General features: G+C 45.9%; 3 protein-coding genes and 1 pseudogene across 3 annotated transcripts; 1 reads left to right on the top strand and 3 right to left on the bottom strand.

Annotated features, from left to right (window-relative positions):
• Window positions 1-31,819: 31,819 nt before the first annotated feature.
• On the bottom strand, window positions 31,820-32,974 carry LOC123494858 (uncharacterized). Its single transcript, XM_045231327.1, has one exon. The coding sequence runs from the start codon at window positions 32,972-32,974 to the stop codon at window positions 32,045-32,047; it is 930 nt and encodes a 309-aa protein (XP_045087262.1). The 3' UTR covers window positions 31,820-32,044.
• Window positions 32,975-34,143: 1,169 nt separating this feature from the next.
• On the bottom strand, window positions 34,144-47,501 carry LOC109755799 (protein LATERAL BRANCHING OXIDOREDUCTASE 1-like; annotated as a pseudogene).
• An 856-nt stretch (window positions 47,502-48,357) lies between these two features.
• LOC109755785 (protein LATERAL BRANCHING OXIDOREDUCTASE 1) lies at window positions 48,358-50,042 on the bottom strand. Its single transcript, XM_020314675.4, has 4 exons — window positions 49,618-50,042; window positions 49,292-49,551; window positions 48,869-49,196; window positions 48,358-48,789 (listed from the first exon to the last, which is right to left on the bottom strand). Exons 1-4 carry the CDS (start codon window positions 49,852-49,854, stop codon window positions 48,547-48,549), a joined length of 1,068 nt encoding a protein of 355 aa, XP_020170264.1. The 5' UTR covers window positions 49,855-50,042; the 3' UTR covers window positions 48,358-48,546.
• Window positions 50,043-52,929: 2,887 nt separating this feature from the next.
• Window positions 52,930-53,533, top strand: LOC109755772 (codeine O-demethylase-like). The gene is made up of 2 exons (XM_020314664.1): window positions 52,930-53,163; window positions 53,345-53,533. The coding sequence occupies exons 1-2, from the start codon at window positions 52,930-52,932 to the stop codon at window positions 53,531-53,533; spliced, it is 423 nt and encodes a 140-aa protein (XP_020170253.1).
• Window positions 53,534-71,845: the final 18,312 nt, after the last annotated feature.

Genomic DNA, 71,845 nt, shown 5'->3' with positions numbered 1-71,845 from the left:
GGCAATCCCTACTCCTCGCATTGACATCAATTGATGGGCATCTCCCTAGCCCGTTTATTAGCCGCGTCAATGTGAGACTTTCTCCTTTTTTGTCTTGTCCACACAACCCCCATCATATTACTCTATTCCACCCAAAGTGCCATGTCCATGGCTCACGCTCATGTATTGCGTCAAACTTGAAAAAGTTTGAGATTACTAAAGTATGAAACAATTGCTTGGCTTGTCATCGGGGTTGTGCATGATGAGAGCATTTTTGTGTGACGAAAATGAAGCATAGACAAACTATATGATTTTGTAGGGATAAGCTTTCTTTGGCCATGTTATTTTGAGAATACATAATTGCTTAGTTAGTATGCTTGAAGTATTATTATTTTTATGTCAATATTAAACTTTTGTCTTGATTTCGGATCTGAACATTCATGCCACAATAAAGAAAATTACTTAGAAAATTATGCTAGGTAGCATTCCACATCAAAGATTCTGTTTTTATCATTAACCTACTCGAGGACGAGCAGCAATTAAGCTTGGGGATGCTTGATACGTCTCCAACGTATCTATAATTTTTGATTGTTCCATGCTATTATATTATCTGTTTTGGATGTTTAATGGGCTTTATTATGCACTTTTATATTATTTTTGGGACTAACCTACTAACCAAAGGCCCAGTGCAAATTGCTGTTTTTTTTCGATTTCAGTGTTTCGCAGAAAAGGAATATCAAACGGAATCCAAACGGAATGAAACCTTCGGGAGAGTTATTTTTGGAACAAACGCAATTCAGGAGACTTGGAGTGGACGTCAAGGAAGCAACGAGGCGGCCACGAGGCAGGGAGGCGCGCCCAGGGGGTAGGCGCGCCCCCACCCTCGTGGGCCCCTCGTGGCTCCACCGACCTACTTCTTTCGCCTATATATACTCATATACCCCGAAAACATCTGAGAGCACCACGAAACCCTATTTCCACCGCCGCAACCTTCTGTACTCGCGAGATCCCATCTTTGGGCCTTTTCCGGTGCTCCGCCGGAGGGGGAATCGATCATGGAGGGCTTCTACATCAACACCATAGCCTCTCTGATGATGTGTGAGTAGTTTACCACAGACCTTCGGGTCCATAGTTATTAGCTAGATGGCTTCTTCTCTCTCTTTGGATCTCAATACAAAGTTCTCCTCGATTCTCTTGGAGATCTATTTGATGTAATTCTTTTTGCGGTGTGTTTGTCGAGATCCGATGAATTGTGGGTTTATGATCAAGATTATCTATGAACAATATTTGGTTCTTCTTTGAATTCTTATATGTATGATTTGTTATCTTTGCAAGTCTCTTCGAATTATCAGTTTGGTTTGGCCTACTAGATTGATCTTTCTTGCAATGGGAGAAGTGCTTAGCTTTGGGTTCAATCTTGCGGTGTCCTTTCCCAGTGACAGCAGGGGCAGCAAGGCACATATTGTATTGTTGCCATCGAGGCTAAAAAGATGGGGTTTATATCATAATGCTTGATTTTATCCCTCTACATCATGTCATCTTGCCTAATGCGTTACTCTGTTCTTATGAACTTAATACTCTAGATGCATGCTGGATAGCGGTCGATGTGTGGAGTAATAGTAGTAGATGCATAATCGTTTCGGTCTACTTATCACGGACATGATGCCTATATACATGATCATGCCTAGATATTCTCATAACTATGCACTTTTCTATCAATTGCTCGACAGTAATTTGTTCACCCACCGTAGATTATGCTATCTTGAGAGAAGCCACTAGTGAAACCTATGGCCCCCGGGTCTATCTTCCATCATATTATTTTCCTATTAATTTACTATTTCTGCCGCCGTTCATTTTGCAATCTTTACTTTCCAATCTATATCATAAAAATACCAAAAATATTTATCTTATTATCTCTATCAGATCTCACTTTTGCATGTGGCCGTGAAGGGATTGACAACCCCTTTATTGCGTTGGTTGCAAGGTTCTTATTTGTTTGTGCAGGTACAAGGCGACTTGCGTGTAACCTCCTACTGGATTGATACCTTGGTTCTCAAAAACTAAGGGAAATACTTATGCTACTTTGTTGCATCACCCTTTCCTCTTCAAGAGAAAACCAACGCATGCTAAAGAGGTAGCACGAGACACCACGTGATGATCGGGTGTGATATGGATCACATGATCACTTAGATGATTAGAGGGATGTCTATCTAGTGGGAGTTCTTAAGTAATATGACTAATTGAACTTTAATTTATCATGAACTTAGTACCTGATAGTATTTTGCATGTCTATGTTGTTGTAGATAAATGGCCCGTGCTACTGTTTCGTTGAATTTTAATGCGTTCCTAGAGAAAGCTAAGTTGAAAGATGATGGTAGCAACTACACGGACTGGGTCTATAACTTGAGGATTATCCTCATTGCTGCATAGAAGAATTACGTCCTGGAAGCACCGCTAGGTGCAAGACCCGCTGCAGGAGCAACGCCGGACGTTATGAACGCCTGGTAGAGCAAAGCTGATGACTACTCGATAGTTCAGTGTGCCATGCTTTACGGCTTAGAACAGGAACTTCAACAACGTTTTGAACATCATGGACCATATGAGATGTTCCAGGAGTTGAAGTTAATATTTCAAGCAAATGCCGGGTTTGAGAGATATGAAGTCTCCAATAAGTTCTACAGCTGCAAAATGGAGGAGAATAGCTCTGTCAGTGAACATATACTCAAAATGTCTGGGTATCATAATCACTTGACTCAACTGGGAGTTAATCTTCCAGTTGATAGTGTCATTGACAGAGTTCTTCAATCACCGCCACCAAGCTACAAGAGCTTCGTGATGAACTAAAATATGAAAGGGATGGATAAGACAATTCCCGAGCTCTTCGCAATGCTAAAGGCTGCGGAGGTAGAAATCAAGAAGGAGCATCAAGTGTAGATGGTTAACAAGACCACTAGTTTCAAGAAAAAGGGTTAAGGGAAGAAGGGGAATTTCAAGAAGAATGTCAAGCAAGTTGCTGCTCAAGTGAAGAAACCCAAGTATGGACCTAAGCCTGAGACTTAGTGCTTCTACTGCAAAGGGACTGGTCACTGAAAGCGAAACTGCCCCAAGTATTTGGCGGATAAGAAGGATGGCAAAGTGAAAGGTATATTTGATATACATGTTATTGATGTGTACCTTACTAATGCTCGTAGTAGCGCCTGGGTATTTGATACTGGTTCTGTTGCTCATATTTGCAACTCGAAACAGGGGCTACGGATTAAGCGGAGATTGGCTAAGGACGAGGTGACGATGCGCGTGGGAAATGGTTCCAAAGTCGATGTGATCGCTCTCGGCACGCTACCTCTACATCTACCTTCGGGATTAGTTTTAGACCTGAATAATTGCTATTTGGTGCCAGCGTTAAGCATGAACATTATATCTGGATCTTGTTTGATGTGACACGGTTATTCATTTAAATCAGAGAATAATGGTTGTTCGATTTATATGAATAATATCTTTTATGGTCATGCACCCTTGATTAGTGGTCTATTTTTATTGAATCTCGATAGTAGTGAGACACATATTCATAGTGTTGAAGCCAAAAGATATAAGTTTAATAATGATAGTGCAACTTATTTGTGGCACTGCCATTTAGGTCATATTGGTGTAAAGCGCATGAAGAAACTCCATGCTGATGGGATTTTGGAATCACTTGATTATGAATCACTTGATGCTTGCGAACCATGCCTCTTGGGCAAGATGACTAAGACTCCGTTCTCTGGAACAATGGAGCGAGCAACCGACTTGTTGGAAATAATACATACTGATGTATGCAGTCCGATGAGTGTTGAGGCTCGCGGCGGGTATCGTTATTTTCTGACCTTCACAGATGATTTGAGCAGATATGGGTATATCTACTTGATGAAACATAAGTCTGAAACATTTGAAAAGTTCAAAGAATTTCAGAGTGAAGTGGAAAATCATCGTAATAAGAAAATAAAGTTTCTACGATCTAATCGTGGAGGTGAATATTTGAGTTACGAGTTTGATCTTCATTGAAACAATGCGGAATAGTTTCGCAACTCACGCCACCCGGAACACCACAGCATAATGGTGTGTCCGAACGTCGTAACCGCACTTTATTAGATATGGTGTGATCTGTGATGTCTCTTACTGATTTACCACTATCGTTTTGGGGTTATGCTTTAGAGACGGCTGCATTCACGTTAAATAGGGCACCATCTACATCCATTGAGATGACACCTTATGAACTGTGGTTTGGCAAGAAACCAAAGTTGTCGTTTCTTAAATTTTGGGGCTGCGATGCTTATGTGAAAAAGCTTCAACCTGATAAGCTCGAACCCAAATCGGAGAAATGTGTCTTCATAGGATACCCAAAGGAGACTGTTGGGTACACCTTCTATCACAGATCCGAAGGCAAAATATTCGTTGCTAAGAATGGATCCTTTCTAGAGAAGGAGTTTCTCTCGAAAGAAGTGAGTGGGAGGAAAGTAGAACTTGATGAGGTAATTGTACCTGCTCCCTTATTGGAAAGTAGTTTATCACATAAATCAGTTCCAGTGATTCCTACACCAATTAATGAGGAAGCTAATGATGATGATCGTGAAGCTCCGGATCAAGTTACTACCGAACATCGTAGGTCAACCAGAGTAAGATCCGCACCAGAGTGGTACGGTAATCCTGTTCTGGACGTCATGTTACTTGACCATGACGAACCTACGAACTATGAGGAAGCGATGATGAGCCCAGATTCCGCGAAATGGCTTGAGGCCATGAAATCTGAGATGGGATCCATGTATGAGAACAAAGTATGGACTTTGGTTGACTTGCCCGATGATCAGCAAGCCATAGAAAATAAATGGATCTTCAAGAAGAAGACCGACGCTGATGGTAATGTTACTGTCTACAAAGCTCGACTTGTTGCAAAAGGTTTTCGACAAGTTCAAGGAGTTGACTATGATGAGACTTTCTCACCCATAGCGATGCTTAAGTCTGTCCGAATCATGTTAGCAATTGCCGCATTTTATGATTATGAAATTTGGCAAATGGACATCAAAACTGCATTCCTGAATAGATTTCTAGAAGAAGAGTTGTATATGATGCAACCAGAAGGTTTTGTCGATGCAAAGGGTGCTAACAAAGTGTGCAAGCTCCAGCGATCCATTTATGGACTGGTGCAAGCTTCTCGGAATTGGAATAAACGTTTTGATTGTGTGATCAAAGCATATGGTTTTATACAGACTTTTGGAGAAGCCTGTATTTACAAGAAAGTGAGTGGGAGCTCTGTAGCATTTCTAATATTATATGTGGATGACATATTGTTGATTGGAAATGATATAGAATTTCTGGATAGCATAAAAGGGTGCTTGAATTAGAGTTTTCTATGAAAGATCTCGGTGACACTGCTTACATATTGGGCATCAAGATCTATAGATAGATCAAGACGCTTAATTGGACTTTCACAAAGCACATACCTTGATAAGATTTTTAAGAAGTTCAAAATGGATCAGTCAAAGAAAGGGTTCTTGCCTGTGATACAAGGTGTGAAGTTGAGTGAGACTCAATGCCCGACCACTGCAGAAGATAGAGAGAAAATGAAAGTCATTCCCTATGCCTCAGCCATAGGTTCTATCATGTATGCTATGCTGTGTACCAGACCTGATGTGTGCCTTGCTATAAGTATAGTAGGGAGGTACCAAAGTAATCCAGGAATGGATCACTGGACAGCGGTCAAGAACATCCTGAAATACCTGGAAATGACTAAGGATATGTTTCTCGTTTATGGAGGTGACAAAGAGCTCGTCGTAAATGGTTAAGTCGATGCAAGCTTTGACACTGATCCGGATGAATCTAAGTCACAAATCGGATACGTATTTATACTGAATGGAGGAGCTGTCTGTTGGTGCAGTTCCAAACAGAGCATCGTGGTGGGATCTACATGTGAAGCGGAGTATATAGCTGCTTCGGAAGCAGCAAATGAAGGAGTTCATATCCGATCTAGGTGTCATACCTAGTGCATCTTTTGTGACAATACTGGAGCAATTGCCTTGGCGAAGGAATCCAGATTTCACAAGAGAACCAAGCACATCAAGAGACGCTTCAATTCCATCCACGATCTAGTCAAGGAGGGTGACATAGAAGTTTGCAAAATACATACGGATCTGAATATTGCACACCCGTTGACTAAGCCTCTCTCACGAGCAAAACATGATCAGCACCAAGACTCCATGGGTGTTAGAATCATTACTATGTAATCTACATTATTGACTCTAGTGCAAGTGGGAGACTGAAGGAAATATGCCCTAGAGGCAATAATAAAGTTGTTGTTTATATTTCCTTATATCATGATAAATGTTTATTATTCATGCTAGAATTGTATTAACCGGAAACTTAGTACATGTGTGAATACATAGACAAACAGAGTGTACCTAGTATGCCTCTACTAGACTAGCTCGTTAATCAAAGATGGTTAAGTTTCCTAGTGAAAGTGCGTTATATCGACTAGAGGGGGGTGAATAGGCGATTTTTATGAATTCTTCACTAAGGAATTTGCCGGTGAGGAAATTCCTTAGCGAAGAACTACTTGCAGCGGAATAAGTACTCAGAAGTAAACATAACAAAACACAAGCATGGTCATCATGATGAAATGAAGACAGGCACAGAGTACAGAAAGCGTAAACACAGGATAACACAGGATGAAGACAAATAGACTGAAGAACTTGAACTGAGGAAATTGAGAAAGTCTTCAGTCAAAGTCTTCAATCACAGATATGACAAGTACACAACACAGTAATGAGAAAATGAAAGAGTTGAGGAAATAGAACCAGTGGGCTTGGTGAAGACAATGATTTGGTAGACCAGTTCCAACTGCTGTCTCAGTTGTACATCTGGTTGGAGAGGCTAGGTATTTAAACCTGAGGACACACAGTCCCGGACACACAGTCCTCACCGTATTCTCCTTGAGCTAAGGTCACACAGACCTCGCCCAATCACTCGTGGTAAGTCTTCAGGTGACTTCCGAACCTTCACAAACTCGGTCACTCGGCGATCCACAATTTCCTCTTGGATGCTCTAGACCATGACGCCTAACCATCTGGAAGAACCACAGTCTTCAAAGGTAACAAGCATCGGATCCACACAGGATCAATGTCTTCAGTGATGCTCAATCACTTTGGGTTTGTAGGTGTTTGGGTTTGGGTTTTCCTCACTCGATGATTTTCACTCAAAGTCCTCGGAGGATGGGATGCTCTCAAATGACAAGTGTTAGTTTCTCTCGGAGCAGCCAACCAGCTAGTGGTTGTAGGGGGCGGCTATTTATAGCCTAGGGAGCAGCCCGACATGATAAGACATAAATGCCCTTCAATAATGTGACCGTTAGGTGGGTAGATATTTTGGGACAGCTGGCACAAGGCACAGCAACGGTCGGAAATTTGAGGCTCAAATTCCTCAGGGCTATCATGTTCCTCACTGTGTAGGCAATCCGCACTGGCGAACTCCTAAATCCTCAGTCAGAACAAAGTCCTCAGAGACCAGAAGATCTTCGTCTCTGTCACTGAAGAATATGACTGAACTGTATGAGTTTTCCAATGGCTTCACTCGAAGGGATTGGTAGGTGTAGGATTTTGAGTTGAGCATCACATGGAAATTTTTCCTTAGTATTTCCTCGACCCCCTTTAACAGTACGGTGTTTCCTATGACTCAAGAAAGAAAAAATGAAACTACGAAAACAAAAGTCTTCACGCTTCATGTTCTTCAAATGAATACCAAGTCTTCAAGGTCACACCAATTTCTTCACTTTCAAAGTCTTCAGAAAGTCTTCAGAAATCCAAAGTCTTCAGTCGAAGAACTTCATTTTTAGGGGTCGACTTTCTGTGTAAATATCAAACTCCTCATAGACTTATAGACCTGTGTACACTCATAAACGCATTAGTCCCTTAACCTATAAGTCTTCAATACACCAAAATCACTAAGGGGCACTAGATGCACTTACAATCTCCCCCTTTTTGGTGATTGATGACAATATAGGTTAAGTTTTCAACGGGGATAAACATATGAAGTGTAAATACTGATATTGAGGAATTTGATTGCAAGATATAGAAGAACTCCCCCTGAAGATGTGCATAGTGAGGAATTTGCTTTTGAAGCAATGCACACTTGCAGAGGTTAATCATGGAGATCTCCCCCTATATCTTGTAATTCATACACGCATTTGACATATAATATGAAGAATTTGGAATGCATGATGAAATATGGTGACTGATGTAATTCAGCATGCGTGTAATAACATTAATGAGGAATAAGCATGCAGAAGAAGCAGCAAAAGTATCAGGCCACCATAGAGTTTAAGTTTACAACTCGATCCAGCAAAGTTTTAGAAGAACGAGAGTTGTAACTTAGCAAAAAACGCCCATATAAGATAGACCCGCTTGAAGACTAACTCAAATTTCTCCCCCTTTGTCATCGAATGACCAAAAGGATCGAAGATGAGGACTAACGCCCTGAAGAATATCAAGTTGATGAAGGAGCGCCAGCGCTGTTGGGGTCGTTTATTGATGTAGGGCCTGCCGCAGTGTCGTCCAAGTCTTCATGCTCATCAGTATCACGCGATGAAGAATAGGAGCTGGCCACCAAGGAAGGAACCTTGACCTTCTTGTATTTCTTCTGGTGAAGACTTAGCAGAAGCTCACGGTCAGTCATCACACGAGGAGCAGTGGCTTGAGGATTTGGCTTGGAGGCATGGGCAGCAGAATCATGAGTGGCAGAGTCATCATTGGTGGAATAAGATGCAGCTTTGCGAAACTGACCATCCAATGGACGAATGCCTTCATCAATAATAGCTGGAGCCTTGCCCTTTTCATCAGCTGAGGAATAGGTCCGCTTGAGGACTTCAATCGGGGGCAAGTAGCTGAGGTGATTCTGAAAATCAGCCTTGTAGTTGAGTGAAGACCTTGTTCTGAGGAATCTCATGATCCAAGGTGCATAAGGCTTCAGCTCAAACGGAGAAAGTGCAACATTAGCCAGAGTCCTCATGAAGAAATCATGATAATTGACAGGAATGCCATGAATGATGTTGAAAACCAGATTCTTCATGATGCCAACAATTTCCTCATCAGATGAGTCGTGGCCTTTGATTGGACTCATAGTCTTCGTCAGAATGCGATAGACTGTCCTTGGTACATACTGCAATTCCTTCACGAGGAATTTTGTCCTTGAGGCATGACCAGGTTTCAATGGCTTCATCAGCACTTGCATATAGTGATCTGTAAGCTCAGGCTCTTGGTACATGCAACGAGCTCCTTCAGGTGGAGGACTAATGGGCAGGGCGTGAAGTAATTCAGAGGCCGGTGCTTTGTAGTGAGTGTTTTCGGTCATCCAATACAAAACCCAGGAGTTTACATCGTCAGCATCTCCTGTGATGTGCAATGTTGCGTAGAATTGAAGAATGAGTTCTTCATTCCAATCAACTATGTTTGTGCAAAAGTTGAGGAGGCCTGTGTCATGAAGCACACTGAGGACAGGTGTGAAGCATGGCAGTGATTCCATGTCCACATGAGGAATATGCTCGTGGTCGAAGACTTTGTCCTTGTTGAAGAGCAGTGAAGAATAGAAGTTGGCCTGGCTGGCGGTCCAGAAGCGCTTCCTTCTAAGTCAAGCAGAATCGTAAGGATTGTAGTCAGTGAAGAACACGTGCTCACCGAAGAAATCATCAGCCTTGAATTTCTGCTTCTTTGAGAATGGATCCTTTGGCTTGGGCTGAGGAGTGTCAGTCAATTGCATTATCACCTCAGGAATCGCAATCTCAGGTTCTTCAGGCTGAGGAATTTCAGCTTCTTCTTCAGTGACAGCCTGGCTCTTCAGTTCTTCATTTACATTTTCTTCAGCACTGGTGGCTGGAGTTTCTTCATGGACAAACGGTGTGGCATGTAGTTCATCAGATCCCATTTGTAATGTAGTTGCTGGGGACTGAGGAATTTGTTGCAATGGTGTGAAGAGTGGAGAGTTGGGGTGCTGACTGTCCCAAAAGTCATCATTTAGCACGGGTGTGGTACAGCCAATGTCCACATCTTCATCTTCCATTTCTTCAACGCCGGCCTCTTCAGCAGTAAACTGAGGCATAGGCGAGGAGACAACTGGAGTTGAAGGGATTGCATCCACTTGAATTTCTTCATCCAACTGCTCTGACGAAGCAGCAGAAGGATTTTCTTCATCGGATTCGCTAGGAATCACATATTCTTCATCATAAGGAACAATGTCCTTTGATGGCATGGTTGAGATAGGAACAACATCAATGGGGTTTGCAAATGAGCTGGTCAGAGACTTCATCTTCTTCGGAGCTGAAAAATCTGATGAAGTTGATGCCTTCCTTTTCTTCACTGCTGCACGCTTTGCAGCCTTGGTCTTCTTCACATCTGAAGCAGATGGAAGGATTGGAGTTGGGGTAGGCGCAGGAGGAGCAGAGGAATGTGGTTGATTTTCTTCAGGCACAACTGATGCAGTTTCCCTGACCTCTTCATTTTCTTCAGGCGCACCACTAGTGGATGCCCTGGCAATTTCTTAAGCGGCTGGAATGCAGTCATCAGCCCTAGAACTCACATTTTCTTCAGCAGCCTGAATGTCATCAGCGGTGCTGGCATGTTCTTCAGTCGGCTGAGCAGATGCTTCAGCCTGAGGAATTTCTTGTTGTGATGGAGCTGCAACATTTGGAGTGAACTTCTTTGTTAACTTCACAAAACGGACCTTGGCTCCAAGCTAGTCAGCGCGGTATACGTCAAATTCATCACTGAGTTTCTTGATCTCAGATTGAATATTGACAAGTTCTTCAGTTGTCATAGAGATAACGTGTTTCTTCAGAAAACGCTCCTTCTTGTACTGCACTTTCTTGATCTACCTGGCCTTTTCAAATTTCCATTTCTCTTCTTGGATGAAGGCAGTCAGCATATGACTTTGGCCAGGAGTCAACTTGAAATCAGGCATAGGAGTGTTTGGGTCCTTGTGCCAGAGATCAATGTAGTCGAGGATCAACTTTGGATCCAAAAGCAGAGGCACATTTGTGCCCTTGGCTCTAGCGGCCCTGACTTGCCTATCTCTGATGATTTCAGCAAGTTCCTTGTCATCAGCTTCGTCTTCATCAGATGGCACTTGGAAGGCGACCTGCTTCTTGTGAGGACTTGGGCGAGAACCTCGTCCAGCAGTGCTCTTTGTCTTCAGCAGAGAGGGTCCCGTTGAAGAATTTGGTGCAGCTGAGGAACTAGCAGAAGCTCCTGAGGCAATAGAGATGCCTGTAGTCCTTTGGCACGTGGCGAGATGCACAGGTGCTGAGGACTTGGTCGGAGCAGCTGAGGACTTTGGAGGAGGAGTTGAGTACTTTAGAGGAGCAGGAGCAGTGTGAGGAATTGGTCGTGAGGGCTTTGAGGATTCTGGCCGTGAGGGCATAGCTGAGGAACTTGGCCTTGAGGACATTGACGGCGAAGCACTTGGCTTGTGCGCAGGCTTCTTTGACATGGCCTTCTTAGGCTTGACAGAGGCCTCGGCGGCAGCAGCAGCAGAGTCTTCGTTAAATTTCCTCACTGCTTCTCTGGCTTGTCTAGCCAACTTGGCATGGCACTTGGCCCATTCGTCAGGATAGTCCTCACCGCGCTTGAGGCTGGTGGGATCTGCAATTTGGCCAAGTGCCAATGGAGGTCTTGGGCATGGAGGATTGAGTGCGAATTTCTTCATGTATTTGGGAGTAACATATTTGTACTCCCTCCACTCTCTTGCCCATCTCCTCTCTATCCTCTGTATGCGAACCTTGCGCTGATTTTTATCCTCTTTACCAAACTTGGCCTCATCAGGAGTGCAATAGTCTTTGTATATGTCATCAGGGATCTCAAAGGCAGTATTGATTTCAGGCCTCTTTCCTCCTTTCTGTGGCTTCTTGCCGTCAGCCATTTTCTTCAGCTGAGGAATTTGAACAATGGAATTTTCTGAAAAAGTATGCAACTTTTCTTCGAGGAACGCTGCAAATGAGTTAAGTTGATGAGAACCTAGTGCTTCAGCAGCGGACATGAGTACCTGTGAACAGAGTATAGTTGCGAAGAATTTGGAGAGGTCATATGCGTTCTCAGAAGGTTTTGTAAAAAGAACAAGTTTGAGGAATTTGACCAGGCGATTCTTGAAGAATTTCACTAAGCGTTCTTAGTCTTAGGTTCCAGAGTTGTACAGATCTGAAATCTGCACAATTGAGGAATCTTGAAGAAAAATTATTGCTTAGAGAAACGAATCAAGAACAGATGACATGTGAGGTGATTAGTGCGTGAAGAATTTGAAGAACAAACACCTTTGAAGATTTTTTTAAAAGTCATTTGAATCAAAGAGGGCAGTAAAAGTAACTTTTAATTACCCTGAACGAAGAACACGACGAACTGGGATGTGGAGATGTGAAGTTCGTTAGTGCGGATCTTCCACGCCCTAACTTGGCGGAGGAAGACGGCTACGGCGGCGGCGGAGTGAAGATTTCCGCGGCCGGCGCGAGTACGACGGCGACGAGGTCGAGGCAGTGAAGCTCTTCCTCACCGGCGACAATGAAGTAGCGGCGGCGCTAGGGTTTGAGAAGCTCGAGCTGGAGAGAGGTCGAGCGGAGTAAAGGAAGTGAGGAAGGGGAAGGGGTATTTATAGCCACGGTTAAAAACTGTTCGCCCGAAGATTTTGGACGAACGTGCCCCTGACCCTTCTCATTCGCTTGACATGTGTCACCCACGTACTAAGAAGTGGAGATTGTGTGAGATCGTGGGTGAATAGATAAGTATTTTCGTGGGATGCGGAACGGTTTGAGCGGCAAAGCCGAAAATTTGGATAAGATAAGTTAAAAGTTCCGTTCACAAATTCTTCAGCTGACAAGGACACAGTGAAGATTTTGAACGAGTTTCAAATAGAACGCACATGAAGAATTTGTGAATAGATTGGGTTGATTTTAGCATAGAGGGGGAAGGGTCCGATCACATTCACTTAGCAGGAAAACCAACTCGAAAGATTAGCCATAAGTGAATGCTGTAGAGGACATAAACTAATATATATATATATATATATATATATATATATATATATATATATATAGCTATAGCTAATGAAGAAAAACAATGGAAACAGTGAAGACAACGCGAAGTTGAAGAACATGAACAACTGAGGAATTTCAAAACTGAGGAAAAACTCAAATTGAAGATTTTCAACTTTTGGTGGTGGCGTGGCCCACCGTATAAGAATGATGATTTCAGACACCGCGTACAATTGTCGTAGGGTTCTGACAATCAAATTCTTCGTTAATTTCTTCACACTTAGAGTGTTATTCTTCATTGATTGAAGAAAAACGTTTCTTCATGTGTTGCACATCTAAGTCATCAATTTTGCATAAGTGTTAGGATGAGTGTCCTTTTCAAAGAACATTCGAAGATTCTAAGATATTTAGCTCACACCGCAACTTGCTAAATCTCTTCTCATCCAAGGGCTTAGTGAAGATATTGGCTAGCTGTTCTTCAGTCTTCACATGCTCAATAGAACTTCAACACATGATCGCGAAGAAAATGATGACGAATCTGAATGTGCTTTGTCTTCGAGTGCTGAACTGGGTTGTGAGCAATCTTGATGGCACTCTCATTGTCACAAAAGAGAGGCACATTCTTCACGTTGACGCCGTAGTCCTTGAGAGTTTGCTTCATCCACAGCAATTGAGCACAGCAAGAACCAGCAGCAATGTACTCAGCTTCAGGAGTAGACAGTGATACGCAGTTCTGTTTCTTCGAGGACCAACAGACCAAAGATGTCCGAGGAAATGACATGTGCCTGATGTTGACTTGAGGTCCACACGATCGCCAGCATAGTCAGAGTCTGAATATCCAATGAGATCAAAAACCGGTCCCTTGGGGTACCATAATCCAAGTGTTGGGGTGTGAGCTAGATATCGAAGAATATGCTTCACAGCCTTATGGTGTGATTCCTTCGGTGTAGCTTGAAATCGGGCACACATGCAAACACTAAGCATAATATCTGGCCTACACTACTAGGAAAAGGCCTACTAGTGGCGCACCAGTTTTGCCTACTAATGGCGCACTACTGGTGCGCCACTAGTACCACGCCACTAGTATTAAATACTAATGGCGCACCACTGGTGCGCCATTAGTATCTGGTATACTAATGGCGCACCACTGGTGCGCCATTAGTATCTGGTATACTAATGGCGCACCACTGGTGCGCCATTAGTATAGGCCACGGTGCGCCATTAGTATAGGCCACTGGTGCGCCATTAGTATAGGCCACGGTGCGCCATTAGTATTTTTCAATTTTGAAGGCAGGAAAATAGTAGTGGCGCACCGTCTAACCCCCAACGTGCGCCATTGCTATTTTTGAATTTTGAATTTGGATCTGGATCGCGATTTTTTTGCCCATTTTTTGCTCGTTTTTTTTTGCTCATTTTTTTGCATGATATTTTTTCAAATTTTGTTCTCGTTTTTGTATCTTGTACGTTCTTTTGCCGTGTTCTTTTGCCGGAGAGGAGTTCGCCGGAGAGGAGGGCCGAGGTCACCGGAGAGGAGGAGGAGGAGGTTACCGGAGAGGCGCTCGCCTACATCGCCGGAGAGGAGGAGGAGGTCGCCGGAGAGGAGTTCGCCGGAGCACCGGAGAGGAGGAAGGAGAAACCATGAGGGGAGCGGAGGAGAGGAGGGAGGAGGAGCTCACCGGAGAGGAGGGAGGAGGAGATCACCGGAGAGGAGGGAGGAGGAGATCACCGGAGAGGAGGGAGGAGGAGATCACCGGAGAGGAGGGAGGAGAAACCGTGACGGGAGGGGAGGAGAGGAGGGAGGAGGAGTGTAGGAGAAGAATGAAGAGGTAAGGAGGAGACGACCACGCCCAGCCATATATACGGCATAGTAATGGCGCACCGTGGGCAGGTGCGCCATTACTAACTTTTTTTATTTTTTTTATTTTTTTTGAATTTTGAAGGCGGGAAGATAGTAATGGCGCACCATGGGCAGGTGCGCCATTAGTAAGTTTGCATTTTTTTGCCTCACCAGATCTTAAAAGCCCCGTAACTTTTTTCTGTTAGGTTTTTGAGGATTTTGAAAATGTTTAACGGGGTTCCCCCAGTTAAATTCGGATGTAACTTTTTGAGTAGATGATTTTTCATATAAAAAACTTTTTCATCCGAGTTCGTATGCAAAAGTTATGCCCATTTTACAAATTCTCGAGAGATTTTGCAAAAAAGTCGAAAATTCATGTTTGTAAATTTTGCTAACAACTAGACCACATATCACATGGGAATCTTATTTTCTTTTATTTTTTTGACATTTCTATCATTTTCTTTTATTTTATTTTTGAAACTGAAAAGGCGGTCCACGGGGGGGGGGGGTGCATTCGGGGGAATGTTTGGGCATAATTACTAATGGCGCACCGTGGGAGTGGTGTGCCATTACTAGTTGAACTAGTAATGGCGCACCACTCCCACGGTGCGCCATTAGTAGTTTAAAAAATAAAATAAAATAAAAAATTGAAACATAATTACTAATGGCGCACCGTGGGAGTGGTGCGCCATTACTAGTTAAACTAGTAATGGCGCACTATCCCCTGGTGCGCCATTACTAGTTTTGGAAAAAAAATACTAATGGCGCACCATGGATGTGGTGCGCCATTAGTATTTGCACACTAATGGCGCACCAACACATGGTGCGCCATTACTATTTAGTAATGGCGCACCACATGCACAGTGCGCCATTAGTGTCCATATTGGCTATAGCTGTTTTTGTAGTAGTGCTAGATGCACATAAATACAATAAAGAGCCAATCATGGAGCGGTATACCTTTTGATCGAAGTCAATACCATTTTCATCAGTGCACAGATGGCCATTTGTGGGCATAGGAATTTTGATGCCTTTGCAATCTTGCATGCCGAATTTCCTCAGTACATCCTTGAGGTATTTCTCCTGAGATATGAATATGCCATTGCGCTGTTGACGAATTTGAAGACCTAAGAAGAATTTCAATTCTCCCATCATAGACATTTGATATTCTTCACTCATCATATAGGCAAATTCATCACTGTATCGTTGGTCAGTACATCCGAATATAATATCATCAACATATATTTGGCACACAAACAGTTCACCATCATAAGACTTAGTGAAAAGAGTAGGGTCGAGTGAACCGGGTTTGAAGCCTTTCTTCATGAGGAATTCCTTCAAAGTATCATACCACGCCCGAGGGGCCTGCTTGAGGCCATAGAGGGCCTTATTGAGTCTGAAGACTTTGTCAGGATGCTTTGGATCTTCAAAACCTGGGGGTTGAGCAACATATACTTCTTCCTCAAGCTTACCATTGAGGAATGCACTTTTCACATCCATTTGATATAAAGTGATATCATGATGGTTAGCATAAACAAGTAATATGCGAATAGCCTCAAGTCTAGAAACAGGTGCAAAAGTTTCATCAAAGTCAATTCCTTCAACATGCGTGTAGCCTTGAGCTACAAGTCGCGCCTTATTCCTCACCACAAGGCCATTTTCATCTTGCTTGTTGCGGTAGATCCACTTTGTGCCAATGATATTGTGCTTGCGAGGATCTGGACTTTTGACCAGTTCCTAGACGTTGTTGAGCTCGAAATGATGTGATTCTTCTTGCATGGCCTGAATCCCCTCAGGCTCCAGAAATGCTTCATCTACCTTAGTGGGCTCTGTGATAGAGACAAAAGCATAGTGCCCACAAAAGTTAGATAAATGTGAAGCTTTTGAGTGTGTGAGAGGACCTGGTGCTTCAATGTCATCAATGATCTTTTCAACTTGCACTTCTTTTGCAACGCGAGGATGAGCTGGTTGTCATCGAGGAATTTGATCAGCATTTTCTTCAGCATTTTCTTCAGGTGCATTAGCTCGACGTTCTTCACGTTCTGGAATGAATTCTTCAGCAGATTCTTCTGTCGGAATGACATCCTCAGTAGCCTTGAACTTGATAGTTTCCTCAGGCGCTGGTTCATCTATCACAGAAGGTAGGTGCTCTCTTTGCGAGCCATTAGTTTCATCGAACCGCACATCTACAGTTTCAACAACCTTGTGAAGAACGTTGTTGAAGACTCTGTAGGTGTGCGAGTCCTTTCCGTAACCAAGCATAAAACCTTCATGTGCTTTCGGTGCAAATTTGGAGTTGTGATGAGGATCTCTAATCCAGCATTTAGCACCGAAGACTTTGAAATAACTCACATTGGGTTTCTTGTCAGTGAGGAGTTCATAGGCAGTCTTCTTGAAGAATTTGTGAAGATATACTCTGTTGATGATGTGGCAAGCAGTATCAATTGCATCAATCCAGAAACGACGAGGCATTTTGTATTCATCAAGCATGGTGTGAGCCATCTCAGCAAGAGTCCTGTTCTTGCGCTCTACGACGCCATTCTGCTGAGGAGTATAAGGAGCAGATAACTCATGAGTAATACCAAGTTCATCAAGATAGTCATCAAGACCCGAATTCTTGAACTCAGTTCCATTGTCACTTTTGATGTGGTTGATCTTCACACCAAAGTTGGTTGAAGCCCTCGAGGAAAATTGTTTGAAGACTTCCTGCACTTCATGTTTGTAAGTAACAATGTGTACCCATGTGTATCGAGAGTAATCATCAACAATAACAAAGCCATATTGAGATGCATCATTTGAGACTGCGGAATAATGGTTAGGACCGAAGAGATCCATATGAAGCAATTCAAATGGTCGAGTAGTGGTCATGATAGTCTTCGCTGGATGCTTAGCCTTTGTCATCTTCCCAGCTTCACAGGCTCTGCATAAGTGATCCTTGAGGAATTTGACATTCTCAATGCCAATGACATGCTTCTTCTTTGCAAGCGTGTGCAAATTCCTCATGCCTGCATGACCAAGTCGTTGATGCCAGAGCTAGCCTTCTGAAGCTTTTGCAAGCAAGCACACGGCTGGTTGCGGTCCTGTAGAGAAATCAACAATATACAAGTCTTCTCTCCTAAAGCCTTCGAAGACTTTGGAATTGTCAGCTTCCATAACCACAACACAACGATACTTGCCAAAGACAACAACCATATCAAGATCACAAAGCATTGAGACAGACATGAGGTTGTATCCTAAGGACTCGACAAGCATGACTTTGTCCATGTGTCGATCCTTTGTGATCGCAACCTTACCTAGACCCAATACCTGACTTTTGCCTTTGTCAATGAAGATGATATGCTTCAGATGCGATGGAGATAAGGGAGCATCCATCAATAGATTCTTGTCACCAGTCATGTGATTTGTACATCCACTATCGAGGACCCACTCAGTGGCTTTGGGTTGATCATCCTGCAGATGAATTAGTGCAGCTTACGAACTCATATACTTCATTAGTGAAGCATATGACATCAATTCATCAGATAAATTTCATCAAGTAATAGAACAGATAAAGCAGTATGAGGACGTGAGAAATGAAAGTTCATTTCTTCATGATTAGCCTGCGTCCTTTCAGGCACTTTTCAGGTCTCCAGCAAATTCTTTAGATGTTTACGCACGTCTGGAGACTTGACCCTGCATAAGAGATTAGTTCTTTTTCTTCACCACCCACATCTGAAGGGGTGGAAAAGAGTTCATCACTCTGCGAGCTCCATACGAGAAAGGTGGCATAGAAGCCAATCCATTTCGTTTCACATAATAGGAGTTAGGGTAAGCATATGAATAAGCAGAGAAATTCTTCGAGGACTTATGAACATAATGATTAGAAGAATAATGCTCATATTCGTAGCCCTTAGCTCTTCCCTGCGAAATAGAGTTGTTAGCACGATGATATTCATATGAGGATTTTGATCCTTTTAAGGTATTTGATCCACGTGAGGAATTTGGTCCGTATGAAGAATTTGATCTGGGGTTCCTATTCTTCACAGGTGGTGTCATGAGGACATTCACCTGAAGACTTTCAAGGCACCTTTTGGGAACCCAGATTTTCTTCATAGGGAAACCGTTCCTGCAGTTAGTGCCAACATATCTAGCGAATACTTCACCATTCTGATTTTTGAACAGTTTATAGTTGGAGTCAAATGACTCATCAGTAGAATGAGAAGATTCACATGTAAAGCCAGATAAATTGGATGGATCAACTGGTGGTCCCTTTGCAGCAACCCATGAGGTTTTGGGGTACTGCTCAGGCTTCCAATATGTACCATCAGCATTGAGTTTCCTCTCAAAGGCAATACCCTCTTTCCTAGGGTTCCTGTTGAGGATCTGCTTTTTAAGCACATCACAAAGAGTCTGATGCCCTTTGAGGCTTTTGTACATGCCTGTCATGTATAATTCCTTCAGCCCTGCATCTTCAGTGATACTAGCAATGTCCTCAGATGAGGAATTAGTGATAGCAGAGGCAGGTGAAGAATTTGTAACATTAGAAGCATTTGAACATTCAGGTGAAGAATTAGCAGATTCACGTTCAATGTCCTTAGAAACATGGACGAACAAATTCTTCCTGAGAAGCGCTGATTTGTTGAGCAAGTAATGAATCGCGCTCCTTCTGAAGATCTTCATAACTCACTCTTAGCTTCTCAAGATCTTGCTTTCTTTGAAGAAATTCATAAGAAAGCTTCTCATGATCAGATAAGAGAGTGTTATGATGACCTTGAAGGTTGTCAAACCTAGTCTGAAGTCTCTGAAGATTTTCAGTCAAGGTTTTAGTGCGATCCATTTCTTCACCCAACATATCATCACTTTTGTCTAGCATGTTTTGAACCTTTTCAAAAGCCCTTTGTTGTTTCACAGCAATCTTGGCAAGTTTAGAATAGCTGGGCTTGAGATTTTCATCAGATTCATTCTCACTTGATTCAGAGGAGGTATATTTGAGTACCTTGGCACCCTTTGCCATGAAGCAATAGGTGGGAGAGTAGTCATCATTGCCTTCATCAGCCTTGTTGGTGAGGTCATTTTCTTTAGTGTTGAAGATAGACTTGCTGACGAATGCAGTAGCGAGGGCTAGGCTCGCCACACCGGATTCGGACTCCTCAGATGCCTCCTCTTCCTCATTTTCTTCAGATTCAGCCTCAGAGTCCATTTCCTTGCCAATGAATTCCCGAGCCTTCTTGGAGCTGTTCTTCTTGTGAGATGAAGACTTTGAGGATTTTGATGATGAAGATTTTGAAGATTTCTTCTTTTTCTTCGCATCATTAGAACTATAATCCTTGTATTTCTTCTTCTTTGATTCCTTTTCCCACTGAGGAAAATCTTGAATGTAGTGTCCAGGTTTCTTGCATTTGTGACAAAGCCTTTTCTTGTAGTCACTGGACGAGGAATCATTGCTCCTTGAGGGTCTTCCAAAGCGACCACGTCTTGAGAACTTCTGGAATTTCTTCACGAGCAATGCTAGTTCATGACTTAGTTCTTCAGGATCACCAAGGCTGCTGTCAGAGTCTTCTTTTTCAGATTCAGAAACTGCCTTGGCCTTCAGTGCACGTGATCTGCCATAGCTCGAACCATAGAGATCTCTCTTTTCAGTAAGCTGGAACTCATGAGTATTTAGCCTCTCGAGGATATCAGCGGGATCAAGTGACTTGTAATCAGCACGTTCTTGTATCATCAATGCCAGAGTATCAAATGAGGAATCAAGCGATCTCAACAATTTCTTCACCACCTCATGGTCGGTGATGTCAGTGGCACCAAGCGCTTGAAGCTCATTTGAGATGTCAGTGAGGCGATCGAAGGTTTGTTGAACATTTTCATTGTCGAGTCTTTTGAAGCAGTTGAAGAGATTGCGAAGAACATCAACTCGAGAGTCACGCTGAGTTGACACTCATTCATTTACTTTGGACAGCCTATCCCAGATGAGCTTAGCGGTTTCCAAAGCACTCACTCTTCCATACTGTCCTTTGCTCAGATGGCCACATATGATATTCTTCGCTTGAGAATCGAGTTGCTTGAATATCTTCACATCAGCAGCATTCAGAGAAGGTGTGACTGAGGGAACACCATTTTCCACAACATACCAGAGATCGTTATCAATTGCCTCAAGATGCATTCGCATCTTATTCTTCCAGTAGGGGTAGTCCGTCCCATCGAAGGTAGGACACCCAGCAGAGACCTTGATCATACCTGCGGTCGACATAACTAAAACTCCAGGCGGTTAAACCAAAATCACACAGAACAAGGGAGTACCTTGCTCTGATACCAATTGAAAGTGTGTTATATCGACTAGAGGGGGGTGAATAGGCGATTTTTATGAATTCTTCACTGAGGAATTTGCCGTGAGGAAATTCCTTAGCGAAGAACTACTTGCAGCGGAATAAGTACTCAGAAGTAAACATAATAGAACACAAGCATGGTCATCATGATGAAATGAAGACAGGCACAGAGTATAGAAAGCGTAAACACAGGATGAAGACAAACAGACTGAAGAAATTGAACTGAGGAAATTGAGAAAGTCTTTAGTCAAAGTCTTCAATCACAGATATGACAAGTACACAACACAGTAATGAGAAAATGAAAGAGTTGAGGAAATAGAACCAGTAGGCTTGGTGAAGATAATGATTTGGTAGACCAATTCCAACTCTTGTCTCAGTTGTACATCCGGTTGGAGCGGCTAGGTATTTAAACCTGAGGACACACAGTCCCGGACACACAGTCCTCACCGTGTTCTCCTTGAGCTAAGGTCACACAGACCTCACCCAATCACTCGTGGTAAGTCTTCAGGTGACTTCCGAACCTTCACAAACTCGGTCACTCGACGATCCACAATTTCCTCTTGGATGCTCTAGACCATGACGCCTAACCGTTTGGAAGAAGCACAGTCTTCAAAGGTAACAAGCGTCGGATCCACGCAGGATCAATCTCTTCAGTGATGCTCAATCACTTTGAGTTTGTAGGTGTTTGGGTTTGGGTTTTCCTCACTCGATGATTTTCACTCAAAGTCCTCGGAGGATGGGATGCTCTCAAATGACAAGTGTCAGTTTCTCTCGGAGCAGCCAACTAGCTAGTGGTTGTAGGGGTGGCTATTTATAGCCTAGGGAGCAGCCCAACATGATAAGACATCAATGCCCTTCAATAATGTGACCGTTAGGTGGGTAGATATTTTGGGACAGCTGGCACAAGGCACAGCAACGGTCGGAAATTTGAGGCTCAAATTCCTCAGGGCTATCATGTTCCTCACTGTGTAGGCAATCCGCACTAGTGAATTCCTAACTCCTCAGTCAGAACAAATTCCTCAGAGACCAGAAGATCTTCGTCTCTGTCACTAAAGAATATGACTGAACTGTATGAGTTTTCCAATGGCTTCACTCAAAGGGATTGGTAGGTGTAGGATTTTGAGTTGAGCATCACATGGAAATTTTTCCTTAGTATTTCCTCGACCCCCTTTAACAATACGGTGTTTCCTATGACTCAAGAAAGAAAAAATGAAACTAAGAAAACAAAAGTCTTCACACTTCATGTTCTTCAAATGAATACCAAGTCTTCAAGGTCACACCAATTTCTTCACTTTCAAAGTCTTCAGAAATCCAAAGTCTTCAGTCGAAGAACTTCATTTTTAGGGGTCGACTTTCTCTGTAATTATCAAACTCCTCATAGACTTATAGACCTGTGTACACTCATAAACGCATTAGTCCCTTAACATATAAGTCTTCAATACACCAAAATCACTAAGGGGCACTAGATGCACTTACACCTAGCCATAGACATGTGTTGTCATTTGATGAACATGATCACATCATTAGAGAATGATGTGATAAGACCCATCCGTTAGCTTAGCACTATGATCATTTAGTTTATTGCTATAGCTTTCTTCATGACTTATACATGTTCCTATGACTATGAGATTATGCAACTCCCGAATACCGGAGGAACACTTAGTGTGCTATCAAACGTCACAAGTAACTGGGTGATTATAAAGATGCTCTACAGGTGTCTCCGATGGTGTTTGTTGACTTGGCATAGATCGATATTAGGATTTGTCACTCCGACTGTCGGAGATGTATCTCTGGGCCCTCTCGGTAATGCCCATCACTATAAGCCTTGCAAGCAATGTGACTAATGAGTCATTTGTGGGATGATGCATTACGAAATGAGTAAAGAGACTTGCCGGTAATGAGATTGAACTAGGTATGGTGATACCGACGATCGAATCTCGGGCAAGTAACATACCGATGACAAAGGGAACAACGTATGTTGTTATGCGGTTTGACTGATAAAGATCTTCGTAGAATATGTAGGAACCAATATGAGCATCCAGGTTCCGCTATTGGTTATTGGTCGGAGATGTGTCTCGGTCATGTCTACATAGTTCTCGAACCCGTAGGGTCCGCACGCTTAATGTTTGATGACGATTTGTATTATGAGTTATGTGATTTGATGTACCGAAGGTTGTTCGGAGTCCGGGATGAGATCACGGACATGACGAGGAGTCTCGAAATGGTCGAGACATAAAGATTGATATATTGGACCATGTTATTCGGACACCGGACGTGTTCCGGATGGTTTCGGGTAAAACCGGAGTGCCAGAGGGGTTACCGGAAACCCCGGGGGAACTAATGGGCCACCATGGGACTTAGTGGAGAGAGAGGAGGGCAGCCAGGGCAGGCCGCCCCCCTTGCAGTCCGAATTGGACAAGGGAAGGGGGCGGCGCCCCCCTTTCCTTCTCCCTCTCTCCTTCTCCTTCCTCCCCCTCTCTCCCCTCTTGGTGGAATCCTACTAGGACTTGGAGCCCTAGTAGGACTCCCCTCTTTGGGTGCGCCACCTAGGGCCGGCCGGCCTCATCCTCTCCTCCTTTATATACGGGGGAGGGGGCACCCCATAGACACACAAGTTGATCTTTAGCCGTGTGCGGTGCCCCCCTCCACAGTTTTCCACCCCGGTCATATTGTCGTAGTTCTTAGGCGAATCCCTGAGTCGGTAACTTCATCATCACCGTCAGCACGCCGCCGTGTTGAAGAAACTCTCCCTCGGCCTCAACTGGATCAAGAGTTCGAGGGACGTCACCGAGCTGAACGTGTGTAGATTGCGTAGGTGCCGTGCGTTCGGTACTTGGATCGGTTGGATTGCGAAGACGTTCGACTACATCAACCGCGTTACTAAATGCTTCGGCTTTCGGTCTACGAGGGTACGTGGACACACTCTCCCCGCTCGTTGCTATGTTTCTCCTAGATATATCTTGTGTGATCGTAGCAAATTTTTGGAAATACTACGTTCCCCAACATGTCAGTCTCAGAGAACTTGCGGACTCAATGAAGAAACATGTGTTCGTTAAGACTCGTGTGTTTGAACTAATTATCGAGTCTATAATGCGGAACTTGCCTCCAAATTCAACGAAGATAATCATGCCCGTCAGGTTTTTGGTAAATTTCATTGAAATTCTCTTATATCTATCAACAGTAGTTGCTTAATTTTTACACATGTAGTATTGTGAATCTGAAAATGAAAATGAGTTTCTGCATCTGAATATCAAAGTTATTTTGATATTGACCCTTTTACATTATGGGAGGAGTAGAAAGCCGTAGATATTTCTCTGAGTTGTTCAGAACCACAAACAAGAGTTTCCAAGGAGTTGGAGGAAACTATGGGAGTGGTATCAAAGAGATTTTGCAAACTATTAGAATGTTTAATTATTGTAATTTTTCGTTTGAACCTTGAACTACTAATTTTGAAGCTCATATGCTAGCTAGGTCAGCTGACTCTCTTCCCTAGGGGCGGCATCTTTGGTTGGGCACGTCAAGTGACCCAATAGCTTTTCCTGTGAACATCTATACCAATTAATAAAAGCCTATCTATCTTTGCTAAAAAAAATCTCTTTTTCTTTTTTCCTTTCTCTTTGGACGCTGATAACGCCCACACATGTGGCATATTAGACACCCGCCCACACATCGTGTGTGGCGTGAGCAGGAGAAAGCCCACACGGGCCATGTGTGGGTGGAATTAGAATTGCCGACACGTGTGGGCGCAGCTACTTCGTGCCACATGCTCAACAAACTACTACTCATCTTCATCCTCCATGTGTGGCACGAAGCAAATCTGCCCACACGTCCTGACGCATCCATGGGATGACACTTTAGTTGCCCTGGGGGATGGCAACTTTAGTTACCCGGGATGGCAAATGTAGTTGCAATGTCTAAGTAACGGTAGTTGCCGCGTTATTCGAATCATAGTTGCCATGTGTGATAAACTACTTGCCCTACGTGGTCAAACAATAGTTGCCATGTATGATTAACTAGCTGCCGCGTGTGGTCCAAGCATAGTTTCCATGTATGGTTAATCACAGTTGCCATGCGTGTTTGCCTTGTTGTCACGTACGCACAACTGCAGTTGCCATGTAGCAATGAATCATAGTTGTCATATGTGTTTACTTCGTTGCCGTGTACGCGCGACTGCAGTTGCCATCTAACAACGTACGAGCGTCATGTGGGCGAAGAGCAGTTCACCCACACGCGCGTGGACTAGATGGTGACTGTGTGGGCAGAAACTGATTCGCCCACATGGCGCAGCTGGCAACCGCGTGTTGCGCGTCATGCAGGCGAACTCTCCAACGCCCACACACACGATGATGCCCACGTGGCACTGAAAATCTAACAGATTCCTTTCGGATTCGTGCAAAACAGAATCAACACGTATCTACGCGTATGGACGAAGTGCAAACATACCACACGTGTGGGCGTTATCATTTGGTTTCTCTTTTAGTTTTTAGTTTTTTGTTCTTTTATTTTCCATTTTTTCCTTTCCAAATTCACAAAAAATTCTATAATCTAAAAAAATCAAATAAATTGGTGAACATTTTTTGAAATTTGAACAACTTTTAAATCAGTAAATAGTTTTGAATTTCAATACTTGTACAATGAATTCCAAATTTGTTCATCGAACTCAAAAAATGTTCATGAAATTCAAAAACAACTTATAGTTTTTCTAAAATGTTCATCTTATTCGAAATGTACGTTGAGTTCGAAAAATGTTCTTGAATTCAGATTTGTTCATCAATTTCCAAAATGTTCATTGAATTTAAAATTTGTTTATCAATTTTTAAAAAATGTTCAATGGATTTAAAAAATTTTCATGAAATACAAAAAATGTTCATAAAAAATTCAAATTTTGTTTATCAAATTACAAATGTCCGTAAAAAATAAAAAATATTATTTTTAAAAAAATTGTGAATATGTTCTTGAATTTGTGAACATTTTTTCTAAAATTAAAAATTAGCATTCGTGTACATTTTTTGAAATTCGAAACTTTTTTTAAAATCTTAGACTTTCTTAAAGAAGCAAAAAAACAGAAAAGAAAAAACATGGGAGCCCCGTCCCGCACCTGGGCCAGCTCAAGGTCGCTTGTGGGAGTGAGGGGGTGGGTTGTCTTCTTTCCCAACGCGCAGGTCGCTGCATAGGAGCTCTCCTCGGTGGTAGCACCCCTAAAATATGGGAACAATTGTGTGTGTGATAAACAAGATTTTTTTTCAAAATGTGTGAGGCCATATATTAAATATCACAGGTCCTTTCCAAGCACATGCTTAAAAAAAGAAAATTACATTCAAAATATTCAGGCTCACGAAGTCTTCTTCCTCCTGCATGCACCGGCAGCGCACCATGATCATACCTCGACGTCGCCTCTAGGCCTCCGCCTTAGTGGAGCAAAACTTTTTGAAGCTCAGGAATTTGTAGGAGCAGCGACTGGGAAGATGCAGAGCAGCTGCATGAATTCCCTCTTATACGAACACTTTCATCCTTGTCACGGTGAGCATTAATATCAAACTCTGTCATAACCGCTTCTTTGAACTAGTCCCAATCCAGAATCCACTCATCCTGCAGCAAGCTTGTAAGCATGGTACCAATGCGCTGCATCTCCTACGATGCAGAGGAGTGGATGTTACTTTGAAATTATCAGGAATATCATATATGGTGAAGTAAGCATCACAACCATCTAAACAAATGTGAACATCAGTGCCACCAAGCCTTGGAAAATTCATCACCGGCATCCACAAATGCTTCGGTGCCGACTACTCCTCCATCCCCCTTGCAATACAAGGCTAATTTTACGACAAACACAAGCCGGTGAAGTCGGTGATGGCGCTGCCTTTTGTCCTTTCGTTTCCCCTTGTATAGTGTATCGCAGCGAGCCAGCCGGGAGTTAGCTGCTTCCTTTATTTTCCTGATAAAATAGGCAGAAAAGATAACAGAAAACGATGTAACGTTTTGCAGCACATATCTGAAAAGACCTTTTGGGGCACAAATTGTCTGTTGTGTCGCGTGTGTCACCTCTATTGGAGTTGTGTCGAATGTTGTGTACAAGGTAGGTTACAGTTGGACTTGTAGTTGTACTGTGTTTACATAGGATATGGAGTCATGTCCTAGTAGGACACTTGTATCCTAGGTCTCTCATATATAGCGGGGCTAGACACACGATGTAACCTATGCCAACATAATAGCACAGGAACGCAGGGGAAGCCGGCGGCATGTGCCGGCGTCCAGGGCGACCTTGTGCAGTATTGTAGCAGTGTCATGGGGAGGAGCGCCCATAGTCAGGCCCCGGGGATGTAGCCATATCGATGAACCTCGTTAACAAATCTCGGTGTCATGCTTGTGTGATTGCTTGGTCCTCGGATGATCGACGGTGGCCTCGAATTTATTCTAACAAATGGTATCATGAGCTAAGTTGTTCGAAGGCTGTGGATTGTTAATCCATAGGAAGTATTGAGTTCGAGATGCAGCCGGTTACGGCGTGGTTCTCGACGAGATTGGAAAAGAGCAATCAGAAAAGTTTTCGGCGAGTTTGTACAGCAGCGGATCCGATCCAGTAGGCGGCTGCTAGGTCACGCAGCAGGCGCAACAGCGCTACAGGAGGTACCAGCCAGGCGACGTGGTCGTCCGAGAGCGGCCCAGGAAGCAGGCCAAGTAGCTGGCGCAGTTGAGTTGGAGGCGTGTGTGTGCGTAGCACAAGGGAGCCGATGTGCAGGGCAAGATGTGTGTGTTGTGCAGAGCCAATTGAAGCAAACCCGAGATTTGTTTTGGACAAAAAAACAGGGCTGAGTCCGAGCGGTAGTCGTGCATCATCAAGGCAACCCACAGAAGCAAGGAAAATCCATCAGGAGGACAAAGCAAGCTAGCATCCGGATTGAGTCAGGAGCTACACCACGTGAAATTGCTACTAGTACTGGGAAGTGAGCATGTATGTTTGCTTTGTGTACTTTGGCATCGTGGAAAGAAGCTTGGTTATTTTTTACAGATCAATCATACAAAGAATGCTTTGTGTACTTTGGCATCGTGGAAAGAAGCTTGGTTATTTTTTAGAGGTCAATCATACAAAGAATCTGGCACTAAGGGGTATCAGGTTTGAGGTGGAGAAGTTCAACAGAACAGAAAACCTTGGGTTACGATAGATAAGGTGAAAGATTTGTTGGCACAACAAGGATGCTTGAAGGCATTGCGGGATGTCAACCAGCTAAGATGGATGATTAGGGCTGTGAGGAGTTGCAGATGGTTGCAGTCAGAAAAGTCGGCTCGGGTCAGACACATAGGGCAGTTGATCTGGATAGTCTGACGGATCGACGTGAGTCGGTTGATACAGAAGATGGTGATGGGATCGGCGACGACGACATATGAGCGTGGTGCTGATGGTGACCGACTTCTGGGCGTGGAAACACGCGGCACGTGCCTGAGTGCTTGTGTGGCTTCGACAAGACTATGACGCGGGGTTGATTCAAGGCGGTGCACATGAGAGCTTGAAGTCGACGGGGCGTGAGGGTGGACTAATCATCTACCATGAAGTCATGTTGAAGGTGGAGCTGGATTGAGGGGTTACGATGTAAGGATCCAGGGAATCGAAGCCTATTCAGCAAGGGGAAAAAGCGAGGGACACGTAGTTCGGACTGGAGCTCGGTGGTCTGATGGAAGCGTGAAACTCGTCATCGGTCGGTGATGATCGGTGGTACTCTGCAGTGGGGGTTGAGTAGTGTGGGTTCGCGACCCTTGAGACTCGACCGGGACAGCGGAGGCTCGACGCGGTAATAGCGGCAAGGCGTGCGGCACGGGACATGGAGACGGGCCAGGGCTCTGGTGGTCATACATGTGGTGAGACAACCGCGAATTTGACTCGGGACGACTACAAGCAAGGGTGAAATTTCTTCAAGTTTCAGATAGGCGGTCAAGGAAGAGCGGTGATGTTGAGTTCAGGTAACTCTTATGTATGACATCTAATATGTGAGTTGTTCACTTTCACGCAGGTCAGTGATCAGTGTGTGATGGCGTTGGACGGATACTCTGGAAGTTGGGAGCACAGACTAGAGTAACAAGGAATTTAATTTTGCTCGAATGTTGACTCTGGTCAAGAAAAGAAGGGACTACAAGTTGCAGGTGGAGTCATATGGAGTCTTTGGAGTAGCAGCGGTACTCAGGGGATAAGCTCAAGTCCAATGTACATGGAATTTTGACGCATGGACAAATTCAGGGTGGTGGAGAAGATTCGCCAAGGTGGAGTTGTGTCGAATATTGTGTATAAGGTAGGTTACAGTTGGACTTGTAGTTATATTGTGTTTAGATAGGATATGGAGTCGTGTCCTAGTAGGACACTTGTATCCTAGGCCTCTGATATATAGCGGGGCTAGACAAACAATGTAACCTATGCCAACATAATAGCACAGGAACGCAGGGGAAGCCGGCGGCATGTGCCGGCGTCCAGGGCGACCTGGTGCGGTATTGTAGCGGTGTCATGGGAAGGAGCGTCCATAGTCAGGCCCCGGGGATGTATCCATATCGGTGAACCTCGTTAACAAATCTCGGTGTCATGCTCGTGTGATTGTTTGGTCCTCGGATGATCGACGGTGGCCTCGGATTTATTCTAACAATCTCTCACTGGTCTTTTTTTTGAACTTCATCTCTCCCTGGTCTACGTTCGCTCGGAATGAACAGACGTCGGCATGCGCTCTGCATAAGGGCAACTCTAACGTCGTGCACCAATCATCCAACACAGTGCATCAAACATCCGCAATGCGGTTCCGAAGTTCGAAGATCCCACAAACTCAAAGCAAAGTTGAGGGAGGTTTACGGACGTCCAGACCTTCACCGCGTAGGCGTCCGACACCCCTGGTCCAAACAAAACCCACTCTCCTTCGTTTTGCCCAACCTCCACTGTGCTCTCCGTGCGCATTCATGCCGGTTCAGCGCGAACTTGGCCGGTCACTGCCATATTGTGGCCGAACGGTGTGACATTCACATCGGTGCGGTGGTCGAGAAAGCTGCTCCGACCCGTCACTCGAGCCACATGCGCTCGTTCCCTATGCCGTGTTAATGCCGATTTAGACCGACCGTGGTTGGCTGGGACAACGGGGTGGCTTCCTAGCGCATTCAAGTGGGCTGATGTCCGTCCATGGCGAATGAGAAGCCACTCCGGATGAACACATTCACGATGTCGCTTCGACTACCCGGGCGCCTGCTATTTCAAGACCGCCGGCCACAACACAAACCCTACCACCTCCGAGCCCCATCTCCCTCCGTCCAAGCCATCGGCGCACCACCTCTTCCTTTCTTCCTTCTTCAACCTCTGTGACCAATGCCCGGGCACGCCGTGGGTGGTGGAAGACCCTTTCTCACAGCACCACCACAAAATCACGAGCAAGGTGGACGCATGTTGTGCCCTGCGTGTGGCCCGCATTACAACGGGAGAGCTCGGACGGGGTGGACCTGACGATGGAGGAGGTAGAGTAGGCGGAGGCGAAGCTGGATTAGCAAGTTTCGCCGGTCTCCATGTTCCGGATGCTGCAGGAGGAGGAGCGGTACAACTTGCAGCTCCTTGAGCACCACCGGCTCACGGAGCAACTCGTTGGCGAGCAGGCCATCACAGTCATGCTTATGAAGAATCTGGGCTTCATGGATGAGCAGCGGGGGCAGTATGATTCCGTGCACAACGCTTGCACCATCCGCGGCGAGCGGCAGTAGCTTTGCATCAACAAGGCAAAGCGCGGTCGACTTTTTGACAAGATCGCAGCGGAGGCGGAGATGGCGATGTCAGACGTGAATGCTATCAACGTCGGAACTCCACGACAATCGCGCTGGGCCGCAACGACTACAAGGCCGGACCATGCAGTTTGATTGTCGACCTCACCTCCACCGGCGGCGTCGATGGCCAGGCGGTGGACTCTGATGAGGAGTAGGATGTGGGACATGGACGTGTCCACGTCAGACGAAGAGTATACCAGGATCGGTTAGTTTTGCTATGTAATAAATTCTACTATTAATGAAAATATTGTGTCAGCTTTTATTTAATGCACCGAGTTTTTGGGTATAGCGTTGGAGTTGCCCTAAGCCATCTTAGATCTATCAGTGGATCCAACCCCTAGGACCAAGCCAAGAGGGATTTGTGAGTTGACTTCCACACGGCAAAGCACTTGGGTAGCAGTGCCAAGAAATACCGTCACGATGGGTTTTGCTTACGTCGTCGATGACCCGAATAGAACAGGTTCTTCGGCTGCAACAATTTAAGTTTAGAAACTTGATCCACATGGATGGAAGGGAAGTGCGAAATATCAGTTCTGAGAGACCATGGGTCAACCTGTTATTTCTAGCTGAAGAACCTGCTACTTCAGAGTCTTTGGAGGAGCAATGCCACCGCTTGCCAAAATGCCATCGCTCTAGGACGATCTTAGGAGGAGCAGGCCATGTACTTCAACGAATGGAGTAATGCATGAACGACTGTGCACGCCAGAGTAATTTAAGCTTTCGCGTTTGTACAAAAAAGATGATCCAGTGAACCTAGCAAACAATTTGCTTAACAAAAAGAAAATAAATAATAGAGTAGGACTCTCACCGTTTTATAATGTAGTGCAAATAGAATTTCTAAAAATTCAAAGTTAGTAAACTTTGACCAGGTTTATGAAGAAAACTACCAATATGTACAATACCGAACATATACAATATGAACATTAAACTCACAATGTAACCGATGATATACATTTGGAATTCTAAACATAAATATTTTTCACTTTAAACATGGTCAAATTTTGACTTTAAAAAAAATTATACGCACCATATTAATGAATCGGAAGGAGTATTATTTTTAGGATATTATTACTGCTTGACTAAATAAAGGCCACTGTAAACTACTCCAGAGTTAGTCCTCTATAATGCTAGATTGCTACTATTTGTCCCTAACGATGGCGACGGTCCATGGTTACACATGATCCAATGCGATGTTCCCCACACCGGCTCTACCTTGCAGCGTCTTAGCGCCTCGCCTCCCTCCGCCATCGCCACCTTCCTCAGGTCGTTCAGCGGAGACACGGCGACGACGCGCGCCATGCCGCCATCGTCGTCCAGCTCCACGGTCTTGGACACGTACACACAGTTCCTCCTCACGCGCCCGCCGGCGCGGACGGTGAAGCCGTGCGCGCCGTCGACGAACACCGCGCGGTCGCCGATGCTCTTCACCTGCTCCCACTGGACGGGCCCGTCCTGCCGCGGCCTGTGCGCGCGGTACGCGTGGGTGAAGGTCGACCTGTACCCGTCGCGGCTCAGCAGCAGGAGCACGTTGTCGGTGGAGGTCACGAGGAACGCCAGGTGGACGCCGCCGGCGCGAGGCGGCGGGTCGATCTCGGCGGAGCGGTCCAGGGTCTCGGCGTCGATGACGGCGGTGCGCAGCGACAGCTCCTCGAGCACGAAGAAGAAGCCGCCGCGGTAGTTCACGGTCATGGCCGAGCCGTGGCTCGACCGGTGCACCGGCGTCCACTCGTCGCCTCCCGCCTTGCAGAAGAACACCGTGTCGCCGCGCGCAACCATGACGCCGTGCGGCGACCAGTCCCACGCGAACCCGTCGTCGGTCGACAGGCGGTACCGGGGCTCGCTCCGGTCAGTCCCGAGCACCGGCGTCGGCTCCTCCTCGGAGAGCGGGATGGGCAGGTCGGGGAGCGGCGTCCGCTCGCCCGTGAACGGGTCGACGAGGTGGCACGGGTGGCGGCCGCACATGTCGGTGACGAACACCTTCCCTCCGTGCGGGGACGGCACGTGCCGGCGGCCGCGCGCCAGCCGCATCACGACGTCGCCGCTGCGCATGCGGTTCTCAGCGAAGGAGAAGACCTTGAAGCCGTCCTCCGATCCGAACGCCAGGCACGGCAGCTCGGCCTCCGCGTCACCATCGGTCTCCCGCGTGAACTCGACGACAGACGGGCTCGACAGGCATCCGGGCTGCTCGGCCGACCTTCCGGACGCGAACAGCAGCGGGGAGATGAGCCCTCCGCGCGGCCCGTCCGTCGGCAGGACGCTGCAGACGAGCTTGTTGAACCTGTCGGACAGCTTTAACAGCATGTCTACGGCGGCGGCGTTGGTGCTGAGTAGCCCAGGCCAGCACGGGTACATCGATCGACGGATGAACAGATAGATCTTAGCCTGGCCTCGATCATAACAAATTTCCAATCTGCGAGATTATATAGGTATAGATTTGTAGATTATAAATTCGTTTCCAGTAGGAACACAATGGGATCCTAACAAATTTCAACTTGTGTAGAGACTAGAGATTGAGTTTGTTTTTTTGTTTTTTTATGAGGGGCGTGTACAGATGAGTTGGTTTCCAACTCTTTGTTTTTTCAGGGGTGGTTTCCAACTTATTAGATTGATTTGGTTTCTAATGTGGGCTCCAAGTCCATGCTCGCCAGGCTAACATCTCGAGCCGCTTCTCGGCCCATCCAGCCACGACCCACCGCAAAAGGACTTCCCTCTTCTAAAAAAAAACTAGTAAGACGGCCAGTCGACGGCGGAAGGGAAACAGGGGTTTCCGCGGAGGCGCGGCACGGCGGCGCCGGGTGGTCGCCGGGAACCGCGAGGGTTGCGGGGCGAGCGTTCTCCTTTTTCCCGCGGCAAGCTGCCCGCCGGACTCACCAATGGACATCTCTCTCCAACTTGAGGTAAGACCTGCGATTATCACCTTCGTTGTCTCAGCTACTTCGAGATTAATTTTTTTGATTGAGAGATCGAATTGGCTGGTATGGAACGTGGTCATCTTTCTCTTATGCCGGTGGTGATTTTTTATTTTTATTTTGCGAGAATATGCCGGTAGTGAATTTGATGGCACACTGACGCACGATACTTATTTTCCCATTCATGATTGGGGATATGTCACTATGTCTATTGTCTGTATGCGTGAGGCTTGTTGCCTGCATAATGCAATTTTCCCAGAGTTACAGCCAGAGTTTGATTCAGGCCGGCTGTTAACTGTGTGAATTCCCTGCCATGGTCTTCTAAGATTTTAGCCTGTAGACAAAGGATGTGCATGATTTAGTTTTGGCCGTGATATATAGTAGAAAAACGAATGGTACCCCGTACCAGACTAGTTTTTCTCTTTTCATTTTTTTTCTGACGGTAACAGGGACTGTCAGATAGGATGAATTTTCATGATGGAGACGAGCCATGTCAGATAGAATGTAGGAGTAGCTGCAAAGTCCAACTGTACTTTTCTAACAAATAATGCTAACGTTAGAAGAAAAAAAAGACAATGCACAAGATAAAAGTACTTGAAAAACATAGATAGAACTTCGTTTCAAAAACAAATCTTTTCACAGATAGAACTTGGGACATACTTACAAAGGAGGGAGAAAATTCAGCATGCTGCTAACCATTCAGATTTTCACTCTGTCGATGGCTAATGCCCCCCTTGCAAAAGTTTTGAATATCTCTGCTATGTAGTCTTTGGCCTTGATCTTCCTGTACCGCCTTGGGTTCTTCTCATCAGGCACTGGCTCAATGGTCACTGTCCAGCATGCCGGTGGCATAATTTCCACATCCCCATCCCGCCGGAGCGATGGGCGGGGCGACTAGGGACGGGTCTCGCGACCACGGCGCCGGCGGCGACCGGCGAGTCAGAGGACGGTTCTGGGCGCTAGTGGAGAGTGATGAGGAGGACCAAGACGACGGTCGGCATCTTGATGCCTGCTCGCCGGAGACGGCGTCACCTACGCCTTCAGATCATATCTGCGAGGCTTTCAAGATTGGATATTCTGAGGATGAGGTTGCGCTGTTGGTAGATGAGGCGATCCCGCAGGACGATCCGGCAAGGACTGGACTGGAGAAGACGGAGAGGATCGAGATCGTTCGGCGCGTCGTGCACCGGAGGACGGCGGCGACGGCGATCCGGCCATGGCGTGGCCCTCTTCCAAAGGTACGTCTTCCGGCCCTTACGTTCGGTGATTTTCTCGGTTTGGAATGGAAAGTTGTGCCCAGTCGCCGGAAGAAGGGCCGGCGGCCCGAGCCGATGGTGGTGCAGCCGTCCGGTGAGATCCTGATCGGGGTAGCCAGGCGGCTGCGTTTGAATTCGTTGATGGGCTTGGTTGGGCCGGGAGATCAGGCCGATGGGTGTGAGGCCCATCGGGTGGCATCGCAATGTGGGCCAGAGTTAGCCGGGTATGAGGCCTAGGCTAACCTGGTCTCCACGGGCTCTACAGGCGACGAGGCATATAGCCCTTGCATGCGTACGTGCGAACCTGTACCGTCGTGTGTTCTTTCTCCGCCGACGTTGTGCCCTAGGTATAGGCGCCGCGAGGGTTCATCGGGCTTCCGTCGCTTTGGTCCGGGGCGGGCGACTCGGATCCCTCCCCTGATGGCGGGACGGGGGGGTGCAGCGGCCTCCGGCCCCAACAAGCAGGTGCTCGCCGGAGCGACACCGGCGGCCCGTGGTGGCGGCGTTCCACAAGGCCAGCGGCCGGTGCTACCGGCTGGCCGTGGCGCGCCACAGGGGCCACGACCTACGGGTGCGGCCGGACGAGGAACCCCGCCAGGGCCGCGACCTGCGCAGGCAGTAGGGGCCGTGCCAGCCGCCGGGCGCGGTGCTCAAGGACTCCGGCCGCCGGCGCCGGCTGCTACTCTGCCGATGGCTGTGGGGCGCGGTGCTGCTCCGCCGAGGCCGCCGACGACTGCGCCTGTCGGGGGTGGCGCCTCTACACAGAAGCAGCAGACCCAGGCCACTTCTGTCGGGTCTCAGGCACGTGTCGCGCCGCCGCCGCACTATGTCGCGAGGCTGGCGCAAAAACGCTCGGGCCCAACGCAGACGAGGCAGAACTCGGTTGCTGGTGAGAACTTTGATCCGCCCCGGGGAGAGTGGGGGGACAGCGGTTATGATGCATATGGGGATGGCCAACACCGTGGCTCGTCATCCACGGGAGGTGGTCGTGGCTATGCCTGGCAGAGTGATGGTTCTGCTGAGAGACCTTTTCTCGGCCCTCCGGGTGGTTTTGTCGAGGGAGCTTCTGGACCAGACTACCGGCAGAGAGGTGGCTACCGTGGTAATCGTGGTGGTGGTCGCAGTCGATACCGTAATAGACAGCCTCCGCCGCCGGTCGTTGTTGACCATTCGGCCTCTGTCGTGGCAGCCGATCCCGTTCAGACGACTGACCTGCCTAGCCAGGCGATGGCGGTCGTGACGGCACTGGCCAATGCGGAGGTTCCCGGGACTAGGGTTACAGCTGAGGCAGGCGACAGGACTGATGCAGAGAGAGCGTCCAAGTGGGCGCGTAAGAAGGAGAAGATGTTATGTTATCGATGTGGTGAGAAGGGTCACTTTATTGCCGAGTGCGTGGCGGAGCTGTGCGATACGTGTGGTAAGCCAGCACATGCCACGGGGGATTGCCCGTTTCTGCGTGATCAGGTTCCGGCTCTTACTATGTATGGGATATACTGTGCTGAGTTGATGTTCTTTGAGTCCCCGGCTGCGAGAGAGATTCCGGTAGAGACGCAGAGTTTGACTACTGGGATCGTGAAAGCTACCCAGGGAGAGGTTTCTGAGGCTCAGATCATGCAGAGGCTTCAGGAACTGGCTCCAGGTGATTTCCAGTGGGAGCTTGTCAGTGTTGAGGCCATTGTGTTCAAGGTTGACTTCCCAACCGTGGATGATTTGCAGAGATTGCTGAGCTTTGGTTTGTGCAGAGTTCCTGGCACTAAATGCATCCTGGAATTTCACGAGTGGAAGAAGGTGGAGCCTAAGGGCAAACCCCTTACTCAGGTTTGGTTGCGGTTTTCCGGGGCTCCCTCTGAGCCAATGCAGGATGCTCGAGTTGTGGCTAGTCTGGGCATTATGGTTGGAAAAACTGAGAAAGTGGATATGGCCTTTACCCGTGCTCATGGGGTGGCCCGACTTCTAGTGAGCGTTCTGGACATTGAGTTCATCCCTGATGTGGTCAACTGGACTTACAGGGGCGAGGTGTTTCCTCTCGAGATTGAGTTTGAGGATGCAGATTTTTTTGCTGAGGCGATTAATGGGACTGATGTGGATATGCACGAGGGTGATGACAGCGCGGGTGATAAAGGGGCACCGACTGATGAGGCTGGACGAGAGATGTCCAACGGATTGGAGCCTGTTGCTCAGTTGCCCGGGGACGGGCCCGGGGTAGAGCCGGCACCAGCTTCCTCGGTGCTTATGAGTTCACTGTGGTTTGGGTCTTTTGAGCCAGCTTCTGCCCCTCCCAGACTATGGAGCGACCGGGTGGAATCTGATGATGTGTTTGAGTGCACGCTTCCGGTTTTGGAGTTTGCTACTGCTGATAGTCCCTTGTTTGGAGGCTTGGTGAGGACGCCCTCAGCGACGACCTTGGATGGGGGAGGGGAGGTGGAGCCTCAGGTGGCTTCTCTTTCCCACGCTCTCCCAGTGGTCGCGTTCCGGGAGACGATGCCTGCTTCGGAGGTTGTGTCTGAGGGGGGGAGTCCGGGGCAGGTGGCCTCGATTTTTTCTCCTCTTATCCAGGCGCCGGCGGCGCCGACGACGGCCGGCCAGGGGGGAGGCGGACCAGGGCAGGTGGCCTCGGTTCCCTGTTCTCCAATGGCGGCTAGAGCGGCCACATCACCAGTGGCGCAGGGTGGGGGTCTGAGGCAGGTGGCCTCGACCCCCCCTTCCCCTTCGGCAGGCAGGATGGTTCCGCCCTCTGGCCAGAGGGTTGGGGCGGGGGGAGTGCCCGGGCAGGCGATGCCCGCGCTTCCCTCTCCTGGCTATCCGGCGGCCCAGGGCTTCGGTTTCGGACACTCGTCCATGGGGCTTCGGAGCCCACCGCAGCTATCTTTGGCTGACCCTTCAGCGCGAGGTAATTCTCGGGAGGAGGTCATTGCCTTTGGTGGGATCCCAGACCCGGTCTCTGCGGGGCGACGGATGAGTTCTCGTATCCAGGAGCACCCGGAGGTTGATGACATGCAGCAGAGGTGCGCTATGAGGGCGGCCAAGCTTCGTGACATTGAGGTCACTACTAGTATGTCTGTCAACGTGTCTAATTCTATCTTGCATTTTTCTAATGAGGAGATTATAAATAATGCAAACCAATTAGGAGTTTCGCTAGGGAGTAATAATAGTGAAATTTCCAACTCAGTTAATGATCTCCTTGATTTGGAAGCGGAACGCGCCTTAGAAACCATTCGAAACCTAGCAGCGGTAAAACCCATGAATGATGCAGAGATTGATGTGTTGGGGGTCAGGGTGCTCGAGAACTTTTGTGCGGATCTTGCACCATCCACTCATGAGTCTGAGGAGGAGGATGTAACCCTAGAGGATGCAGTAGCTAGACCCACTAAGCCCGGTTATGAGGACCGGATGGAGGACCAAAGTAAACCCAAACGTAAGTGGAAGCGAAAGATTTATCCTGTTTCTGCGGTTCGTAGGAGTGCTAGGAGTCGGACTACCAAAAATTTCATGATGAAATATGAGAGGAATCTTTTGGAATAGCAGAGGTCTGAAGGACTTGGCTAAAAGAAGGTTTCTTGCTGAGGCGTCTCTTGAGCATAGATTAGATTTTATTGCTCTATCGGAAACTGGTAGGGATAATTTTGCGCCGCAGTTTCTCAACACTTTATCGGGTGGTGTCGATTTTGATTGGCATTGCCTTCCTCCGCGAAGAAGATCGGGTGGGATCTTGCTTGGAGTGAGATGCGATTCGCTGGAAGTCCGAAGTGTAGTGATGGGTGACTTCACGGTTAAGTTTCGGGTCAGGTCCAAAGCTGATGGGTTTATCTGGGCTCTGGTGGCGGTTTATGGTGCCGCGCAACCCGAGCTTAAACCGGAGTTTTTGGCGGACCTTGTCCGAATCTGCGGATCCGAGCAGCTCCCAATTTTAGTTGGGAGTGACTTCAACATCATTAGGAGGACAGAGGAAAAGAATAATGATAATTTTGATGGCAGATGGTCGTTTATGTTCAATACCATTATTAAAAGCTTGGATCTGAGAGAGATAGAGCTTTCCGGTAGAAAATTTACCTGGGCTAATGCTTTGCCAAATCCGACGTATGAGAAGCTTGATCGAGTCCTCGCGAGTGTCGAGTGGGAACAGAAGTTCCCTCTCGTAACGGTTCAGGCTCTCTCGCGCGGAATATCGGATCACACACCTTTATTCGTGGACTCAGGAGAGCCAAACCACGTGGGAAACAAAAACACCTTCTCTTTCGAGCTGGCATGGTTTGAACGAGAAGGTTTCTTGGATCTGATTACCAAGGAATGGGCTAAGGATGCAGGAGGTGCGACTTCTGTCGAGCGTTGGCAGAATAAGATTAGGCATTTGAGAAGTTTCCTACGGGGATGGGCTAAACACCTTAGTGGGGTTTATAAGGTTGAAAAGGAAAGGCTCCTCTTTCTAATTCAGACCCTAGATTTAAAAGCCGAATCCACGATCTTGCAAGCCGCAGAGCTCCAGGATAAGCTGGATGCGGAGATGAGGTTGAAAGAACTTCTCCGCGAAGAAGAATTGAAGTGGGCGTTGCGGGCTAAGGTCCGCAAAGTGGTCCAGGGGGACGCAAACACTCAATTCTTCCACTTGATTGCTAATGGCAAGCACAGAAAGAAGAGGATCTTTCAGCTTGAACAAGATGAAGGAACCATTGTAGGGCAGGACAACCTGAAACTTTACATCACCGAGTATTATAAGCAGTTATTTGGACCTTCGGAGGATAGTTGTGTGTCCCTCGATGAGTCCAGGATTGAGGATGTGCCTCAACTAACTGCTAATGATAATAATATTCTGGTTGCCCCGTTCTCTGAGAAGGAGGTGTTTGATGCTATTGCGCAGATGAAAAACAATAAGGCTCCAGGGCCCGATGGATTCCCGGCGGAGTTTTACAAAAAGTGTTGGCATATTATTAAGGGGGATTTGCTACCAATGTTCCATGATCTTTTCTCTGGACAGCTTCAGTTATTTCACTTAAATTTTGGAACAATAACACTGCTTCCTAAGAAAACGGATGCTGTGAGAATCGAGCAGTTCAGGCCGATCTGCCTTCTCAATGTTAGTTTCAAAATTTTCACCAAGGTTGGGACTAATCGGCTCACACAGATTGCGCATTCTATGGTGCAGCATTCCCAAACTGCTTTCATGCCGGACAGAAACATCCTAGAAGGGGTGGTGGTCCTTCATGAAACGCTCCATGAAATTCACTCCAAAAAATTGGATGGAGTCGTTTTTAAGGTGGATTTTGAGAAAGCGTATGATAAAGTAAAATGGCCATTCCTACAACAGGCATTGCGTATGAAAGGTTTTGATGAAGCCTGGCGCCGCCAGGTTGAATCATATACGCAAAAAGGGAGTGTTGGAATTAAAGTGAATGACGAGATAGGTCATTATTTCCAGACACATAAGGGCCTGAGACAAGGAGATCCGATGTCCCCTATCCTGTTCAACATTGTAGTTGATATGTTGGCAATTATGATAGGAAGGGCTAAGGAGGCTGGTCAAGTGGGTGGCCTGGTACCTCATCTCGTTGACGGAGGTGTGTCCATCCTTCAGTACGCCGATGATACAATCATCTTTATGGAGCATGACTTGGCCAAAGCAAGAAATATGAAGCTGGTGTTATGCTTATTTGAACAATTGACCGGGTTAAAGATTAACTTTCACAAAAGCGAGTTGTTCTGCTTTGGTAGAGCCAATGACGAACAAGAGGCATATGGGCAATTGTTTGGGTGCGATTTGGGGGCTTTACCTCTCACTTACTTAGGAATACCAATCCACCATCGTAAGCTGACAAACAGAGAATGGAAGTGCATCGAAGACCGATTTGAAAAGAAACTGAGCTGCTGGAAGGGCAAGCTCATGTCATATGGAGGCCGATTAATTCTGATAAATTCGGTTCTCACGCGTATGCCTATGTTTCTTTTGTCGTTCTTCGTAGTCCCAGTTGGAGTTAGGAAACGACTGGACTTTTATCGCTCACGATTCTTTTGGCAGGGTGATGAACTAAAAAGAAAGTACCGTTTAGCCAAATGGGATATCATTTGTAGACCGAAAGACCAAGGGGGTCTTGGTATTGAGAATCTTGAAGTTAAGAACAGATGTCTTCTCAGCAAGTGGCTGTGGAAGTTATCTAGTGGGACTGAAGCCACTTGGGCGCAAATTCTCCATAGCAAGTATCTTCAAACCAAAACTTTGTCTCAGGTGACAGTAAGGCCGACTGACTCACCTTTTTGGAAAGGGCTTATGAAAGTCAAACTATCCCTGTTTAATAGGACAAAGTTTATTGTTGGTAACGGTGCTAGTACGCGATTCTGGGAGGATACTTGGCTCGGAGAGACACCCTTAGCCATTCAATACCCGTCTTTGTATCGTATTGTTCAACGACGTGAGGTTTTTGTTGCAACGGTACTTCAATCTACCCCCCTTAATATTCAGTTCAGAAGGATGCTAGAACGGTGCTAGTACGCGATTCTGGGAGGATACTTGGCTCGGAGAGACACCCTTAGCCATTCAATACCCGTCTTTGTATCGTATTGTTCAACGACGTGAGGTTTTTGTTGCAACGGTACTTCAATCTACCCCCCTTAATATTCAGTTCAGAAGGATGCTAGTGGGCAATCGTTGAGAAGATTGGCTCCGTCTAGTAAGTAGACTGATTGAGGTTCAGCTTTCTCAACAACCCGATGAATTACGCTGGAAGCTTACTAGGTCTGGAGTATTTACGGTTAAATCAATGTATGTTGATGTTATCAATTCAAGCTCGATTCCTAGCTCCAAACATGTTTGGGCTGTCAAAGTCCCTTTGAAAATCAAAGTGTTTATGTGGTTTGTTCATAAACAAGTTATTTTAACCAAGGACAACTTGACAAAGCGTAATTGGACAGGACCTACTAGGTGTAGTTTCTGTGATCGGGATGAGACGATCAAACACCTGTTTCTTGATTGCCCGCTAGCCAAAGTTTTATGGCGAACGGTCCATATTGCTTTCAATATTACTCCATCGAGTTCTGTCAACACGTTATTTGGAATGTCGCTTAACGGGATAGAGCCCGAGTTAGCGAGACATATTCGCGTCGGAGTTTGCGCCTTATTGTGGGCGCTCTGGAATTGCAGAAATGATTTGGTTTTTAACAGGACAACACACATTCATTTTTTGCAGGTTATTTTCAGAGCCACGGCGTTGATCCGTTCGTGGTCGCTACTCACTCCGACGGAGGCCAGGGAGCGTTTGGTTACTGGATCTATCCGCTGGGAGATGGTAGCTCGGGATATCTTCAACCGGTTTGGATGGCGGTCATGTAATAGGATAGGCAATTAGTTTACCTATCTCTCTTTTGCCAGCCGGTTGTGGCGTCCTTTATTTGGCTAGTTTGTGTTCTAGCCCTTTTGGCTCTGTGTGAACTATCTTTTATTTTCTTTTGGAGACTTTAAGGCCTTGTTGGAACATATTTTTTTGTTTTAATAAGATGGTCGTATGCATCGTTCTGATGCAGAGGCCGGGAATCCCCCTTTTCGAAAAAAATGCACTAGCTCAATCTCCCTCTCTGGGTCCATCGTATAGAACATCACCAACACAGCCGCTCTTTCTCTGCATTGGTCACAACCCTGTGAACTGGACTCTTGAAGAACCCATTGCTCATTATCTGCATTCATCAGTGGAAATAGAGAAATTTGTAGCTTAAATTAACTGTCCCACGATACAAGATCAAACAAGTTTTGCAACACATGTACCTCCATTACATCTCCCATGTTCACAAGTAATGCATTCGGAATAATTGGTTTTACAGTATATGTGGATTGCACTAGCCCTTTACATCAGTTCGGACTTTTGGTTGCGTTGGCTAGTGCATGAAGCTTAACATGGTATTAGAGCCTAGGTTTAGGTTCCCTCCGGCGCCGCAACTCGCCTAACGATCACTTTTTTTTTCCGACCTTTTCCCTTCGATCGATCTCTTCTGGATCGATCTCTTCTATATCGATCGAGTCCGCCAGACGATGGCTGTCTCCTTCGACCCCGGTGGAACTCAGCCCAGCCGTTCCTGCATCAACTTGGCCCCGTTGGATCAATCGATGCACCGCTGGGCTTCTACACGCTCGCTGTTGGGCAGCACGGGCCGCCTCCTGGGACTCTTGACGGTCGTCCGTGTTCGTCCCTCCCAGATCGACGCCTCCATCTACCAGGTCGTCGTCCTCCGCGCGGCCGCCGGGATGCTGCCTGCCCCGGAGAAGGACGCGGTGCCCTTCTCCACGATGTTGTCTTCGATCTGTCAGCTGTTTCCCCAGACAAGGAGAGGTTCCCGATCCACGCTCCAAGGTCGTGGTCCAGATCCGTGCATGCAGACGTCGAGATCGAGGTTGCAGCCGTTCTGCCTCCAAGTGCGTCCCAGGCGAGACTATTCCTGGAGCTGCTGCTAGCGTGCTTCTTTGTCTACTTCCGCTAGCTGGTGCTACTGTTTTCAGTTTGGCCTGATTCTCTGTACGCGTACATCTGACCATGATTTGTTTGGTTACGTGGGCACACTTGGTGAGCTGCTACTCTGCTGGTTTGATCCATCTCGATTCATTACTCTAAAAAAAGGTCTAATGACACCTGGCATCTTTTCTCTCCCTTGTTGTTCGGTGATTCTCGACGGTGGTCGTTTCGCCCACTTCGTCTAGCACATGCACCTTCCTTCGGTGTTGCGTGCTCCTTCGGTGCCATTGCATCTAGTCTACTATGCGTTTTCTTTGTTTTTCGCTGCGTCCACCAAATCCGTTGATATTTTGTGTTTTTTATGTCATGTGAGTTCACCATACCTTTGTCCGTCAGCCTTTTTTCTGGCCATTGTCCTCTGTATAGGATTTCTGTGGCCTCTTTTTGCATTGTTGATCTAAGCCCATTCTCTTGCCGCCGAGCTTATTTCGCCGTCGGTTTTTATGGGCCATGATTCTTTAAGCAATGCTTCATTCTTTTGATGTGCCATCTTCTTTCGACAACCCATCTTCTCTTGATACTTCTATTGTATCTTCTATCGATGCGGTGTCTTCCTCTGATGTGCCATCTCTTCGTTATCCCCTTTGGCGACTCGACATGTTTTGAAGACTCTTCATGCTACGACGACACTCTCGAGACGCGGATATGGATTATCAATTTTTTAGTATTACACTTCTTCAAATGCAATGCTATTGCATACGCTTTGCATTTGAGGGGGGTGTTAAGGAGTATTAGTATTAGTCTAGGAGTCCTTATTAGTCTATGTTTAGTTTCCTTACACCTCAAGTCATGTGTAATATATATATGCCCCTTGGGCCTTCAATAAAGTTAAGTGCTTTCCTAACATGGTATCAAAGCTAAGGTCTTGAGTTCAAGTCCTCGCTTTCGCAATTTATCTAAAAAATTGTTGTTGCCCCCCCCCCCTTTGTGTCCACGTATAGGCCTCTTGAGTCATACGTGGGTTTCGCGCGCCGTCGCTCTCTTTCGGTTGCACGTGTTGACTTGTCTTCCCCGTCACATGTGAGAGGGGGTGTTACAGTATATGTGGATTGCACTAGCCCTTTGCATTAGTTCGGACTTTTAGTTGCGTTGGCTAGTGCATGAAGCTTAACAATTGGCACATCGTACCAGTTACCATTTTTCTGCAGTTGGAGTCCACTGACGTTATCATCAATGAAGTGATCACCGTGGCATCAGAGTAGGGCTTCAGGCCAAAGACTTGGTCCGGCTTGGGACAGTGAGGGTAGTAGTTAAACATGGCGTGTGTCATGGCATTCTCATGAGTAAATAGCATAAAGCTACTACTTTACGGGTTAGGGTTCCAAAAAACTACCAAATTTATTTTTTTCGCTGATAACTACCAAGTCAGGGGTCGGCTGTTTCAAAAAACACAAAACGATCGGTGCTTTGCAATTGATCATGATTATGACAGTTGGGGCCCGCATGTAAGAAAACTGATAGAGTGGACCGTTAAGTTGCACGTTATGACAAATGGGACCCATGTGTCAGCCTCACAAAAATCCCCAATACAAAAAAAACAAAATCCCCAAACTCGTTCCTATCTTCTTCCTTCGATCAGATCGGGACGCAGAGAGGATCCCACCCTCCCGATGCAGTTGCCCGTCGCTAGCCTGCGGCGCGCCGCCGCGCCTGGGAGTCGTCGGATCTGCTCTGGCCCTTCGCCCTGCGCCTCCCCGCCGTTCCTCCCCTCGACGGGATACCAACGCCACCGTCCGCCTGCCTCGACCCGACGGAATCGAGCGGCATCAATTGCTGCGCCCCTGCATCAAAGCTTGCCAGAAACAGGTCGCTGACCGCTGGCCTCTCCCCTCCATCCTCCCTCGTTCTACAACGGGAGGAGCCGACTAGGTGGAGGGTGGAGGCGCTCCGGCGTCGGGCGGAGCCCTCCTTGTGAGCCGAAGGAGGGGCTGGCGAGGGAGCTCAGCCTCCACCTCCTGGTGCCCCAACCTTCGGCGTGCTCTCCCAGGTGCGTGGACGAGGGCGCCGGCAGCAAGCGGCTCGATGTCGATGCGGGGCAGGGGTCAATGCGGCGATGCGAAGCAGTTGCCGGCGACGTGCGACGGCGCCGAGGAGACGGGAGTTCCAGTGGTGGCGCGGCAGTTCATGCGGCGGCCCGTCCCGCGGTCCGACCTGGCTTGGCATGCGGCAGGTGGTGGAGGTGCGGTGGTGGAGGTGGTGGAGAAGGGAGAGAAGAAAAAATAAGAGGAAGAAGAGAGAACTTACATGTGGGTCCCACATGTAAGTTAACGGTCAAACAAACAGAATATTTAGGAGTGGGTCCAACCTGTCAGAAAACGGCTTAAATCGCTAACGATGAGCGTTTTGTGTTTTTTGAAACAGCCGACCCTTGACTTGGTAGTTATCAGCGAAAAAAATAAATTTGGTAGTTTTTTAGAGCCCTAACCTGTAAAGTAGTAGCTTTATGCTATTTACTCCATTCTCATCGAGCATGTTAATGAAGTAGTCCTTGTCAAAACTGAGCAGCTTGGCCAGGTTCTTGAGAACAAGGTTGGTGATCTCCCTGCATCTGACTGTGTACTCACTCAGAATATCTCTTGCACAAATATGAATGATCAGGCTTAGTTATGGCTACTCATTAACTGAATTCCTTTTTATGATGCAGATTGATCCTGGTAAAAGCCTGGAGTACCTGAAAGAAGGAGGTTGTGTTGGCCATAGAGTATAGATTCTCGAGACTCAGGTTCCACTACGAGATAGAACTGGTCGCACCAGTCCAAGATCTGCTTCTCTGATATGACCATGTCGCTCCCATATCCTTCCATTCTGAACTCCTTGCCATCCACAAAGTTTGAGTACTTCTGCTTCTCTTCCAGTGGGAGTTTGTAAAATTCTCTTGTCACTTCCATCACCTCACCAACAAAACTTGGTTCCATCCCATGTCCAACAGCCTGGCTAAATATTGTCAGAAAACATAATTCGGCTGATTAAAAATACAAAACAAAATTAGTCAAGAAAAGCTTACTAGGAAGAGGCCCCAGTTCTCCAAGGCGGAACTCAGCTTGACATTCTCATCGGCGCTGTTGTCACTGGAAGATAGACGGCTGAGATCAACAATGGGGATGGGCTCAGGCATCTCGGAACCAGCCACATCGGGGCGGTCTTGCTCGGGAACAATGTACCGGCTTGGTGGCTCCTGCACGCCGGTGACTAGCTCTTGCACAATTGGTGGTATCTCGACAAACTTTGATGGTTGGCCATCAGCCATGGTTGCTTGTTGCTGCTCTTAGTTTTGAGCTCCCTTGTCCCACTTTGGCAGTTTTTATGAGCATGGGTTTTGATACTCCTTTGTGATTCTCTGGACCCCCGTGTGGACATCACGGTTATCACTTTGTTTTTTGTCTTTGTCTTTCTCCCACACATCAATTGGTAAGTACAAACCGGTGAGTATCCCGATATACACGCAATGACCTGAATAGCTGAATAATGAGTACGACATTCCATACATGGATGTCCTCATATTTCTCTTAGCTGAGGTGTTTCATCCCTTCTACAGTTTCTTTTGTTCTGTTAAGTTTCTTTAAAAAATACATCACCCTCGTCAAAATAGGATTGAAAAATTACACCTTAAAAAAAATTCATGGTGAGATTAAGTGTTACCATGAGAAGTTGAGCACATGACACTAGGTACTAACATAAGTATACATGGTTGAGAGAACCAGAGTTGGATTCCCACCAACAACGTTTTGTTGTATGAATTATCCATTATTGTATTCTTAGATTTGAACCCGTAACATGAAAATCTGAAACAATTGGTACTTAATTAAATATATTAGCCAATTTCCCCCCTTTGTATATCTTACATATGGTTCATATTTAACTTGCTGAAATGAATAGCACACTGTACTGAACTTACATTTGTCTGGATATTTTTTCTACATAGGAGGAGCCACGGAAGAATATAACTGTAAAGTTCAAGGTCAAGCTAATGTTTTTTTATATAAAATTGACAGTGATTAAAGATCTGTTTGAGTAGATGTATCAGTGACAATTTTTTTTTTATTTTAGAAAAGGAGGATGACCCCCGGCCTCTGCATCTGGGAGATGCATACGGCCATTTTATTGATTATCCTCGAGGACCTTACAAAGTAGTACAACAATATGCCTGAATCCACCATCTTGGCAACATCTGCCGCTACTACAATCCGTAGATGAAGGGGTGCAAGCTGGGCCAAATACCCAGACCTCTCACCTAAGCCTAACATCTAAAGCCGGAGGCCCCGACCGAGCCACATAGCGGGTCCGGGGCACAAACCGGTCTGACGCACTCACATGTGTCGTCGCCGCCATCTTCCACTAGTCCATCTTCAGAGCAGATTGAGGTGCCAACCTTGATATGTGCCTCCGCCATCGACGCCACCATGACGCCAAACGACGACCTCCACCTACGCGTGAGTCCATCTCCAAGCAACGGACGCAGATCCATGCTAGGATAGGGCCGCACCACCGCCCTGAAAGCTTTGATATTTATAGCCAGTGGCAAGATTCCGTTCAGACTCGGGTGAACTATTCAGTTCTCACGGGATAATGTTCATACCTTCTGGCTGGAAATGATTATTCTGGTCTGGTATGTCCCCTTAGTTGTTTTTCTATTTAAAAAGGTGCTTTCCTAGTTTCCTTAGGTTATTGTAGTTTTACTATTATTGCTGAGGCAACCACATTGCATAGCAAGACGAATGTGTGGATGTCTAAATCATCATGGTGAAAACAAGACAGTAAACCAGAGATAGAAAGTGATGTAGAACAACGGGGTAACAACTGAACTAAACAAACAGATATGAAGTAGTCTGTAGATGGTATATAGGTGATACATCATAGCACATTATTTTCAGAAGGTCAAAGCATAAACCAACTCCAGGAGAATAGTACATATCGCTGGAAGAAATATCACCACAGTGCGATTAATCTTCTACACTTCCCAACCAGGTTCAGATCTTCACCGTGTCGATAGCTAGTGTCCCCCTAGCAAAAGTTTCGAAGAGTTGTGCTATGTAGTCATTAGTCGTTGTCTTCCTGTACCGCCTCGGTCTTTTCTCATCCACCAGCTCTGACAGTGGCTCAATCTCCTTCTCCGGGTTCATCGTGTAGAACATCACCAAAGATAGCCTCTCTTTCTCTGCATTGGTCACAACCCTGTGAATCGGGCTCTTGAAGAATCCATTGCTCATTATCTGTATGTGTCAGATGAAGTAGCGAGATTTACAACTCAGTTTAACTGCCACAATTTTGCAACTTCTCACACATACGTACCTCCATTACATCTCCCACGTTCACGAGTAATGCATTCGGAAGAATGGGTATGTTGTACCAGACGCCATCTTTCTGAAGCTGGAGCCCGCTGACATTATCATCGATGAAGACGATTGTGATCACCGAGGCATCGGTGTGGGGCTTCATGCCGAAGACGTGGTCCGGCTTTGGACAGTTAGGATAGTAGTTTAACCTGGCGTATGTCAAGGCATTCTCGTCGAACATGTTGACGAAGTAGTCCTCGTGTAAATCTAGTAGCTTGGCCAGGTTCTGGAGGAAAAGGTTGGCGATCTTACGGCACCTGACCGTGTACTCACTCAGAATATCTCTGCAGAAATCTTCGCGGTCAAACAACTGCGGCGGCTACTCATCGGTCAATATGCAGATATACCACATGAAGTACAAGCCTGAAAAGTAAGATACCTGAAGGATGGAGGCTGTGTTGGCCACAAGCTGTAGATTCTTCGATTCTCAGGTTCCACTATGATGTAGAGACGGTCACACCAGTCCAGGATCTGCTTCTCAGATACGACCATGTCGTTCCCGTAACCCTCGATCCTGACTTCATTGCCGTTCACCAGGTTCGAGTACTTCTGCTTCTCTTCCAGTGGGAGCTTGAAAAAATCCCTAGCCACTCCCATCACCTCACCAAGAAAACTTGGCTCCATTCCATGCCCAACAGCCTGGAGGAACATCAATAAGAAATCTGAAGATGGAAAGAAGCAAAGAAATCAGGGAGAAAACTTCACCAGGAACAGGCCCCAGTTCTCCAAGGCGGACCGCAGCTTGGCAACCTCATCAGCACAGTTGTCAGACAGCCGGCTGAGATCGACGATGGGTATGGGATCGGGCATCTCAGAACCAGCCACGGCGGGGCGGTTGTGCTCAGCGATCACATACCGGCTCGGTGGCTCCTGCACACCGGTCGCCAGCTCCTGCACAATCGGGGGTATCTTGACTGTCTTCCATGGCTCTGCATCAGCCATGGTTGCTTCTTACTGTTGCTGATCTTGAGCTCCCTTATCCCCGGTTTGGCTGTTTAATGGCCATGGATTTTCAAAAGGTGAGTAGTGGTGGATCGCAGTGGAGTGTGTTGACTGTCAAGCAGAGAATATTGATCACTCCTTTGTCCACTTCCATAGGAGACGGTGACTTATGCACTACTGAGTCCCTCTGGATGTGGACATCATGGTTATTGCTTACTACTTTACCCCACGCACCAATTACCTAGAAGTACAAAATGGTCAATATCACAACATAACATACACATGAAGAGACTCCAGCAGCAAAATACTGAGTACCGCATGCCATATATTGACACCTTGTTCGGGCTTTTTAACTTTATTAGGTTTGTTTAGTTCTGTTAGAATAAATCCGAGGCACTCCATCGATCATTCGAGGACCAAGCAATCACACGAGCACGACACCGAGATTTGTTAACGAAATTCACCGATATGGCTATATCCCCGGGGCCTGACTATGGGCGCTCCTCCCCATGACACCGTCACAATACCGCACCCGGTCTCCCTGGACGCCGGCACAAGCCCCCGGCTTCCCCTGCGTTCCGGTGCTATTATGTTGGCATAGATTACATCGTGTGTCTACCCCCACTATATATGAGAGGCCTAAGATACAAGTGTCCTATTAGGACACGACTCCATATCTATCTAAACACAATACAACTACAAGTCCAACTGTAACCTACCTTGTACACTATATTCGACACAACTCTAACAAACTCCATCTTGGCGAATATTCTCCACCACATTGAATTCGTCAATGCGTCAAACTTCCATGTACATGGAACTTGAACTTATCCCATGAGCACCGCTGCTACTCCAAAGACTCCATATGACTCCACCTGCAACTTGTAGTTCCTCCTTTTCTTGAACACTGTCAACACTCGAGCAAAATTAAGTTCCTTGTTGCTCTAGTTTGTGCTCCCAACTTCCGGAGTATCGTCCAACGCCATCACACACTGATCACTGACCTGCGTGAAAGTGAACAACTCACATATTGGATGTCACACATAAGAGTTAACTGAACTCAGCATCACCGCTCCTTTCTTGACCGCCTATCTGAAACTTAAAGAATTTCACCATTGCTTGTAGTCATCCCGAGTCAAATTCGCAGTTGTCTCACCACATGTATGACCACCAAAGCCCTGGCGCGTCTCCATGTCCCGTGCGTACCGCACGCCTCGCCGCTATTACTGCGTCGAGCCTCCGCTGTCCTGGTCGAGTCTCAAGGGTCACGAACCCACACCACTCAACTCCCACTACAGAGTACCATCGATCATCACATGATAATTCCATCTTAGCTGAATTGACTTCCCGAACGCCTTCAAGCATCTCTGTTGTGCCAACAAATCTTTCATCCATGCCTGTTATAACCCAAGGTTTTCAGTTCCGGAAACTTCTCCACCTCAAACCTGGTACCCGTTGACGCCATGGTTCTTCGTATGACTGACTGTGTGAAAAAATACACGAGCTATCCCCGCGACGCCAAAGTACACGACCAAAACCCAGCATGGTCTCGCCTCCATGCACTAGTAGCAATCCACCAAATTTTTTGCCTTAAGGTGATCTGCTCCCTTGGCTCAACTCCCGATGCTAGTGCAACTTGCTTTGCCAAAACCTGATGCTAATTCCAATGGATGCACAACGTGACGTTCTTTTTCCCTCTGATTGATCTGCTGCCTCTCGTCGTGTCATACAGGGACTCGGTCCACTTTTGGTCCAAACAAAATCTCGTCGAGTATCAATCGGATCTGCAGTACAGCCCTTCCATGTAGCGTCTAGTCAGCTCCGTCCACGCCTGGTCCACAAGCACGACGCACACACCAGCTAGCCCCGCTGGGCCAGCCCACACCGCGCGTCTCCGTACTGCACCATCATGCGTGATCAAGCCGCACACGCTGCCTGGGTTGTCGCCTTCGCTGCCATGCGTGCATGTGCATCGCCTGTACGCTCGCCCGATCGATGCACCGATCGATCGCCGCACGCCACTGCTGCCACACCGCGCGCCCAAGCCTTCTGCTGATCCAATGTCGTCTACTCCGCTTTCGATCACTTTTTTCAATCTCGTCGAGAACCACGCCGCTGCCGGCTGCATCTCGAACTTGATATTTCCTTTAGATCAACAATCCACGGCCTCCGAACAATCTAGCTCTGATACCACTTGTTAGAATAAATCTGAGGCACTTCATTGATCATCCGAGGACCAAGCAATCACACGAGCACGACACAGAGATTTGTTAATGAGGTTCACCGATATGGCTACATCCCCGGGGCCTGACTATGGGCGCTCCTCCCCATGACACCGTCACAATACCGCACCCGGTCGCCCTGGATGCCGGCACAAGCCGCCGGATTCCCCTGCATTCCGGTGCTATTATGTTGGCATAGGTTACATCGTGTGTCTACCCCCACTATATATGAGAGGCCTAAAATACAAGTGTCCTATTAGGACACGACTCCATATCTATCTAAACACAATACAACTACAAGTCCAACTATAACCTACCTTGTACACTATATTCGACACAACTCTAACAAGTTCATTTACATTTCCCTATTCAATCATGGCCCAGATTTTCAGCCACTTGTGCTAGTGGTCGTTGTGAACTTGTGGCTGTTCTACTCGATGAATATTGACAGTTTGTTGTGACAAAGGCGTCTTCGCATCCTGCTAATTGAGGATTAGGGATATGGAAATTTATATGCCCAACTATGAGTACCATCATCTATGGACGGCTTTGTAGTGTGTCCCCACTTATTTTTCCTCCTTTATAGTAGCTTGTTTTACCTCATTATAGGTTTCTCCTTGTGAAAAAAGAACTGTTTTTTTTTCAGCATGTGGGTCATCTTTCTGACAATTCAGCGTTAGTTCTAGTGGCTGGTCGCTAGTCTACTTATTGATGACCGTGCAGACTGAGATTAAGACAACTTGCTAATTAAAAACTACTCTTCCACGTTGCTTAGTGCCACTCTTCCTTCAAGAGAGCACAACCACCACGACAGAACAGACCAGGATAAGCAAAGAGATACCATAGAACTCCAATGGCTGATGAGTCATGGAGATTGCCAAATTCAGTGCAGCAGCTGGCTGCCACCGTGCAGGAGCGTCCGAGCCGGTACTTGCTCAGAGAGCATGAACTTCTTGGTGGGCACCGTGCTGGTACCGAGTTGCTGGAGCTGATCCCGACCGTCGATCTCGGACTGCCATCAGCATCCAACGATGTGGAGGAAGCCAACAAGCTGCGGTCGGCCCTGTGGAGCTGGGGATTCTTCTTGGTAATTGAGATTCTTTACTTCGTTCTTCAACTTCCTTTTCTATCACTCTTTGTCTGCGTGCATCTCACGATAATGGAGTTAGCTATACCATTATCTGAAACAAAAACTCTTGTCTCTCTTCTTTTTTTTGCTTTACGTACTAGTTTTTTCTTTGTTAACACGCATTAGCCTGTGTGACCAGGTTTCTAACCATGGAACAGAGACATCATTGATCGATTTGGCGATGACTGCATCGAGGGAGTTTTTCACCTACCGCTCGAAGAGAAGAAGAAATGCAGTAACCGGATACTGTAGATGGGAAGCATTTCGGGTAGAAGGGTATGGAAATGACCAGGTGAGGACTCAAGAACAGAGATTGGACTGGTCCTGATAGACTGCACCTTAGACCGAACCGCCAAGCCAAGGCCTCTCTCACTATGCTCGTCTCATGGATGATTTGAAACGAGCGTAACACAAGAGTGTTTAAGCATAAGAGTGCTTCACCTCACCTCCATTTCTACCGAGGCCAACCTTTGGGTCATCGCCGGTGCAAAGAAGCTAGGGTCCTTTATTTCACGCGAGTAATCCGCATGCCATGTTTGTTGGGTGTCTTGTAACAAACTCTTTTCTATTTTAATTAATGGATGAGGCAAAGCTTTTGCCTCTGTTTTAAAAAAAAAAGTGTTGAGCCAGAGGGTGGGAGAAACCTCGCCTATTCGCCTACACATCCCAAATCTTTCAGTTAATCTATCAGCGATACTTCAAATGGATCTTTCTCTCCTGCCTGTGTTAGCAATAGATTGTTTTTTTAACACCAACTTATATTAATTAACCAACCACACCAGTACACTCATTCGATACAATATTCACCACACAGGGCGGTACATCATTTACAAGAATACCATCTACTCTATTGTCAAAGCTATACTTAGCGATGAAATGAGCCACCATATTAGCCGTGCGACTAATCTTTGACAATTGAAGATTGTTGATCAACTTCGAGATACTCAACGCTTCCATCTTCAGGTCACGCATAGCAGACCTGTCATAGTCCCCCGATGCAAGAGCCGCTACCACAAAAGTGCAGTCAGTCTCTAAAATTATAGGATTATGAAGAGAAATACCTATGTAGAGACAATATCAGAGATTGGATTTCATTTTTTTTTTCAATTTTTGCACCTGATGCCCAGATTCTATAATGATTGCCTCAAGTTCCAGTGGTACAAGCGCTATAGGTGCTACCGTGCTACCAATGGACAGTAGCACCCTGCAATGTTTCAGAAAAAAAAACACTCAAGAGAAATCGTGTGCGTCAATGAAATATGTGTAAGTCAAATAAAATTTCAAGTTCAGATTCATCCTACACATAGAAAAGCGAAAACAAACAAACAAACAGTCAGTAATTATTAAAGTTTTTATTGCTCTATTAAGTTCAGATTTAGAGTTCTGTTAAGTTTGTAACATATATAGTTTATCAGCAACAAGTCGCACGAATCGTTTTCTTGAGGCTAGCACCAAGGCGGGCCATCGCAAAACCCTAGCCCCTACCCATGCCTCTCGCCGTCGCCAGGGCGCGTCGCCGGGCAAAGGGAGGTTCTGATCAGGGTGGCATGTTGCGGAGGTGTTGGAGAGTCGTTGTATGACTACGAAGGAGATGGGTGCTTGAGTGGCGGTCTTCGTCAGGCAGTGCATCGAAGAGGCATTGGTGAAGCCCGCGATAGCCTGCAGCATGGTACCTTCACCAGTAGCCCGGCCTGGCTAGATCACCGGAGAAGAGGGCATCAATGGAGGGCTCTGGTCTCTGGACGGTGGTGAGCTTGACACCAGACCCGGATCTATCGTACGGTGTTATTTCTTAGGTTTTCTTTAGGCAGTCATCGGAGGGTGTGTGGAGCCGCGTCTCCGACGGGTCTTCCGGGATCTGGTCGGTTTGGGTTTCCTGTAGATTCATCTGGGTCGAGCCGGCTTTTGTGCTATACGACATTTCTACTGGCCCTTATCGATGTTTCTTTCTTCCGAGCGATGATATGGCTTTTGTGGTCTACGAAATTTCTACAGGCCCTTATCGATGTTTCTGCCCTTATCGATGTTTCTTTCTTCTGAGCGATGATATGCTTTGCAGATCTTCTCTGCAATGATGACTTCCTGGACGCAAAAGTTTGCACCCCGAGGTGGAGGCCCAGTGGGTCCATTGAGCTATGCTCACAGCATGACACCTCAAAGATTGTGAATGTAATTTTCATTTTGTAAGCATGCAAAGACATGTGATATTTAATGTATGGCCTTAGGCCTTTTTGAAAGAAAAATTATTGTTTATTACACACAATTATATTTGATATTTTTATGTTCTATGTTTTTTACGACATTTTAGGGGTTAGGAGGGAGCAACTAATGGAGAAGCGCTCGTTCGGAAGCACCCGCAAGGGTCACCCGGGGTGGGCTGAAAGCGCGCCACTTGGCGTGCTCTTAGCCGCCGCCACGTGTCGCGCTCCGGATGCTCCCCTTTTTATTTTTCTGCATGCGTTTTCGGCTTTTTAGATGATTTTTTTCTTGGTTTTCCCAGCTATTCGGATTTACACCAGTCTTTCTTAGCTTTTAGACAAAAAATTGTTTTTTTTAAAAAACATGTTTTTTTTCTTTCATGAGAGGCACAGATTTGCTTCCGCGAAAAGGCATAGTCGTGCCTTTCGGAAACTTCCGAGAGAGGCACAGATTTGCTTCTGCGAAAGGCATGGCCGCCCCTTTCGGAAACGGAGGCATGGATTTGCTTCCGCGAAAGGCATGGCCGTGCTTCTCGAAAACGAAAAAAAACATGTTTTCATTTTTTCTTTCCGCGAGAGGCACGAGTTTACCTCTCATGGAGGCACGGATTTGCCTCCGCGAAAGGCACAATCGTGCCTCTTTCGGAAAGGAAAAAACGTGCTCCCGGTTCAATTTTTTCATCCCGTTTTTTCGACCGGTTTTTCATTCGGTTTTTCCATAAAAAAAACAAGTTCGTCAAAACCTATCAACATGAGATCTACTTTTGAATACCTTGATGCGAGAAATCCAACGGTGAAAACGGTTCGAAATTTAGACGCATGGTTTAGGAGATAAAACATTTTGAATAAACGGATCTATAAAAAGAGGAAAACTCCCTGGTCGCGACAAGTGGAACACATACAGTGAGACAGTTGTTGCAACGTAGGATGATGAGAGTGATATTTGGAAGGAGTTCTCCTCAATTACAATTAGTGATTTCGGGTTAGGGGTGCAACCCAGGGGCTGTCGTAATTTTTGTCGTGGGTTGGATTCAACTCGTAGCAGCCACGGCCCAGGGGCCGATCCACCCGTAGAGATCGGCGGCAACAAACCCAAGGGGCCTCCCATAGGCAATTCCTATTTGGCGTTGCAGGCGCAGGTTATCAGGGCTGGAGGAGTAACCAATCTGACCACCTCACTAGCTTTGCTAAGATACACGTTTTATATCCATTTCTTCCTTCCTCTTTGTCCTTTTTTTCTCTATCCTTTTGTTCTTTCTTTTTTCCAAATTCGTATTTGGTTTCTTCAAATGGATGAACTCGTGTTTCGAAATCCATGAACTGATTTTTTAAAACTCGTGAACCTTTTTCAAAATCGATGAACTTATTTTTCAAATTTAATGAACTTTTTCATGTTTTTGAACTTTTTTTCAAAACCGATGAACTTTTTTCCAAAATCGGTAAACTTCTTCCAAATCCGATGAACTTTTTTCAAATTGATGAACTTTTTTCCAAATTAGATGAACTTTTTTCAAATGGATGAACTTTTTTGAAAATCGATGAACTTCTTTTGAATTTGTGAACTTTATTTTGAATACATGAACTTTTTCGTTTTTGGTGAACTATTTTTTAAATACGCGAACTTTTTTTGGATGATCATGAACTTCATTTGTAATATGTGCACATGTTTTCAAATAATTGGAAAATCTAAACTCTACAGTGTAATGCGAAATTAATAGTGCGTCTACATTTCTCTTCTTAAGAACGTTCGCGCCGTGTAGCATCATTGTCATTTAGCTGGTGGAATGGTTAGCATCGCTGTTTCTAAGCGCGACGGCATGAGATCGATCCCGATCGAGTGCTGTTTTTCGGCAGTCAGCGTTTCGTACAGGGCGACTCACCTGGGCCGCCCCATTTGCAGTGCACGGGGTGGCACGCGTTCGTGACGTGAAAAAATGCAGAAAAAGGAGAGCGCGCACACTGGTTTCGACACGCGACCTCGAAGTGGTTTCCCACCGTGCTAGCCACTGCACCAAAGCAAATTTAAACACCCGGCAGCACAAATTCCCAAACACAAGTTTCTAGTGAACAGCGTCGCTAGCCACCATCATCTTTGATTAGGCATCTAAAATGCCAGCCCCGTGTATATGAGCTATAAGCCGCAAACGTGATTTACTTTTTGAAAAAAGTAAATATTTTTTAAACACGGAAATTTTCTAATTTCTGAAGAAATTTATAGAAAGTCGAACATTTTGTGAAATTCAAACATTTTTTGAAAAAGGAACAAATTTCAAAGGGAGAACATTTTTTAAAATTACGAACAAAATTTTGAAAATGCAAATATTTTTTGATAAAACAAGAATAAAAATTAATAATCTATATTTTCTGAAAACACGAACAAATTTATTAAAGGCGATTTAAAAAAATACATGAATTTTTTTGAATTCATGAAAACATGGCCATGTTTTATTCATGAACATTTTTGAAATTTGTGAATAAAAATTCAAAGGCGAACATTTTTTGAGATTCCCGAAACATTTTGTTATTTTGTGAATTTGAAACCATGAACATTTTTTGAATTTGCGAATAAATTTTAAAAGGCGAGTGTTAGGCGCCGGTGCGCCGGTTTGGCCGGTCGCACACATATAATTCGTTCTTTATTAGCCGTATAGGATGCCTTCTTAACTGCTTCTTTAGTTAAAAAAAAAACAATGGCGCATGTCAATCCGTGCAGCCCGGTGATTTTCCTCAGCCGTCATCCAGCTCTCCGGCCGTCCACATCGCTGTCGGCCGCCCCCCGTCGCCTTGACGTCCTCCTGGCCGCCAGCTCCTCTCTAGCTCCCGCCAGCAGCAGCGCCAGCCGCTCACAAGGCACCGCCCCGAAGGTTGCTGCTCGCCATGCCGCGCCGCCTCCCCCCGCCCACAAGGTTGCAACGCCGCTGTTCTGGTCGCTGCAGCCCTCGTCGTCGCCGGCATAACACGGGTCGTCGCCGTGCTTATAGCATTGTTGCTGCCATAAAAAAGCTCACCTCGTAGCTTCCGTCAATGGTGGTAGCAAATTGCGCCGCCCCTTGAAGCTTTTCTATCGCTGGATGTAGCTTTTCTTCCGCCGTCACCCCAGTACTTGCCTGGCCATAAAAAGGGTGAAGCTGGACTCGTTCCAGCAAAAGGATATGTCAACGCTCGACTGGTTGAAGCTTTTCTCACCACAGCTGTTGAAGCTTTTTCAACTGTCGGTTGCAACTTTTACCATCAGTTAAGCTTCCTTCCTGAAGCCAGTTGAAGCTTTCTCACCACCGGTTGAAGCTTTTCCTGCGCTGGTTGAAGCTTTGTTTCATGGCTCAAGCTTTTCCATGGGGGTTGAAGGTTTTCTGCCATGCCTATTGAACCCTTTTCCGCCACCGCTTGTAACTTCTAGGCCGGTTGAAGCTTTTTCCATCTCCGGTTGAAGCATTGGCACCCGTCGTCTGCCGATTGCAGCATTGCCATGCAGTGGTTGTAGGGCGCCGGTTGTAGCACTCCAGGATCGTCGCTTGCAGTGCTTGTGACCTCGGGCAGCTGTTGGTTGTAGGAACCATGGTTGATGGTTCCAGCACCACAGGACTACGGTTCCAGCATCACCGGACCCCAGTCCAGCACCATGGGCCGCCCCCGGGATCTGGTTGCAGCCTCCCACCGCAGGCCCTGATGTTCGTCTCGTCCCCATGGCGCGTCGCTCGTTCCACCATGGCGGCCTGAGCCAGCACATCGTGCGCAGGAGAGAGAAGAAGAAAATGAGAGGAAGAAGAGAACAAGAGGAGAGAGATGCGATCGATCACAAGAGAAAAGAAAAAAAAGAACAGGGAACGGTTCGTGGCGGCCCCAGGCGATTAGAACTTACATGAGGCGCGCGCGGCCACGGGATGTGGGCGACCGAACGCAGCGCGTGCGTCCGTTCGAAGACTCGGCCGGACTGCCGGCTGTAAACGTTTCCTATTTTAAAAGTGGGAACATCATTTGAAATTCCCAAACATTTTCTGAATTTATGAAAAAAATTAAAATACAAACCTTTTTTAAATTTGAAATTCTACACTTCTTTTGAATTTCCGAAAATTTCTTGTAAAGTAGAAAAACTAATAGGAACCATGGTTGATGGTTCCAGCACCACAGGACTACGGTTCCAGCATCACCGGACCCCAGTCCAGCACCATGGGCCGCCCCCGGGATCTGGTTGCAGCCTCCCACCGCAGGCCCTGATGTTCGTCTCGTCCCCATGGCGCGTCGCTCGTTCCACCATGGCGGCCTGAGCCAGCACATCGTGCGCAGGAGAGAGAAGAAGAAAATGAGAGGAAGAAGAGAACAAGAGGAGAGAGATGCGATCGATCACAAGAGAAAAGAAAAAAAAGAACAGGGAACGGTTCGTGGCGGCCCCAGGCGATTAGAACTTACATGAGGCGCGCGCGGCCACGGGATGTGGGCGACCGAACGCAGCGCGTGCGTCCGTTCGAAGACTCGGCCGGACTGCCGGCTGTAAACGTTTCCTATTTTAAAAGTGGGAACATCATTTGAAATTCCCAAACATTTTCTGAATTTATGAAAAAAATTAAAATACAAACCTTTTTTAAATTTGAAATTCTACACTTCTTTTGAATTTCCGAAAATTTCTTGTAAAGTAGAAAAACTAATAGTAAAATTCTACAAAATTTTGAAAAATGTGAACAGTTTTTACATTTTCTGAAGATTTGTTGAAAAATAAAAGTAAAAATAAAATAAAAAAAGGAAGGAAAAGAAAAAACGAAACAAAGAAAACAAAAAACAAAAAAGGATAGAAAAGAAAAAACAAAAATAAACAGAAAAGGACATAAAACCGGTTCAGGAACCTTCCCTCACCTTCTATTACTAGTAGTAGTTTCCTAAAACAAGAAAAAACCGACTGAAACCTCCCAGAACGTTCCCAAAACCGGCAAGTACTGCAGCGCGTTCTTTAGGGCATGTACAATGGTTTTATCTTAGCAATGCCACTTAGAATAAATGATGAGGTGGAGGAGAGAGAAATCATAAAAAAAGACTTATCTCCTCTTATTTAAGAGAAGACAACAGATGATCTCTTAGCATAATATGTCTCACAACATATTTAGGAATAACTAGTTATTAAAAATAATGCTAAGACATGTTTTTTTGTCATATCTAATTTTTTTTGAACACAACACAGACGCAAGCGCTCATATACACGCGCATGCACTCACCCCTATGAACGCACACACGCATACCCTACCCCTATAAGCACCTCCGAATGACTGAGCCGGCATATCATCTTGAAATTTATGAAGAACGTTTCCTCCCACTGAATGTGCATCGCCAGACATCCTGAAATAAATCCAGGAATAAATGCGAGCACCAGGATTTGAATCCTGGTTGGCTAGGGATACCACAGTCTCTCCAACCATCCAACCACGACTTTAATAAGAATATCTTATCAACCATTGTACATGCCATGCCCTTACTGATAATTGGGCGGCCATGTCTCTAGCCGATCGCTCGCTCTGTGCGAATCAAGGACAATCTGCCACATTCTGCGACAGATAGGATTTTCCAACAAACCCGTTTCTCCCGTTGTGTTCTGTGTTGGTCGTCGTCCTATCCGCTGCACCCACTGCCGTCCGGCGAAGTCGAGCGGAGGCGTTGTGCAGGGATCGCCGGGAACCGAGACGGGTGCGGCCGAGGAGAGCCTGCCGCCGGACTCGCCGAGGAAACGCCCCCTCCATGCGGGGGGATGCCCTGAGGTATGGATCAAGCTTGATTTAACACTGATTAGCTATCTTTCAGTTGCCCAGATCGGGATCAGTCAATTTTCCTCTTCGTCCCTGTTGTCTAATGTCGACCCGCTCGCAGCCACCGGACTAACCGCCTTCCTCGCTCACCCTCGGCCGGCGTCCCCCATTCATCCCCCCACCCACGGCCACGTTCACGGCTTTCCCATTGTCGCTTCGGTGCTCTGCGCAAAATCGACTGATGCCAAACTCATTTTCATGCAACTTACATTTAGCAATTGTGTTTACTTAATCAGCATGGTCGGGATGGCAATGGGTAGGGTATGGGTGGGTATAACCTCCTCTTGCCCAAACCCATACCCATAGAAACTTTCTATACCTACCCATTTCAATACCCATGGGCACAAATTGACACCCATGCCCATACCCATCGAGTATCCTATACCCAATGGGTATCCAATGGGTACAACATATATCATTTAAATTTTAAAGAAGTACATAAATGAGTGTAAAATTCAAGTGATGATGGGCGATCAATCTACTACCGATGCGGAGTCCTCTAGTGTGTGGCCAATTCCAAGAGGCAAGAGATTACAATAAGTGGTTGGTGGAAGCCTACATAGTGGAAGGCGGCGGCGGCGGGAACTAGGGTTCGCTAGTTCGAGAGTTGGAAAAGAGTGCATTGGTGATGAGTCGAGATTTCATCATTTCGAGGAATCACATAGGACATAGGAGTGCGAGCTGGTTGTTGCGAGCCTATTAGCTATGGTTGGCTTAGGGAATAAGGGATTAAAGTTGGTGTAAGTGCATCTAGTGCCCCTTAGTGATTTTGGTGTATTGAAGACTTATAGGTTAAGGGACTAATGTGTTTATGAGTGTACACAGGTCTATAAGTCTATGAGGAGTTTGATATTTACAGAGAAGGTCGACCCCTAAAAATGAAGTTCTTCGACTGAAGACTTTGGATATTTGAAGACTTTCTGAAGACTTTGAAAGTGAAGAAATTGGTGTGACCTTGAAGACTTGGTATTCATTTGAGGAACATGAAGCGTGAAGACTTTTGTTTTCGTAGTTTCATTTTCTCTTTCTTAAGTCATAGGAAACACCGTACTGTTAAAGGGGGTCGAGGAAATACTAAGGAAAAATTTCCATGTGACGCTCAACTCAAAATCCTACACCTACCAATCCCTTCAAGTGAAGCCATTGAAAATCTCATACAGTTCAGTCATATTCTTCAGTGACAGAGACGAAGTTCTTCTGGTCTCTGAGGAATTTGTTCTGACTGAGGAGTTAGGAATTCGCTAGTGCGGATTGCCTACAGAGTGAGGAATTTGATACTTAAATTTCCGACCGGTGCTGTGCTATACGCCAGCTGTCCCAAAATATCTACCCACCTAACGGTCATATCATTTAAGGGCATTTATGTCTTATCATGCCGGGCTGCTCCCTAGGCTATAAATAGCCGCCCCCTACAACCACTAGCTGGTTGGCTACTTCGAGAGAAACTGACACTTGTCATTTGAGAGCATCCCATCCTCCCAGCACTTTGAGCGAAAATCATCAAGTGAGAAAAACCCAAACCCAAACACCCACAAACCCAAAGTGATTGAGCATCACTGAAGAGATTGATCCTGTGTGGATCCGACGCTTGTTGCCTTTGAAGACTGTGCTTCTTCCAGACGGTTAGGCGTCATGGTCTAGAGCATCCAAGAGGAAATTGTGGATCGCCGAGTGATCGAGTTTGTGAAGGTTTGGAAGTCACCTGAAGACTTACCACGAGTGATTGGGTGAGGTCTGTGTGACCTTAGCTCAAGGAGAATACGGTGAGGGCCGTGTGTCCGGGACTGTGTGTCCTCAGGTTTAAATACCTAGCCGCTCCAACCAGACGTACAACTGAGTCAGCAGTTGGAACTGGTCTACCAAATCATTGTCTTCACCACGCTTACTGGTTCTATTTCCTCAACTCTTTCATTTCCTCATAACTGTGTTGTGCACTTGTTCATATCTGTGTTTGAAGACTTTGACTGAAGACTTTCTCAATTTCCTCAGTTCAATTTCTTCAGTCTATTTGTCTTCATCCTGTGCTATCCAGTGTTTACGCTTTCTGTACTCTGTGCTTGTCTTCATTTCATCATGATGACCATACTTGTGTTCTGCTATGCATACTTTTGAGTACTTATTCCGCTGCAAGTAGTTCTTTGCTAAGGAATTTCCTCACCTACAAATTCCTCAGTGAAGAATTCATAAAAATCCTCTATTCACCCCCCTCTAGTCGATATAACACACTTTCAAATGGTATCAGAGCAAGGTACTCCCTTGTTCTGTGTGATTTTGGTTTAACCACCTGGAGTTTTAGTTATGTCGACCGCAGGTATGATCAAGGTCTCAGCTGGGTGTCCTACCTTCGATGGGACGGACTACCCCTACTGGAAGAATAAGATGCGAATGCATCTTGAGGCAATTGATAACGATCTCTGGTATGTTGTGGAAAATGGTGTTCCCTCTGTCTCACCCTCACTGAACGCTACCGATGTGAAGAGATTCAAGCAACTCGATTCTCGGGCGAAGAATATCATATGTGGCCATCTGAGCAAAGGACAGTATGGAAGAGTGAGTGCTTTGGAAACTGCTAAGCTTATCTGGGATAGGCTGTCCAAAGTCAATGAAGGAGTCTCAACACAGCGTGACTCTCGAGTTGATGTTCTTCGCAATCTCTTCAACCGCTTCAAAATACTCGACAATGAAAATGTTCAACAAACCTTCGATCGCCTCACTGACATCTCAAATGAGCTTCAAGCACTTGGCGCCACTGACATCACCGACCATGAGGTGGTGAAGAAACTGCTGAGATCGCTTGATTCCTCATTTGATACTCTGGCACTGATGATACAAGAGCGTGCTGATTACAAGTCACTTGATCCCGCTGATATCCTCGAGAGGCTAAATACTCATGAGTTCTAGCTTGCTGAAAAGAGAGATCTCTATGGTTCGAGCTATGGCAGATCACGTGCACTGAAGGCCAAGGCAGTTTCCGAGTCTGAAGATGAAGACTCTGACAGCAGCCTTGGTGATCCTGAAGAACTGAGCCATGATCTAGCACTGCTCGTGAAGAAATTCCAGAAGTTCTCAAGACGTGGTCGCTTTGGAAGACCCTCAAGGAGCAATGATTCCTCATCCAGTGCCTCCAAGAAGAGGCTTTGTCACAAATGCAAGAAACCTAGACACTACATTCAAGATTGTCCTCAGTGGGAAAAGGAATCAAAGAAGAAGAAATACAAGGATTACAGTTCTGATGATGCGAAGAAAAAGAAGAAATCCTCAAAATCTTCATCATCAAAATCCTCAAAGTCTTCATCTCACAAGAAGAGCAGCTCCAAGAAGGCTCGGGCATTCATTGGCAAGGAAATGGACTCTGAGGCTGAATCTGAAGAAAATAAGGAAGAGGAGGCATTTGAGGATTCCGAATCCGGTGTGGCGAGCCTAGCCCTCGCTACTGCATTCGTCAGCAAGTCTATCTTCAACACTGAAGAAAATGACCTCACCAACAAGGCTGATGAAGGCAATGATGACTACGCTCCCACCTATTTCTTCATGGCAAAGGGTGCCAAGGTACTCAAATATACCTCCTCTGAATCAAGTGAGAATGAATCTGATGAAAACCTTAAGCCCAGCTATACTAAACTTGCTAAGATTGCTGTGAAACAACAAAGGGCTTTTGAAAAGGTTCAAAACATGCTAGACAAAAGTGATGATATGTTGGGTGAAGAAATGGATTGCACTAAAACCTTGATTGAAATCTTCAAAGACTTCAGACTAGGTTTGACAACCTTCAAGGTCATCGTAAGACTCTCTTGTCTGATCATGAGAAGCTTTCTTATGAATTTCTTGAAAGAAAGCAAGATCTTGAGAAGCTAAGAGTGAGTTATGAAGATCTTCAGAAGGAGCGTGATTCATTACTTGCTCAACAAATCAGCGCTGGTCAGGAAGAATTTGTTCCTCCGTGTTTGAAATGCATTGAACGTGAATCTGCTAATTCTTCACCTAAATGTTCAAAAGCTTCTAATGCTACAAATTCTTCAACTGTCTCTGCTATCACTAATTCCTCATCTGAGGACATTGCTAGTATCACTGACAATGCAAGGCTGAAGGAATTGTACATGACAGGCATGTACAAAAGCCTCAAAGGGCATCAGACTCTTTGTGATGTGCTTAAAAAGCAGATCCTCAACAGGAACCCTTGGAAAGAGGGTATTGCCTTTGAGAGGAAACTCAATGCTGATGGCACATATTGGAAGCCTGAGCAGTACCCCAAAACCTCATGGGTTGCTGCAAAGGGACCTCCACTTGATCCATCTAATTTATCTGGCTTTACATGTGAATCTTCTCATTCTCCTGATGAGTCATTTGACTCCAACTATAAACTGTTTAAAAATCAGAATGGTGAAGTATTTGTTAGATATGTTGGCACTAACTGCAGGAATGGTTCTCCTATGAAGAAAATCTGGGTTCCCATAAGGTGCCTTGAAAGTCTTCAGGTGAATGTCCTCATGACACCACCTGTGAAGAATAGGAACCTCAGATCAAATTCTTCATATGGACCAAATTCTTCATATGGATCCAAGTCCTCATATGGATCCAAGTCCTCATACGGACCAAATTCCTCACATGGATCAAATTCCTCAAAAGGATCAAAGTCCTCATATGAACATCATCGTGCTAACAATTCTGTTTCGCAGGGAAGAGCCAAGGGCTATGAATATGACATTATTCTTCTAATCATTATGTTCATAAGTCCTCGAAGAATTTCTCTGCTTATTCATATGCTTACCCTAACTCCTCTTATGTGAAACGGAATGGATTGGCTTCTATGCCACCTTTCTTGTATGGAGCTCGCAGAGTGATGAACTCTTTGCCGCCCCTTCAGATGTGGGTGGTGAAGAAAAAGAACTAATCTCTTATGCAGGGTCAGGTCTCCAGACGTGCGTGAACGTCGGAAGAATTTGCTGGAGACCTGAAAAGTGCGTGAAAGGACGCAGGCTAATCATGAAGAAATGAACTTTCATTTCTCATGTCCTCATACTGTTTTAACTATTGCATTGCTTGATGAAATTGGTCTGATGAATTGTGATGTCATATTCTTCACTGATGAAGTATATGAAGTTCGTAAGCTGCACTAATTCATCTGCAGGATGGTCAACCCAAAGCCACTGAGTGGGTCCTCGATAGTGGATGTACAAATCATATGACTGGTGACAAGAATCTATTGATGGATGCTCCCTTATCACCATCGCATCTGAAGCATATCATCTTCGCCGACAAAGGCAAAAGTCAGGTATTGGGTCTAGGTAAGGTTGCGATCACAAAGGATCGACACATGGACAAAGTCATGCTTGTCGAGTCCTTAGGATACAACCTTATGTCTGTCTCAATGCTTTGTGATCTTGGTATGGTTGTTGTCTTTGGCAAGTATCGTTGTATTGTGGTTATGGAAGCTGACAATTCCAAAGTCTTCGAAGGCTTTAGGAGAGGAGACTTGTATATTGTTGATTTCTCTACAGGACCGCAACCAGGCGTGTGCCTACTTGCAAAAGCTTCAGAAGGCTGGCTATGGCATCGATGACTTGGTCATGCAGGCATGAGGAATTTGCACACGCTTGCGAAGCAGAAGCATGTCATTGGCATTGAGAATGTCAAATTCCTCAAGGATCACTTGTGTGGAGCTTGTGAAGCTGGAAAGATGACCAAGGCTAAGCATCCAGCAAAGACTATCATGACCACTACTCGACCATTCGAATTGTTTCATATGGATCTCTTCAGTCCTAACCATTACTCAGCTGTCACAAATGATGCATCTCTCTGTGGCTTTGTTATTGTTGATGATTACTCTCGTTACACTTGGGTACACATTGTTACTTACAAACATGAAGTGCAGGAAGTCTTCAAGCGATTTTCCTCGAGGGCTTCAACCAACTTCGGTGTGAAGATCAAGCACATCAGAAGTGACAATGGAACTGAGTTCAAGAATTCTGGTCTTGATGACTATCTTGATGAACTTGGTATTACTCATGAGTTATCTGCTCCTTACACTCCTCAGCAGAATGGCGTCGTGGAGCGCAAGAACAGAACTCTTGTTGAGATGGCTCGCACTATGCTTGATGAATACAAGACGCCTCGTCACTTCTGGATTGAGGCAATTTATACTGCGTGCCACATCATCAACAGGGTATATCTTCACAAATTCTTCAAGAAGACTGCCTATGAACTCCTCACTGACAAGAAACCCAATGTGAGTTATTTCAAAGTCTTCGGTGCTAAATGTTGGATTAGAGATCCTCATCACAATGCTAAATTTGCACCGAAAGCACATGAAGGTTTTATGCTTGGTTACGGAAAGGACTCGCACACTTATAGAGTCTTCAACAACGTTCTTCACAAGGTTGTTGAAACTGTAGATGTGCGGTTCAATGAAACTAATGGCTCGCAAAGAGAGCACCTACCCTCTGTGATAGATGAACTAGCACCTGAGGAAACTATCAAGTTCAAGGCTACCGAGGATGTCATTCCTACCGAAGAATCTGCTGAATAATTCATTTCAGAACGTGAAGAACGTCGAGCTAATGCACCTGAAGAAAATGGTGCTGAAGAAAATGCTGATCAAATTCCTCGACGACAACCAACTCATCCTTGCGTTGCAAAGGAAGTGCAAGTTGAAAAGATCATCGATGACATTGAAGCACCAGGTCCTCTCACACGCTCAAAAGCTTCACATTTATCTAACTTTTGTGGGCACTATGCCTTTGTCTCTATCACAGAGCCCACTAAGGTAGATGAAGCATTTCTGGAGCCTGAGTGGATTCAGGCCATGCAAGAAGAATTACATCAATTCGAGCTCAACAACGTCTGGGAACTGGTCAAACTTCCAGATCCTCGCAAGCACAATATCATTGGCACAAAGTGGATCTACCGCAACAAGCAAGATGAAAATGGCCTTGTGGTGAGGAATAAGGCATGACTTGTAGCTCAAGGCTACACACAGGTTGAAGGAATTAATTTCGATGAAACCTTTGCACCTGTTGCTAGACTTGAAGCTATTCGCATATTACTTTCTTATGCTAACCATCATGATATCACTTTATATCAAATGGATGTGAAAAGTGCATTCCTCAATGGTAAGCTTGAGGAAGAAGTATATGTTGCTCAACCCCCAGGTTTTGAAGATCCAAAGCATCCTGAAAAAGTCTTCAAACTCAATAAGGCCCTCTATGGCCTCAAGCAGGCCCCTCGGGCGTGGTATGATACTTTGAAGGAATTCCTCATGAAGAAAGGCTTCAAACCCGGTTCACTTGACCCTACTCTTTTCACTAAATCTTATGATGGTGAATTGTTTGTGTGCCAAATATATGTTGATGATATTATCTTTGGCTGTACTGACCAACGTTATAGTGATGAATTTGCTTATATGATGAGTGAAGAATATCAAATGTCTATGATGGGAGAGTTGAAATTCTTCTTAGGTCTTCAAATTCGTTAACAGCGCAATGGCATATTCATATCTCAAGAGAAATACCTCAAGGATGTACTGAGGAAATTCGGCATGCAAGATTGCAAAGGCGTCAAAATTCCGATGCCCACAAATGGCCATCTGTGCACTGATGAAAATGGTATTGACTTCGATCAAAAGGTATACCGCTCCATGATTGGTTCTTTATTGTATTTATGTGCATCTAGGCCAGATATTATGCTTAGTGTTTGCATGTGTGCCCGATTTCAAGCTACACCGAAGGAATCACACCATAAGGCTGTGAAACATATTCTTCGATATCTAGCTCACACACCAACACTTGGATTATGGTACCCCAAGGGCTCAGCTTTTGATCTCATTGGATATTCTGATTCTGACTATGCTGGTGATCGTGTGGACCGCAAGTCAACATTTGGTACATGTCATTTCCTTGGACGATCTTTGGTCTGTTGGTCCTCGAAGAAACAGAACTGTGTATCACTGTCTACTGCTGAAGCTGAGTACATTGCTGCTGGTTCTTGCTGTGCTCAATTGCTGTGGATGAAGCAAACTCTCAAGGACTATGGCGTCAACGTGAAGAATGTGCCTCTCTTCTGTGATAATGAGAGTGCCATCAAGATTGCTCACAACCCAGTTCAGCACTCGAAGAAAAAGCACATTCAGATTCGTCATCATTTTCTTCGTGATCATGTGTTGAAGGGCGACATTTCTATTGAGCATGTGAAGACTGAAGAACAGCTAGCCGATATCTTCACAAAGCCCTTGGATGAGAAGAGATTTAGCAAGTTGAGGTGTGAGCTAAATATCCTAGAATCTTCGAATGTTCTTTGAAAAGGACACTCATCCTAACACTTATGCAAAATTGATGACTTAGATGTGCAACACATGAATAAATGTTTTTCTTCAATCAATGAAGAATAACACTCTAAGTGTGAAGAAATTAATGAAGAATTTGATTCTCAGATCCCTACGATAATTGTACGCGGTGTCTGAAATCATCATTCTTATACGGTGGGTCACGGCACCACCAAAAGTTGAAAATCTTCACTGTTTCCGTCGTTTTTCTTCATTGACTATATATATATATATATATATATATATATATATATATATATATATATATATATATATATATATATATATATGAGTTTGTGTCCTCTACAGCATTCACTTATGGCTAATCTTTCGAGTTGGTTTTTCTGCTAAGTGAATGTGATCGGACCCTTCCCCCTCTATGCTAAACTCAACCCAATCTATTCACAAATTCTTCATGTGCGTTCTATTTGAAACTCGTTCAAAATCTTCACTGTGTCCTTGTGAGCTGAAGAATTTGCGAACGGAACGTTAAAACTTATCTTATCCAAATTTTCGGCTTTGCCGCTGAAACCGTTCCGCATCCCACGAAATACTTATCTATTCACCCACGATCTAACACGATCTCCACTTCTCAGTACGTGGGTGACACATGTCAAGCGAATGAGAAGGGTCAGGGGCACGTTCGTCCAATTTCTTTGGGCGAACAGTTTTTCACCTTGGCTATAAATACCCCGTCTCCCCTTCCTCACTTCCTTTACACCGCTCGACCTCTCTCTAGCTCGAGCTTCTCAAACCCTAGTGCCGCTGCTACTTCATCATCGCCGGTGAGGAAGAGCTTCACTGCCTCGACCTCGTCGCCGTCGTACTCACATCGGCCGCGGAAATCTTCACTCCGCCGCCACCGTAGCCGTCTTCCTCCGCCGAGTTAGGGCGTGGAAGATCTGCACAGACGAACTTCACTTCTCCACCTCACAGTTCATCGTGTTATTCGTTCAGGGTAATTAAAAGTTACTTTTACTGCCCTCTTTGATTTAAATGATTTCTACAAAATCTTCAAAGGTGTTTATTCTTCAAATTCTTCACACACTAAACACCTCACATGTCATCTGTTCTTGATTCGTTTCTCTAAGCATCATTTTTCTTCAAGATTCCTCAATTGTGTGGATCTTCGATCTATACAACTCTGGAACCTAAGACAAAGAACGCTTAGTGAAATTCTTCAAGACTCATCTGCTCAAAATCCTCAAACTTGTTCTTTTTGAAAAACCTTCTGAGAACGCATATGACCTTTCCAAATTCCTCGCAACTATACTCTGTTCACAGATACTCATGTCCGCTGCTGAATCACTAGGTTCTCATCAACTTAACTCATTTGCAGCGTTCCTCGAAAAAAAGTTGCATACTTCTTTAGAGAATTCCATTGCTCAAATTCCTCATCTGAAGAAAATGGCTGACGGTAAGAAGCCACAGAAAGGAGGAAAGAGGCCTGAGGTAAACACTGCTTTTGAAATCCCTGAGGACATCTATGCTGGGTACTGCACACCCCCTGATGAGGATAAAAATCAGCGCAAGGTGCGCATTCAAAAGATTGAGAGGAGATGGGCAAGAGAGTGGAGGGAGTACAGATATGTGACTCCCAAGTACATGAAGAATTTCGTTGTTACCCCTCCATGCTCAAGACCACCATTGGCACCTGGCCAAGAAGCAGATCCCACTAGCATCAAACGCGGTGAGGATTTTCCTGAAGCATGGGCCAAGCGCCAGGCCAAGCTGGCCAAACAGGCAAAAGATGCAGTGAAGAAATTCAATGAAGATTCTGCCGCTGCTGCCGCTGAGGCCTCTGTAAGGCCGAAGAAATCCATCGCAAAGAAGCATGCACACAAGCCAAGTGCCTCTTCTTCAATGCTCTCACCGCCAATTTCCTCAGCTAAGCCCTCAGGGCCAATTCCTCATGCTGCTCCTGCTCCTCCAAAGTCCTCAGCTACTCCGACCAAATCCTCAGCACCTGTGCATCTTGCCACGTGCCAAAGGACTACATGCATCTCTATTGCCTCAGGAGCTTCAGCTAGTTCCTCGGCTGCACCAAATTCTTCAACAGGACCGTCTCTGCTGAAGACAAAGACCACTGCTGGACGAGGCTCTCGCCCAAGTCCTCACAAGAAGCAGGTCGCCTTCCAAGTGCCGTCTGAAGAAGATGAAGCTGATGATGAAGAACTTGCTGAAATCATCAGAGATAGGCAAGTCAGGGCCGCTAGAGCCAAGGGCACAAATGTGCCTCTGCTTTTGGATCCAAAGTTGATCCTCGATTACATTGATCTTTGGCACAAGGACCCAAACACTCCTATGCCTGACTTCAAGCTGACTCCTGGTCAAAG

Source organism: Aegilops tauschii, chromosome 7, assembly GCF_002575655.3.
Source record: "Aegilops tauschii subsp. strangulata cultivar AL8/78 chromosome 7, Aet v6.0, whole genome shotgun sequence".
Lineage (NCBI taxonomy): Eukaryota > Viridiplantae > Streptophyta > Magnoliopsida > Poales > Poaceae > Aegilops > Aegilops tauschii.
This window is presented reverse-complemented; position numbering and strand designations above follow the sequence as displayed.

Excerpts from the sequence above, each read along its gene's own strand:
- LOC123494858 (XM_045231327.1), bottom strand. The coding sequence starts at position 32,974 with ATGCGCAGCGGCGACGTCGTGATGCGGCTGGCGCGCGGCCGCCGGCAC.
- LOC109755785 (XM_020314675.4), bottom strand. The coding sequence starts at position 49,854 with ATGGCTGATGCAGAGCCATGGAAGACAGTCAAGATACCCCCGATTGTG. Across the intron at positions 49,552-49,617 it reads AGAACTGGGGCCTGTTCCTG|GCTGTTGGGCATGGAATGGA; the intron begins GTGAAGTTTTCT and ends ATGTTCCTCCAG. Across the intron at positions 49,197-49,291 it reads ACACAGCCTCCATCCTTCAG|AGATATTCTGAGTGAGTACA; the intron begins GTATCTTACTTT and ends AGATTTCTGCAG.
- LOC109755772 (XM_020314664.1), top strand. The coding sequence starts at position 52,930 with ATGGCTGATGAGTCATGGAGATTGCCAAATTCAGTGCAGCAGCTGGCT. Across the intron at positions 53,164-53,344 it reads GGAGCTGGGGATTCTTCTTG|GTTTCTAACCATGGAACAGA; the intron begins GTAATTGAGATT and ends CTGTGTGACCAG.